The following is a 72,089-nucleotide window of genomic DNA, read 5'->3' on the forward strand; positions in this document are numbered from 1 at the left end:
CCGTGTTTTTTATATTTATCAATGACTAATATTTATCTCATATTTTTTATGCATCACTGACAAATATTTATCCCATGATATTTTTTTCTTCATAATTATCAATGATAAATATGAGTCTCATTTTTTTTTTGTAGTGGCCGGGGTTTGAACCCCTGACCTTGCATATATATTTCATGCATTGTCCTTACCAACTGAGCTATGCTCACGAGGAAAAAAAAATGGAGTAACTCATATTTTTAACATGTATATTAGTCTCATATTTCTATTTATTTATCATGTATTAGCCTCTTGTTTTTTTTCCCTTCAAAAGAGATTATTAAATGGAGTAACTCATAGATTCAATTCAACTTTTTTTCTTAAAAAAAAAAAATTCAATTCAACTTATCCTAACTCATTTTCAAATTGAATTTTGGTTAAGCAGTGGAAGAAATTGAAGTTCAAAATTTATGTTATTTTTTTGTCAAAAAAAACTTATGTTATTTTTTATGTAAAAAAACGTATGTTATATTTCTTAATTAAAATAAAGTTGACGTATCTAAAAAAAATAATTATAAGTCAACATATCATTATTTGTTAATCAAACTGGGGAAATGTAATCAATGTTATGTTTTTAATTTTAACCTATAATTGCTCAGGTCGAATAATTTTTACGGTGTTATGTGAAAATTGTAGATGACACATTATTAACAATTGGTTTATAATAATGTTGATTTTTATTCCAAAAAATTGTAGATGACACATAATTAACAATTGGTTTATAATAATGTTGATTTTTATTCCAAAAAAAAAAGTTGATTTTTATCCCTAAAAAAATGTTAATTTTTATCTTATTTATCAAATTTACACTACTGTGCCTCAGTTGTATCAAATTGTGGATTGTGGATACAAATAAGTCAATCGAATAGCAATAAATTAATGTCTTAAATGATAACATCTTGGCTGTTTAGAGCATGTATTTTTCTTCCTAATCGACTGCAAATTTGATTGCTAACGAAGGTAATTTAAATTTACATGATTTTCCTTCCTGATTTGGCGGCAAACATTAATCAGTATATTATATCGTAAGTTAACAAAAAAAAGTTCAATTCCAATTTTTTTTTTGACCGCGTTCAATTCCAATTTAAGAATGAGTCAAAACAATTCCAGATTTAATGTCATTATAGTTTCTGTAACATCCCAGACTGCCTACAGGATTGCCGACTGACCCCACAAACCAACACGAGTCTTTTCAGCATGCTTTGTCCTCACTCACATGCTTACCGGGAATGTAACACCCATACTAGAAATTACCTAGGATATCTAGTATGCTCGTTAAACTTGGCATTGGATACATTAAAATTACAATAATAAAATTTCTTCCGAACATATCATAAAACTACTTGTTTATACATTTAAAATAATACCACTGACGTGTACAACATACATGCAATGAAAAGTAAACATAATTGTCCAGCTTCTTTCTCTACTTCATCACGAACTGCCCTGCTTGCGATCCACCTGTGTCTCTGAAATAAAATAAAAGGGATTGGGGTGAGACGGGATGTCTCAGTGAGTTCCACCTATCCTAGACTGTAGGCAATCTCAGGGAACCTAGAATCGCCATTTGTCTCTAAACTCAACCATTTTTAGGTTTATGCAATTTATCATGCATAACTGAGCGATCGGGGGATAATTAGGATCGCTGTCTAAAAGACTGATATAATCCTGATACTAATACTCAACTCATAATCATAATTATAATCATAATGTCTGTCATATTATGTTAGAAATGTTAGCGTTGAACAAACAATATTATCTGAGTTGATTTTACGGAATAAACCCAGGTGGAGTAACCCCGGAATTTATTCCACTCTGACCGGTAATAATTTCCAACTGGCGGGAACCCAACTGACGGGGATACCGGACTCCTCTTATTGTCATGGGGTCATCCTTACGGATAGTGCCCGTTCCAACTGGCGGGAACCTTTCGTATCCAACTGGCGGGAATAGCGAAAGCCATGACTTATAAATTATTTAATATTATAAACTGAACTGATTCTCTGATAACTGAGTTAATCCTCAACTCCACTACTGATGGGGAGCTAGAGAGGAATAACTTATCTTAACTGATTTTCTTATAATGATAATTTTCCTGAGTCTAATAATAAAGACGTGGTAATTTCGTCTTTATTCTGAAATTAATTCTGATACTAACCTATTCAGGTTCTAGGCATATCGTTGTCATATGCCATTCCTAAAAGGTTATAAGATTTCCCCATATCCTGATAAATTAAATTCGACTAATTAAGTCGAACTTTCATACTTAGAATTCTTTTCTTTCCAATGATTGGAAATCTACTCATGAATGATTTGTTTCAATGGCTAATTTACTCTAAACATTCTTTCACACAAATAAATATACACTATGGTAGTATATGATTAGAGGATATTCATAATACAATTTCGGCTACTTATTCGATAAAAATGAGAATTTAGAGTCTTAGCCAAACCAAACCATCATATCACTTTAAAAATATAATTTATGTTAGCTAAGAGTCGAAATAAAGTAATAAAATTCAACAACTTTCACTTTCCGAAATGTTAGCCGAAATTGCATATTTATTCATACTCACGTAAAACTTATCATAATAATTTTCCTCTAACTCCTACATTACCATAAGCATATTTATCAACATAAAAACTATTTTAGAGTACACTAGCAAGGGTGTGAACCTTAATCATAATGTCACTAAATTATGTTCTAATGTACCAAATCATGTTCTATTATTCTAAAATCATAATTTTAACTACCCAAAGGGAAGTTTCTAACTAAAAGGAACTCACCTTAAAAACAATTCCAGCAACTTAAAGATAGCTTAACCAACAACATCTCTGCCGTTCTTTAACACTCGTGCTTCTGCCTCAAAGCCTCAATCATCTCTTCATCATCAAAAGCTTGTGAACTTAACCATGTCTTAACCACAAATCCCACATCAGGCCCCAAACTTCAAACTCGTCTCCAGCCTTCAATACTGGACCAAAATTCATGAAACTGGTGCCCAAACGACGGCAATTTCGTTAGCTAACCATAGCAATAAGAACCACCTGATTCGGAATTACAGAGAAAAAGTTCTTACCGTTTTAGTGGAGCTCTGTCCCAAAACCCGTAACCAAATTCCAGCAGGATTTTACCAATTTCAATTGCGTTTTCCAAATTCGTTTCTAATCCAAAACATACAAAATTTATGATCAAACTGAAGGGAATTGAATGAAGAATCTAAAACTTCAACAATCATTCAATTCCAAGCCACATAGCAAAATATATGACTCGACTAATACAAGCACTGCCATACTAATTTTTACCCAATTCTCATAAGGTTCAAGTACATTCATCTTTAACAATAATACACCATTTTGATCACCAACTCATCTTTCTTACATCAACAACAAACCATTAACAATGATCTTCAACAACAATTCTATAATTATCTCATTTCATAAACCAAGCTACTAGCTAAACTCTTTCTTACACCAATTGTTCCTACAATCATCAAACATGCTAAAAATCACAACACCCATAACACATGAACACATATAAAAGCATAAGAGAATGGAGAATTTTCCACAAACTAATTTTCCCCAAAATGAAGAGTTAAGGGGCGGCCAACATGAAGGAATGGAAGGGAAAGTATTTTTGTTACTTACCTTGCTCTTAAAACATTATGGGTACCTCCAACAACATGATTTCTAGCAATTTCCCATGAATTTAGAGACAAAATGGAAGATTGAAAAATTGAAGGAAGGGGGCGGTTTGGTTGCTAGTAGAGGAAGGAATGATCTTTGCTTGTTCAACACTAGTTATGGCACTACTATAAACCCTTGAGCATGGTTTTCTTATGGATTCTTAAGGATTTGAAAATTTTTGGAGAAGATTGAGGAAGAAGAGAGGGAGGCCGATGGCTTTGAGAGAGAAGGGGGAAGAAATTGTGAAATGTGTTGGTGAAAGAAGTGAAAGGAAAAGTGTAGAAAACTTAAGAATTTTCTTCTTTAAAAATATCTTTGGTTTGGGAAATACCCATTTTGCCCTTGCTTAAAAAAATCTCATAGACAATTTGAAAAATAGCTGACACAGATAAATGACAAATGACAGTGTAGTTAAGCGGGATATTACACTCTACCCCCCTTAAGAAAATTTCGTCCTCGAAATTTAGATTTTACTCGCTAATAAGTACAAATAATTCCTCTATACTTTCGATCTTAGACTTCCACATGCGTCTGTTACCAACTGATTCTCTTTATCCGACTAAATTATCGGTTTCCTTTGTTACATAAAGTCTTCCGACTACCTAGCCATAGATACAACTGACTTGAATTAATATGTTAAACCGATTCCTTGACATGTTTTCCAATCTCATATGTCGAAAAGATTCGATAATAACCTTCTTATCTGTGATTTGTGGAATACATTATACACATTCCGAACATAGTGGATTGTAAAGCTAACCGATGCATCTGATATCTTTCGAGTAAATTCCTTGTTCCACATACTCTTTATAAATTGTCTTAGGTTACTCCTACTTGTTTACCTTTACTGAATTCTTGAAAAATCTCATACGTTTACTAAAGTAACACTTCTATCGACTTCGTCAACTTTTATCTTGTCTTGGACGGATATGACCTTTGAGTGATCTTTCATGCTATGTCCGATCCCAATAAAAGTTTATGTCTGAACTATGCCCCAAATAACGAGGTCTTATAATGATAATCATATCATACGCTGTATAAGATCGTCCCTACTCTGAGCAATATCTGACGTCAAGTTTAGTTCATCGAAAGTAAGAATTGTTCCAACTTTCTCCGTTAATCAATACATAAATAGGTAAATGTTACTTCTGATGTCTGTTATGTTTTATATGAATAAACTCAACATTGTGCTACCTCTAACATCTGTTGGAAGTACTAACTGACGAGTACAATCCATAAATCAGATTTAAATACATAGTGTACTAACTGGCGAGTACATTAAATATATAAATCTTATATGAGAATGGTGCACTGACTGGCGAGTACACAATACACGAGGTAGTACAACTGATAGCTTAATACATAACATATATTTGTAGTCATTCAACTTTGCTTCTTCTATACCAGAATTTAAATCAATCACGATACACCTTGATCATATTAGGATGAGTAAAAAGTATCATCATAGATCTTCTCTTGAACTTATATGTTCAAAATATACATTTCATTCTTGAACAATATTGTTATAGCTGTTACTCTAGGGAATGTCTTATCATCTTTTTCTTAATTCCATACTCATAACCTGAACATGCGTAGTCCCATTTGTGTGATATCAATCTTTTCTTTACCTCAAAAATATGGAGTTTAGATTCCTAAACTTCAAGACTAAAATTGCATTCAAGCATTTGCATTCATATTCTGAGTAGTATCTGTTCCCTCAGATACATGTTAATATACCTGATATTCCATGATAGTATTTCAAACCAAAATAAAAATAAAATCTTCAAGATACAACATTTATATCTTTGCCTCATACATGACTCCTTTTAACTAATCTGATACTTCTAAGTCATTCTTCAAAATCACGGCGTCGATTAACCGGGTTACATACTATAGGTGATTCCAATTTCTTATATTTAATAAGGTAGGAACACCTTCATCCTACTCTTACTACTTGAAATTTTCATATCTGTGAATTATGCGGTTTGGAAAATTGTTTAATTCGTCTCTTAAGATTTCCCATGAATATCTCATTCAAAGTCTTAAACTTTTGCACATTATGTTACTTCTTGCTGATTAATATCTCGCTGCGCTACTCTGATTTATTAGTTCACTTCGCTTAGGCGTACTGCTCCAACCATACTGTAAATTTCTCCATCTCATTACTACATGTTATGAACATGGGGCTAACTTTACACTTCTTGCTATTTCGAGCACCGACTTATAATCACTGACGAGTCATTTTCAAATACTGCAAATTTTTCTTTAAACATGCACTACATACTTGTTTTCGCAAAGTGTTCCTTGAATGATTCTCACATTCACATTATTTATGAACTAAAACATACTTGAATATTCGAGGCTTATTTCCATTTAGTTTGTTCTTGTCTGTGTTGACAGATACACTTACGATCTCCTCTGTAATAACTTCGACTCCCAAAATTCGATTTAGTTAACAAAATCATTCTTTTGGTTTTCAAGACATTTGCATCAGAAAAATCATCAGATAAAAACGTTTAATTCCTCAATACTTTACTTCATTCTTAACTCTTTTACACTAGCGACAATTTTTTCCTGTAGCAGAACCTTAAAATAATTTTCAAATTCAAAAATCTTGATTTAATCTTTAACACATCAACGTATTGTATTCATGCATTAATACATTCTTATCCTCGACATTCCGTTGTAAGAGCTTGACATCATTTGTCCATTAGTTCACCGAACTTCCGCAACTTATTATTATTAAATCTTTATTTTCCGTTTCGATCGAAAATTTACATCGTCTCTGACCATTACCGGGATCTCTTTCCACTTACTGTTATAATTGTATTTCTTAGTTCGAAGAACAACTTAATATCATGATAAATGCAAGAGGTCTTATTCAATTTCCTTAGAGTACAATCCTTATTAGTTTAACTTTTCTGCAATTCCTTGCTAAAAAATGCATCTAATTCATGCTCTAATCCGTAAGGATCTTTCCACTACTATTTATTCATCCTTCTTGACTCTTATGCGGTATAGCATCTTCACTTTCTAATTCATAAATCTAGCACTTTAGATTCGGGAGGTTTGACTAATCCGACATAGTTTATCTAACTTACGTCGTCCATTCATTGCTCACATCGGGGGTTTCCTTGTCTGCTCCAAAATAATTTACTTATTCCTTAATTAGTTCACCTAACAGTTCAAGCATCAAAATCCAACTCGTTTCGGCATTCAAGTCTTTCACTTCTTACATACTCTACACCCACCGAGAGTTTATGAATTCCATTGTTCATCAGATAATTTTCTCATATCAAGTTCATCTTCTGATCCCGCAGTTCTAGTTACGCCTTTAGAAATACTCATTTCTTCTATACCTTACTTATGCCTCTTATATTGCGGCTCCTGTCAAAGTTGCAATTATCCCTTAGTCACCCTGAATATCTTACTTCAAAGGTATCCACATAAAAAGTGTCGTTCAACAATACATAGTACTCCGTCTTAATCTTAACATTTCCCTTATGTGCTTGAAGAATCTTCAGCTTCAAAGTTTAGCAACCACCATTAGGCGTCAAATACTTCCTTAGCAAAATTCCCTATAAACCTGACACCATGACTTTCCTTCTTCTTATGCTTCATTCCTCCTAGGTCCTATTCAGCTCTCAGACATTCGTTCTAACTGTCATATACTAGATTGAGTTGATCAGGCTCAGGTAGATATGACATTTAGAATAAACATCCGGAACCCAATGGTCCCACTGCATTTTATTGAATTCTAATGACCCAAGGCACGATCTGAATCGACCTGCTCTGATACCAAATTGTAACACCCATACTAGAAATTACCTAGGATATCTAGTATGCTCGTTAAACTTGGCATTGGATACATTAAAATTACAATAATAAAATTTCTTCCGAACATATCATAAAACTACTTGTTTATACATTTAAAATAATACCACTGACGTGTACAACATACATGCAATGAAAAGTAAACATAATTGTCCAGCTTCTTTCTCTACTTCATCACGAACTGCCCTGCTTGCGATCCACCTGTGTCTCTGAAATAAAATAAAAGGGATTGGGGTGAGACGGGTTGTCTCAGTGAGTTCCACCTATCCTAGACTGTAGGCAATCTCAGGGAACCTAGAATCGCCATTTGTCTCTAAACTCAACCATTTTTAGGTTTATGCAATTTATCATGCATAACTGAGCGATCGGGGGATAATTAGGATCGCTGTCTAAAAGACTGATATAATCCTGATACTAATACTCAACTCATAATCATAATTATAATCATAATGTCTGTCATATTATGTTAGAAATGTTAGCGTTGAACAAACAATATTATCTGAGTTGATTTTACGGAATAAACCCAGGTGGAGTAACCCCGGAATTTATTCCACTCTGACCGGTAATAATTTCCAACTGGCGGGAACCCAACTGACGGGGATACCGGACTCCTCTTATTGTCATGGGGTCATCCTTACGGATAGTGCCCGTTCCAACTGGCGGGAACCTTTCGTATCCAACTGGCGGGAATAGCGAAAGCCATGACTTATAAATTATTTAATATTATAAACTGAACTGATTCTCTGATAACTGAGTTAATCCTCAACTCCACTACTGATGGGGAGCTAGAGAGGAATAACTTATCTTAACTGATTTTCTTATAATGATAATTTTCCTGAGTCTAATAATAAAGACGTGGTAATTTCGTCTTTATTCTGAAATTAATTCTGATACTAACCTATTCAGGTTCTAGGCATATCGTTGTCATATGCCATTCCTAAAAGGTTATAAGATTTCCCCATATCCTGATAAATTAAATTCGACTAATTAAGTCGAACTTTCATACTTAGAATTCTTTTCTTTCCAATGATTGGAAATCTACTCATGAATGATTTGTTTCAATGGCTAATTTACTCTAAACATTCTTTCACACAAATAAATATACACTATGGTAGTATATGATTAGAGGATATTCATAATACAATTTCGGCTACTTATTCGATAAAAATGAGAATTTAGAGTCTTAGCCAAACCAAACCATCATATCACTTTAAAAATATAATTTATGTTAGCTAAGAGTCGAAATAAAGTAATAAAATTCAACAATTTTCACTTTCCGAAATGTTAGCCGAAATTGCATATTTATTCATACTCACGTAAAACTTATCATAATAATTTTCCTCTAACTCCTACATTACCATAAGCATATTTATCAACATAAAAACTATTTTAGAGTACACTAGCAAGGGTGTGAACCTTAATCATAATGTCACTAAATTATGTTCTAATGTACCAAATCATGTTCTATTATTCTAAAATCATAATTTTAACTACCCAAAGGGAAGTTTCTAACTAAAAGGAACTCACCTTAAAAACAATTCCGGCAACTTAAAGATAGCTTAACCAACAACATCTCTGCCGTTCTTTAACACTCGTGCTTCTGCCTCAAAGCCTCAATCATCTCTTCATCATCAAAAGCTTGTGAACTTAACCATGTCTTAACCACAAATCCCACATCAGGCCCCAAACTTCAAACTCGTCTCCAGCCTTCAATACTGGACCAAAATTCATGAAACTGGTGCCCAAACGACGGCAATTTCGTTAGCTAACCATAGCAATAAGAACCACCTGATTCGGAATTACAGAGAAAAAGTTCTTACCGTTTTAGTGGAGCTCTGTCCCAAAACCCGTAACCAAATTCCAGCAGGATTTTACCAATTTCAATTGCGTTTTCCAAATTCGTTTCTAATCCAAAACATACAAAATTTATGATCAAACTGAAGGGAATTGAATGAAGAATCTAAAACTTCAACAATCATTCAATTCCAAGCCACATAGCAAAATATATGACTCGACTAATACAAGCACTGCCATACTAATTTTTACCCAATTCTCATAAGGTTCAAGTACATTCATCTTTAACAATAATACACCATTTTGATCACCAATTCATCTTTCTTACATCAACAACAAACCATTAACAATGATCTTCAACAACAATTCTATAATTATCTCATTTCATAAACCAAGCTACTAGCTAAACTCTTTCTTACACCAATTGTTCCTACAATCATCAAACATGCTAAAAATCACAACACCCATAACACATGAACACATATAAAAGCATAAGAGAATGGAGAATTTTCCACAAACTAATTTTCCCCAAAATGAAGAGTTAAGGGGCGGCCAACATGAAGGAATGGAAGGGAAAGTATTTTTGTTACTTACCTTGCTCTTAAAACATTATGGGTACCTCCAACAACATGATTTCTAGCAATTTCCCATGAATTTAGAGACAAAATGGAAGATTGAAAAATTGAAGGAAGGGGGCGGTTTGATTGCTAGTAGAGGAAGGAATGATCTTTGCTTGTTCAACACTAGTTATGGCACTACTATAAACCCTTGAGCATGGTTTTCTTATGGATTCTTAAGGATTTGAAAATTTTTGGAGAAGATTGAGGAAGAAGAGAGGGAGGCCGATGGCTTTGAGAGAGAAGGGGGAAGAAATTGTGAAATGTGTTGGTGAAAGAAGTGAAAGGAAAAGTGTAGAAAACTTAAGAATTTTCTTCTTTAAAAATATCTTTGGTTTGGGAAATACCCATTTTGCCCTTGCTTAAAAAAATCTCATAGACAATTTGAAAAATAGCTGACACAGATAAATGACAAATGACAGTGTAGTTAAGCGGGATATTACACTCTACCCCCCTTAAGAAAATTTCGTCCTCGAAATTTAGATTTTACTCGCTAATAAGTACAAATAATTCCTCTATACTTTCGATCTTAGACTTCCACATGCGTCTGTTACCAACTGATTCTCTTTATCCGACTAAATTATCGGTTTCCTTTGTTACATAAAGTCTTCCGACTACCTAGCCATAGATACAACTGACTTGAATTAATATGTTAAACCGATTCCTTGACATGTTTTCCAATCTCATATGTCGAAAAGATTCGATAATAACCTTCTTATCTGTGATTTGTGGAATACATTATACACATTCCGAACATAGTGGATTGTAAAGCTAACCGATGCATCTGATATCTTTCGAGTAAATTCCTTGTTCCACATACTCTTTATAAATTGTCTTAGGTTACTCCTACTTGTTTACCTTTACTGAATTCTTGAAAAATCTCATACGTTTACTAAAGTAACACTTCTATCGACTTCGTCAACTTTTATCTTGTCTTGGACGGATATGACCTTTGAGTGATCTTTCATGCTATGTCCGATCCCAATAAAAGTTTATGTCTGAACTATGCCCCAAATAACGAGGTCTTATAATGATAATCATATCATACGCTGTATAAGATCGTCCCTACTCTGAGCAATATCTGACGTCAAGTTTAGTTCATCGAAAGTAAGAATTGTTCCAACTTTCTCCGTTAATCAATACATAAATAGGTAAATGTTACTTCTGATGTCTGTTATGTTTTATATGAATAAACTCAACATTGTGCTACCTCTAACATCTGTTGGAAGTACTAACTGACGAGTACAATCCATAAATCAGATTTAAATACATAGTGTACTAACTGGCGAGTACATTAAATATATAAATCTTATATGAGAATGGTGCACTGACTGGCGAGTACACAATACACGAGGTAGTACAACTGATAGCTTAATACATAACATATATTTGTAGTCATTCAACTTTGCTTCTTCTATACCAGAATTTAAATCAATCACGATACACCTTGATCATATTAGGATGAGTAAAAAGTATCATCATAGATCTTCTCTTGAACTTATATGTTCAAAATATACATTTCATTCTTGAACAATATTGTTATAGCTGTTACTCTAGGGAATGTCTTATCATCTTTTTCTTAATTCCATACTCATAACCTGAACATGCGTAGTCCCATTTGTGTGATATCAATCTTTTCTTTACCTCAAAAATATGGAGTTTAGATTCCTAAACTTCAAGACTAAAATTGCATTCAAGCATTTGCATTCATATTCTGAGTAGTATCTGTTCCCTCAGATACATGTTAATATACCTGATATTCCATGATAGTATTTCAAACCAAAATAAAAATAAAATCTTCAAGATACAACATTTATATCTTTGCCTCATACATGACTCCTTTTAACTAATCTGATACTTCTAAGTCATTCTTCAAAATCACGGCGTCGATTAACCGGGTTACATACTATAGGTGATTCCAATTTCTTATATTTAATAAGGTAGGAACACCTTCATCCTACTCTTACTACTTGAAATTTTCATATCTGTGAATTATGCGGTTTGGAAAATTGTTTAATTCGTCTCTTAAGATTTCCCATGAATATCTCATTCAAAGTCTTAAACTTTTGCACATTATGTTACTTCTTGCTGATTAATATCTCGCTGCGCTACTCTGATTTATTAGTTCACTTCGCTTAGGCGTACTGCTCCAACCATACTGTAAATTTCTCCATCTCATTACTACATGTTATGAACATGGGGCTAACTTTACACTTCTTGCTATTTCGAGCACCGACTTATAATCACTGACGAGTCATTTTCAAATACTGCAAATTTTTCTTTAAACATGCACTACATACTTGTTTTCGCAAAGTGTTCCTTGAATGATTCTCACATTCACATTATTTATGAACTAAAACATACTTGAATATTCGAGGCTTATTTCCATTTAGTTTGTTCTTGTCTGTGTTGACAGATACACTTACGATCTCCTCTGTAATAACTTCGACTCCCAAAATTCGATTTAGTTAACAAAATCATTCTTTTGGTTTTCAAGACATTTGCATCAGAAAAATCATCAGATAAAAACGTTTAATTCCTCAATACTTTACTTCATTCTTAACTCTTTTACACTAGCGACAATTTTTTCCTGTAGCAGAACCTTAAAATAATTTTCAAATTCAAAAATCTTGATTTAATCTTTAACACATCAACGTATTGTATTCATGCATTAATACATTCTTATCCTCGACATTCCGTTGTAAGAGCTTGACATCATTTGTCCATTAGTTCACCGAACTTCCGCAACTTATTATTATTAAATCTTTATTTTCCGTTTCGATCGAAAATTTACATCGTCTCTGACCATTACCGGGATCTCTTTCCACTTACTGTTATAATTGTATTTCTTAGTTCGAAGAACAACTTAATATCATGATAAATGCAAGAGGTCTTATTCAATTTCCTTAGAGTACAATCCTTATTAGTTTAACTTTTCTGCAATTCCTTGCTAAAAAATGCATCTAATTCATGCTCTAATCCGTAAGGATCTTTCCACTACTATTTATTCATCCTTCTTGACTCTTATGCGGTATAGCATCTTCACTTTCTAATTCATAAATCTAGCACTTTAGATTCGGGAGGTTTGACTAATCCGACATAGTTTATCTAACTTACGTCGTCCATTCATTGCTCACATCGGGGGTTTCCTTGTCTGCTCCAAAATAATTTACTTATTCCTTAATTAGTTCACCTAACAGTTCAAGCATCAAAATCCAACTCGTTTCGGCATTCAAGTCTTTCACTTCTTACATACTCTACACCCACCGAGAGTTTATGAATTCCATTGTTCATCAGATAATTTTCTCATATCAAGTTCATCTTCTGATCCCGCAGTTCTAGTTACGCCTTTAGAAATACTCATTTCTTCTATACCTTACTTATGCCTCTTATATTGCGGCTCCTGTCAAAGTTGCAATTATCCCTTAGTCACCCTGAATATCTTACTTCAAAGGTATCCACATAAAAAGTGTCGTTCAACAATACATAGTACTCCGTCTTAATCTTAACATTTCCCTTATGTGCTTGAAGAATCTTCAGCTTCAAAGTTTAGCAACCACCATTAGGCATCAAATACTTCCTTAGCAAAATTCCCTATAAACCTAACACCATGACTTTCCTTCTTCTTATGCTTCATTCCTCCTAGGTCCTATTCAGCTCTCAGACATTCGTTCTAACTGTCATATACTAGATTGAGTTGATCAGGCTCAGGTAGATATGACATTTAGAATAAACATCCGGAACCCAATGGTCCCACTGCATTTTATTGAATTCTAATGACCCAAGGCACGATCTGAATCGACCTGCTCTGATACCAAATTGTAACACCCATACTAGAAATTACCTAGGATATCTAGTATGCTCGTTAAACTTGGCATTGGATACATTAAAATTACAATAATAAAATTTCTTCCGAACATATCATAAAACTACTTGTTTATACATTTAAAATAATACCACTGACGTGTACAACATACATGCAATGAAAAGTAAACATAATTGTCCAGCTTCTTTCTCTACTTCATCACGAACTGCCCTGCTTGCGATCCACCTGTGTCTCTGAAATAAAATAAAAGGGATTGGGGTGAGACGGGTTGTCTCAGTGAGTTCCACCTATCCTAGACTGTAGGCAATCTCAGGGAACCTAGAATCGCCATTTGTCTCTAAACTCAACCATTTTTAGGTTTATGCAATTTATCATGCATAACTGAGCGATCGGGGGATAATTAGGATCGCTGTCTAAAAGACTGATATAATCCTGATACTAATACTCAACTCATAATCATAATTATAATCATAATGTCTGTCATATTATGTTAGAAATGTTAGCGTTGAACAAACAATATTATCTGAGTTGATTTTACGGAATAAACCCAGGTGGAGTAACCCCGGAATTTATTCCACTCTGACCGGTAATAATTTCCAACTGGCGGGAACCCAACTGACGGGGATACCGGACTCCTCTTATTGTCATGGGGTCATCCTTACGGATAGTGCCCGTTCCAACTGGCGGGAACCTTTCGTATCCAACTGGCGGGAATAGCGAAAGCCATGACTTATAAATTATTTAATATTATAAACTGAACTGATTCTCTGATAACTGAGTTAATCCTCAACTCCACTACTGATGGGGAGCTAGAGAGGAATAACTTATCTTAACTGATTTTCTTATAATGATAATTTTCCTGAGTCTAATAATAAAGACGTGGTAATTTCGTCTTTATTCTGAAATTAATTCTGATACTAACCTATTCAGGTTCTAGGCATATCGTTGTCATATGCCATTCCTAAAAGGTTATAAGATTTCCCCATATCCTGATAAATTAAATTCGACTAATTAAGTCGAACTTTCATACTTAGAATTCTTTTCTTTCCAATGATTGGAAATCTACTCATGAATGATTTGTTTCAATGGCTAATTTACTCTAAACATTCTTTCACACAAATAAATATACACTATGGTAGTATATGATTAGAGGATATTCATAATACAATTTCGGCTACTTATTCGATAAAAATGAGAATTTAGAGTCTTAGCCAAACCAAACCATCATATCACTTTAAAAATATAATTTATGTTAGCTAAGAGTCGAAATAAAGTAATAAAATTCAACAATTTTCACTTTCCGAAATGTTAGCCGAAATTGCATATTTATTCATACTCACGTAAAACTTATCATAATAATTTTCCTCTAACTCCTACATTACCATAAGCATATTTATCAACATAAAAACTATTTTAGAGTACACTAGCAAGGGTGTGAACCTTAATCATAATGTCACTAAATTATGTTCTAATGTACCAAATCATGTTCTATTATTCTAAAATCATAATTTTAACTACCCAAAGGGAAGTTTCTAACTAAAAGGAACTCACCTTAAAAACAATTCCAGCAACTTAAAGATAGCTTAACCAACAACATCTCTGCCGTTCTTTAACACTCGTGCTTCTGCCTCAAAGCCTCAATCATCTCTTCATCATCAAAAGCTTGTGAACTTAACCATGTCTTAACCACAAATCCCACATCAGGCCCCAAACTTCAAACTCGTCTCCAGCCTTCAATACTGGACCAAAATTCATGAAACTGGTGCCCAAACGACGGCAATTTCGTTAGCTAACCATAGCAATAAGAACCACCTGATTCGGAATTACAGAGAAAAAGTTCTTACCGTTTTAGTGGAGCTCTGTCCCAAAACCCGTAACCAAATTCCAGCAGGATTTTACCAATTTCAATTGCGTTTTCCAAATTCGTTTCTAATCCAAAACATACAAAATTTATGATCAAACTGAAGGGAATTGAATGAAGAATCTAAAACTTCAACAATCATTCAATTCCAAGCCACATAGCAAAATATATGACTCGACTAATACAAGCACTGCCATACTAATTTTTACCCAATTCTCATAAGGTTCAAGTACATTCATCTTTAACAATAATACACCATTTTGATCACCAACTCATCTTTCTTACATCAACAACAAACCATTAACAATGATCTTCAACAACAATTCTATAATTATCTCATTTCATAAACCAAGCTACTAGCTAAACTCTTTCTTACACCAATTGTTCCTACAATCATCAAACATGCTAAAAATCACAACACCCATAACACATGAACACATATAAAAGCATAAGAGAATGGAGAATTTTCCACAAACTAATTTTCCCCAAAATGAAGAGTTAAGGGGCGGCCAACATGAAGGAATGGAAGGGAAAGTATTTTTGTTACTTACCTTGCTCTTAAAACATTATGGGTACCTCCAACAACATGATTTCTAGCAATTTCCCATGAATTTAGAGACAAAATGGAAGATTGAAAAATTGAAGGAAGGGGGCGGTTTGGTTGCTAGTAGAGGAAGGAATGATCTTTGCTTGTTCAACACTAGTTATGGCACTACTATAAACCCTTGAGCATGGTTTTCTTATGGATTCTTAAGGATTTGAAAATTTTTGGAGAAGATTGAGGAAGAAGAGAGGGAGGCCGATGGCTTTGAGAGAGAAGGGGGAAGAAATTGTGAAATGTGTTGGTGAAAGAAGTGAAAGGAAAAGTGTAGAAAACTTAAGAATTTTCTTCTTTAAAAATATCTTTGGTTTGGGAAATACCCATTTTGCCCTTGCTTAAAAAAATCTCATAGACAATTTGAAAAATAGCTGACACAGATAAATGACAAATGACAGTGTAGTTAAGCGGGATATTACAGGGAAACTTCCCGGTAGGTCACCCATCCTAGTACTACTCCAAGCCAAGCACGCTTAACTGTGGAGTTCCTATGGATTGAGCTCCCGAAAAGAAGATGCATCTTGTTGATATGGGTAGTACCTAACAATTCTTATAAACCTCCCTTCAACCATGTAGTCCCATACCTACACGGCCTCCGGATCCCTCTCATTCCGATGTGTTTCGGTTCCTACTATTGTCGTGGGGGTCCCTTGCGGCTTAAACCGTTCCCCTTAGGTCGGGAACCTTTCGTATCCACCTAGCGGGATATCGAAAGCCACGACGTGGGTGTTACAGTTTCTTTTTATTTTTTTTATTTCTTTTGAATTTGTAAAAAAAAAAAGGCATTTGAATGGGGTCCTTTAAAAAAAATTGAATTCCAATTTAAGCAAAAGTCAAAATAATTCCGTTTTTAATGTCACTATAATTTCATTTAAATTTGTATAAAAAAATCGTTCTTTTTGAAAGAAAGAATAATTAATAAAAAAAAAAACCATTTGAACGGTTTCCTTTTAGAAAAAATTATTGGATTGGATTGGATTGGTTTCCTTGTAAGGTGAAGATGTTTTATCCAACCTCCTGGATATAAAACATAAATTATTTTATATTTAGGTTTCAAAAAATAATTTCTTATATATATATATATATATATATATATATATATATATATATGTATATGTAAAATGTAAAGAAAAAAAATTTCTTTTTCAACTCTTCAACAACATTGAATTTTGGATTGAATAACATCTTGGTATAATTACCGTGATTCTGAACAGTAGGTATACCTAGATTTAACTAAATATATTAGTTTTGAGTGTTAATTTTTTACTGAATTTGTGAATTACCTTTCAATAACTTGATTTTTCCAAGGAAAACCACCACACATGTATTGTTAGAAGATCCAGAAAGTATAAAAATAAGTCAAGTTATCTACAAAATGGCCATAGAGAATACACTTGAATCGATAACTAAATATACCACAAACATTTTCGTGTTGCTATTCCGTGAAATATAGATTTTATAAGTTTATATTGACAAAGATTAATGAAGTAAACAAACACATTATTTTCTAGATCCATAGAAATAATCTTCGTCATAACACCATAAAAAATATATTCATCTTCAACCTCAGCTTTAGGCAGCATTCCGATTATATTTTGAAAATTTATACAAACTTATGTAGTTAAATATTGACCTTAAAAAAATAGGAATAATAAGGCACAATTTCATGATCAACAGGTCTAATCTTAGTCTTATCTGTAAATTTGAGACAAAATATATGTGATGTTGTCATGACTTCTTGTATTTCATTGATACTGACTCGAAAATTATACATGATAAAAACAGCATCTTCTTTCAAAGAAAATTCTAACTTGTTAAAAAGTTCGTGACCAACCAATGCATGTATCTTGTGACCCTGCATGCGAAATAATTTTAAAAAATAGTGATATAACATATTAATCTTTTATAAATTACGAAAGCTTAATAGTATTATAATATAAAATCTAAAAAACTCACATAATTATCCATTAAAATCAAATGGATTGTCGTTGGTTTTTCAGTGTTATTAGAATCCGTAAATGACCACAGTCTAACGATTCTTGAAAAATGCACCATTTACTCTTATTGTCGTTAATTTTAATAATAGAGTTATAGTTTGGAGTCATTTAGAAATTTTAAAAAGAAAGAAATTTGATAAGAATGATTGAGTGGTGGTGAATGGCAAAGCATTATTGAGCATGAAAACTATTTATAGCACGATGGCAAGTGTATATTCGTTGACCATACAAATTAAAAAGTTACTAAAATTAAAATGCACTCAATGATATTTTATTGTTGTCTTTACACAGTTTCAAGACAAAAAAAAATTCTTAGGATCATAGTCAATAGTTTCAAATCAAAGGAAATATCATTATATTTTAATGTGAGTTAATTAGCATAGTCAACCGTTTAATGTTATCAGTAGAACAAAAAACTTCCTTCTGATATGTTTTCTTAAAATAGGACATGTGGCAATTGTATGTATAGAGAATTTTGGAATGCCATCTGGATTATGCATTTTGAACATTTGCATTTGTATGTATAGAGGATTTATTCACCTTAAAATGAATTTCTAGCTATTAGATTTCTTGAAGAAATTTTTTTTTTTTAATGTCGTGCTTTCATGAAGCAGAGAGGACTCACACTATCATTCGTTGGCGTCATCCTCCAAATGATTTTGTATCCCCTAGACCTAAATCATGATAGATGTTATTTGTGGAGGGATTATGAGGACCATTCATATTGAGAATGGATGTGATTGAACTCATCTGTATCAATGTGCATGTGCTCGATGAAGCCTACCAAGTTGCTGATTTTTTTTTTTTGACAAAACCAATTTACTCCCTCCGTTTCAAAATGAGTGTCGCTTTAGCCAAAAAAATTTGTTTCAAAATGAGTGTCGCTTTCAGTTTCCAATGCAATAATAACTTTTTCTTTTCAATTGTACCCTCCAATTAATACTCAACACACTACTTCCAAAGTATTACTTTTAAAACTAACCAATAATTAATAAGGATAATTTGGTAAAATAACCATTCTCTTTCTTTTAATCATTGCATTTCTTAATATGTGTGCAAACACCTAAAACGACACTCATTTTGAAACGGATGGAGTATAATTTATTAGCAACTTGCTGATTTTAGATTTTTTTTATTTTAAAAAATAAAATAAAAATACAAGTACAAGTACTACAATATTTTAACCTAGATGATTATCAAAGCGGGGAGATACGGAAAATACTTGGGTGACATAATGTCACCGTGACATTAAATCTGGGCCACACAAAGGTGTTGTGTTGTGTGACCCAGATGTGTTGTATGTGTTGTGTGACCCAGATGTTGTATAACAATGTGTGTTGTGTGGCCTAGATCTAATGTCACGGTGACATTATGTCACCCAAGTGCTTCCGAGAGATACACACCACAAACAAGGAAGCCCTCAACTACTACGTTTACAATCTTACCCACACAACAACCAAAGCAGCAGCAAAAAGGCAAGGGTAATAAAGTAAAAAACAAACAAAACATTTCTCAGTCTCACAGAATCAATCTTAAATAACAAGACAAGACAAAGACCCCTGAACAGAACAACAATATTCGAATCATCACACTTGCAAACTCTCACACGCTGCCTTCACTTCAACCATGGCAGCCACCACTACTACTCCTTCCAGATCTCCTTTCTATTCGCACCCCACTTTCCCTAAACGCACCACCACACTCACATTCCCTCTCTCTCCCATTCTCAACCAACCAAAAACCACTCACTCTCGTGTCGGAATCTCATGCTCCCTCAAACCCTCCACCGCACCACCTTCCACCACCACCACCGACGACGAGCCATTCATCTCTCGTTTCTCCTCCACCCAACCCCGAAAAGGCTCCGACATTCTCGTTGAAGCCTTAGAACGCGAAGGCGTTACCAACGTCTTCGCTTACCCTGGCGGCGCTTCCATGGAGATCCACCAAGCTCTCACCCGTTCCAAAACCATCCGTAACATTCTCCCCCGTCACGAACAAGGTGGAGTCTTCGCCGCCGAAGGCTACGCTCGCTCATCCGGTCTTCCCGGCGTTTGTATCGCCACTTCTGGTCCCGGTGCCACCAACTTAGTCAGCGGCCTCGCAGACGCTTTGATGGATAGTGTCCCTCTCATCGCTATTACCGGTCAAGTTCCCCGGAGAATGATCGGAACCGATGCTTTTCAAGAAACACCGATAGTTGAAGTAACGAGATCTATCACAAAGCATAACTATCTCATTCTTGATGTTGAAGATATTCCTAGGGTTGTCAAAGAAGCTTTTTTCCTTGCAACTTCGGGCCGCCCCGGCCCGGTTCTCATTGATGTACCCAAAGATGTTCAACAACAACTCGCTGTTCCGAATTGGTCCGAGCCCATTAAGCTAACCGGGTATTTATCCAGGTTACCTAAGATTCCTAGTGAGGCGCAGTTAGAACAGGTTTTGAGGTTGTTGTTTGAATCTAAAAAACCTGTTTTATATGTTGGTGGTGGTTGTTTGAATTCTAGTGAGGAATTGAACCGGTTTGTGGAGTTAACTGGTGTTCCTGTTGCTAGTACTTTGATGGGATTAGGTTGTTACCCTATTGGAGGTGAACATTCTCTTTCAATGTTGGGTATGCATGGAACTGTTTATGCTAATTATGCTGTTGATAATAGTGATCTGTTGCTTGCTTTTGGGGTTAGGTTTGATGATAGAGTTACTGGAAAGTTAGAAGCTTTTGCTAGTAGGGCTAAGATTGTTCATATAGATATTGATTCAGCTGAGATTGGGAAGAATAAGATTCCACATGTGTCGATTTGTGCGGATATGAAGGTGGCGTTGGAAGGTCTTAATAGAGTTTTGGAGAGTAAAGGAATCAAGGGGAAACTTGATTTTGAGGCATGGAGGCAGGAGTTGAATGTGCAGAAGTTGAAATTTCCTCTTGGTTTTAAGACATTTGAGGATGCAATTTCGCCTCAGTATGCTATTCAGGTGCTTGATGAATTGACGAATGGTGATGCTATTGTTAGTACTGGTGTTGGACAGCATCAAATGTGGTCTGCTCAGTTTTACAAGTATAAGAGACCTAGGCAGTGGTTAACTTCTGGTGGACTTGGTGCTATGGGTTTTGGATTACCTGCTGCTATTGGTGCTGCTGTTGCTAACCCTGATGCAATAGTCGTTGATATTGACGGGGATGGTAGTTTTATAATGAACGTTCAAGAGTTGGCGACTATAAGAGTAGAGAATCTTCCGGTTAAGATCCTGTTGTTGAATAATCAACATCTGGGTATGGTTGTTCAATGGGAGGATAGATTCTACAAGGCAAATAGAGCTCATACTTATCTTGGTGACCCTTCTAAGGAGGATGAGATTTTCCCTAACATGCTTGGATTTGCTGATGCTTGCGGAATACCCGCTGCTCGTGTGACCAAGAAGGAAGAGCTTAGAGAAGCCATTCAGAAAATGTTGGACACTCCTGGTCCTTATCTTCTTGATGTTATTGTACCTCATCAAGAGCATGTATTGCCAATGATTCCCAGCAATGGTTCATTCAAGGATGTGATCACTGAGGGTGATGGAAGAAGGAGTTATTGATTGCTCGGGCAAAACGAGATATGATATATTCCTTATGTGTTGTTTTGTACAATATATAAAATTATTGCTATCATAGTTGCATGATTTGACATTTAGTAAGCTAAGCATCCTAGTTTAGTTTTGTGTCCTTGTAGTAATTTTGATGGCATGTGTCTTTGTAGAGTGCCATAGTTGTTGTTGTACCACCGTTTTTATTTGCTGTAGTGAGATTGAGATTGAAGTCATAGATAGTAATAGCACTTCTAGTCTTAGAATTCGAAAAAATCTGATTTCATTTTGAAAATGAGACAAAGATAATCTAGTTTTATTTCCGTTTTAGTATTCAATTAACTTTTAGCTTCAACAAATTTTAGAATCAAGATGCCAGCACAGAATAATGTGGCACCACTCAGTTAACTAAGATTTGTACTTGCTTGACCACTTGGATTTGTATTTTTGTATCTTGCTGATAAATCAGAATGGCTGGTATATGCAAAAGGGACAGCTTTATAGTTATATGAGAATCTAAGAGCTTTGATTTGATTGCTACACATTAAGCATAAAACAAAAGAGCATACCAAAACATAAATTTCATTTGGGTACATTCCAAGTTGCACTATGATGTTTACAGTAAGACATAAAATAAAAAGTCTTGAAAACCATTTAACTGATAAGAAAAAATGGGGTTTGGTTAAAATAGACAAACCAATACCTCAATTAATTAAACATAAAAATACAAACAACCCAGATGATTTTGGCATACATATGCATCCAAACCAGTAACTAATAAGTGGTATTCTATTTATATGTGCTAATTTATTCATTCTACAAAGTAGGACAGGGAAATTCACATCTCCTTTCTGCAGTTCAAACTTCAGCTGTGTCATCCAATTAACATTCATTCAACTACCTGAGATGAAGCAGCTGATGTGTCAAAGGATTCCTTTCTGACTAAAAGGCAAGTGATTCTTGAAGGATTGGAATTAGTGTTACTGGAATGAGTGTTGTTATCAAGACTACAGATCACAAAATCAGGGCGGTGAAGTGCGAGATGTAGCCGATCCTTTCCAACTACATAAGCAGAGGCATCAAGCAGCACATGCCAATTGTTCCTGTGAGCTTCTGAGATCCAATGCATTGTTCCACTAGCATCTGCTGGATAAGAGAATAAGCCTTTTGGACTGATCTTACACCTCCTCCTAAAGTTTTGACTTAACTGAGACCCTTTAATCCTCAAGTCCAACCAAGTCTTTGGTGCAGGGATAACCTTTGACTCCTTAAAACAAGCAAATTCCTTTATAAAATCTTCTTCTTGATCAAGAATGGTCATGTAGTAGTTTCCCTTAATGAAAGGGTAACTTTCTCCTACCAACATCATAGCATCCTTGTAGCCTGGAGTGAAGAGAACAAGGTATTCATCATCTGTCAAACCGTAATGCTTCAAAACCTTATTTTGAGCTTGAATTTCCGGGATCGATATGAAACTTCCAGTAAATGAGGATTTCTTGTTGAGAATATCAAGTAACCTTGATTGCTCCAATTGAATCTTGGCCCTGTCAGATTCAGGTAGACTACTACCAAATGTATATGAAGAAGAATCTCTAGGACTAGGAGTCCCTCTTGGTGACTTTCCCTTTTCATCTAAAGGTTCTTCATTGATGATAAAGGTAGACATGTCTATCCCATTTCCATCTCCTTCAATCAACCTTGAATATTCTGGATACTTTGCTAGCACATACTGTTCAACATATTCCATTTCTTTTGGTGTGATTGGACCTGACCATCTAATATCGAATTCGCGGATAGTTGATATCGCTTCAGCTATGATGTGAGCTGGAATCATTGCATGTCCTTTCTGTTTTGATACAATTCAAACCATTTTTTCAGCTTCAATTCATTGGTACAATAACACAATCTCAACCAACAAACAAATTAAAAGTTGGAATATCATAGTTACCTTTAAGACCATGCTGTTTGATTTGCAACTTTCTGCAATTATTTTATGTGCTGCACCTTTCTTAATGTCCTTGACTTCATTTTCTACAACCTCCGGATATGTTACCTAACATAAGATTAAAGTGTATGTAAACTTCTGAATTATTGAAGCATTAGAGGTTAAAAAAAAAAATCACACATAAGGACAAACTTTAACTGAATATAGCTTTGAATTGTGAACTTTACCTCAGATCCTGCTTCTGAAATTTCATGCTCCTGGCTATTTGTTCCCATACTAATACTTTTCAGTGCCTAATACCTTATAAAATCTTGGGTAGAAGACACAAAGATGACCCACAAAAAAAGGTATAATTTTTTACAAGCCCTGTTGAAATCAGAAGTGGGTTTTGGAAGATTGACACGATCATGTGAGGATCACAAAATTGAACAAAACAAATACACATAAACAAGAAACATAAGGAAGATGTTAAACACAAGACACGTCCTAATCAAAGCTCACTTCAGAAACTATTTAATTGAAGATGTGAATTTTATTGCAAAGTAATCAAGAAACCAAAATAAGACACGGATAAAAACATTAACAATGGTTTTGAATTGGAGTTGATGGTGAAATGGTGGTAATGGTATCTTGCTTTTGCCTTAACCACGGTTTGCACAATATTCTCCAGATATTCGTTTGGAGTTATTATTAATTATTGGTTTTTTCAATTTCAACACTCAAAAACTAAAGCTTAATTATAATTTGAACCTATTATGTTAGGCTTAGATTATTGAGGTGCAGCTATCGATTGGCAACAGCATCACCGTATTTGTTTATTAGCTATGCAACGTCCCTCTGGGAATTATATATTCTTGATGGAAAATGACCATTATAGAATCTTCATGAAATGTCAACATAGTGCTTGGCCTTATTTTGAACACTTTTTCTAAGCATATTTACCAAGCATATTTTGATGAGATTTTTTGAGTTAAATTTAATAACTATGAACTGAATTAGATTTAGAAGAAAAAATTGTAACAGTAACAGTCATCTTATAATTCACGCCATATATTATATGTACATACATTTGATTGAGAAATTTTTATATGGATATTTACACTTTACAGGTATTATATAAGCAAATATATAAAAAAAAAAATACTGCCAATTATAAAAAAATCTGCCGATACAATTTAAAACAATCTTCTAGAGATGATTATGCCATATAGAGATGCCTTCAAAAGAATAGCAGATTAGGACAAGTACAACATGATTACTATAAAGGTTTCAGTATAATTAAATAAACATTAACGTAAGGAAAGGAGCAACCGCGCAAGGGAATGATATATTAATAAGAATTGTTGAGGCGCCCCATTAAAAAATGACTTGCATGATGGAATTGTTTTAATTTTTTTAGAGTTCATTATTTCCTCTTAAGATAATATTAAAGATTTCAGAATATTTGTTTCGCATTATGGAAGAAAAGTGAGTTTTCCAAAACAAAAATAACTCAAACTTTTTGAAAACAAGGACTATTGAGCAAGTGGGAAATCTTAATGCCAAGTCTTCTTCAGGCTTACTCAAACACCAACCAAAATCGTAAAGAAATTTTTAGAATGAACCAATCTTCAAGAACCGTGTCAATGCCCAGAAAAAGTATTAAAGAAAAAGAACAACTAAAGAGAGATAAATGCAGTTTAAGTTCTCAAGCTCGGTATTCTGTATATTACTACGAACACATTGTCCTGTCTGTTCGGCAAAAATGAAACATTCAGCAATTGCACATAAGTTGTGCTGATCAACCTCTTGTGCTATAAAACTACCATCATGGCAGGATTCAAATAACAGTCGGACCTATTGAGGGTCATTTATAGGCAACCTTTACCTCTATAACCTTCTAGTCACACTAGTTGGTCACGGATAGAAACGATGTAACATGAAATATACAATGGATTCCCTATTATCACAATCATTGATGCAGAGCAACAACCCTCGCCCATTGTTGTGGGTGTGGGTCAACGCTGTACAATGACTGCAGTTTTCCCCTTAGGATCAACATGAACGCACAATGTTTCATTGTGTTAGTTCCATCAAGTCTCCAATGTTAAAGATGCTGAAATGCGTATATACATTGAAGCTGATTCCCCGAACATGTTTGCCACCAGAAATTTCACCCACTTGCATAGTCATTTATCGCCACCATTATCCATCCGCTGCAAAGAAAAAAGGAACATGTTCAAATATTTACAGATTAAGGAAACTTTTATGCTCTATTTTTTTTTATAAAAAAAAAAAAAGAGATGAAGAATCCAAAGAAATCATTAATTATTCATTAAACAAACACAAACTAATTACGTAAAAAAATTTAAAAAAAAATAAAAAAAAACTGTGTTAATCGAAGCTTTGAACAAGCCAGACATGCTAACCTAGTAACCCGCTATCAAAATATTATTTGTTTCTTAAAGAAAGTTTTACCAACTCTGTAAGTTGTCTCATGGTTTAGTTAGCCAGAAATCCCTTTCAAAAAATGTTTTATCTGTATACAATTGATACCGCCATTCTAGACATGTTGGCGTGATCAGTCTGAAGTGCTTAGCCCATTTTGCAACCCATGCCAAGCTTGGGCTTGGCCAGGGCACAAAGCACTTCACATTCGAAGCTTTCTGCCTGGCCGCCAGGCACAAAGCAGACTGGTTTTGGCAGACAGTTTTGAAACAAATCAAACACATAATATTTAGAATGTAAAACGCACCATTCTTTTGCTAATATAAGGTTGTATCTTGATTGGCATCTCAGGTTGAGCTTCAACATTTGACAACTCTTGTTTCTCCTTTTCAAATTCTTTTCTGGATTCTCTTCTGCTACCAGATTGCCAGACTCTACCAAAATTAGGAAGCCAGTTGGCATCACATTCTTTCCTCACAATCTCTCCCCTCTTTTCCATCTCCATTTCAATCTTTCTCTTTTCTGCCCAAGAAGCTCCAACGCGTTTAGGATTCAACTTTTTGTTCTTCCCTGACTTGTTTGAATGGGAGACAAGGTCTCCTAAAACAGGCATCGGGTGCATCTGAACTCCCTCAGTTGTTTCAAACCAAGGCGGAGGTGCTCCAGAATGAACGTTTCCACCACCATTTTCAGCAGGCACAAAAGAAATACGGGTGAGCATTTGTATACCTGAAAATGCAGAGTCATTAGTAGACAATGCATCATGCACACTAGTTTACCATCACACTCACAGCCTCCTCAATGTTATCTATCAAAGAGCCAGTCATAATGCCACAGAAAACCTTTTTTTTCTGCATTCAAGTCTTCAAATATTTTGCACATAGGTGCAAATGCAATAGTGCTATGAAAAATTTACATACTCAATTGACACATGCTCCCCAACTTTATAGAATTATAAGAACTTAAGAAAAATATATAGTTATAGATAGATGAACACCTTGCTGACCGCTCTCTCCGCTGACCACTTTACCATTATCAAGAACCTGCTATATTCATAAGAAATGCAATGCCTTTATCAGTGTTTAAATTACACATTAGAAAGCCACAGAGCAAGAGGGGAGCAATAATCAGAATAATGTGAAAATAGAAATTAGAGATTATAAAATATACAAGCATGCATTGCGAGAAGCAGACTATAATCCTTGATCATGAAGACAAGAAAATTTTAGATAACTTAAGGAAAAAACTTTAGATACATTGATCTTACAAACCAATGAAATCACCAACCAACAATTGCTGAAAGTCTGAAACTCAATAGTTAGATTCTCAAGCAGAAGAGTCAAAGCCTAAGACACCCTCCCCTCTTTCCCCCAACACATAAACTTACCGCTTTATTACATGAGTATCCATCGCTTGACCATTGTCCACCATTATAAGGGAGTTTGTGGCTTCTCCATTCAGCTGAGACACAAAGCATAACCACACGGAAGATAAGTCTCAACTTTTTAACAAATCCCACAAGTGAACGATAATTGTAAAGAATAAGAAATGACATTTCCAATAGACAGGGTAAGCATACCTGCAAAATCCTGCAAAGCAAGGGTATTCACACTGGAGCACGCTTCCGAAGGTAAAGAAGATTTACCAATATCTAAAAGGCCAGTATTTCCAACTCCAGAGTGTCCTGAAGAGGATACCTGATACTCATTCGTGTGGCAGTGTAAAGGCAAAACAACATTTGAAGGATACGAGTTCACAGAATTGGAATAAATATTATTTTCAAAACTATCAATATTTTCATTGTTCGATTGATTATGGATATCACTTGAAGGTCCAAAAACTGCTCCAGGACTTTCCTCATTTTGCAATGAAGCTTCTTTTTTAAGGGTCGTGCACCTCTTGTCCCACTGCACTCACAAAGAAATTACAAATGATGAACAAATGCATTCTATAATATATAATGAGTTTTTTAAAAAATAAAATAAAATAAAATCCCCTAAAAAACAGACATAAGATATATGGCACCTTTGCAACGTCATTATCAGAAACTGTAAACACATCCAGCTGATCCACTGTGCCACCATATTTCCAAAAGAAGTGCTTCAACTTATTCACATGTTGTACACTTGCTAGGTGACGAATCGCATTTTCACTGCCTCGAGAACAAGAGAACATTCATTACAAATTAGCTAAAGAAAACCTGGACAATAGTTCATAAATTGAAAACAAAAAATTGATACCAGGCAAAAGAACTGGAGAGCTCATCAATATCTTGGTCACAGAAAACACACCAGAAGCGATTACGGGAATCAAGTTGAGGAGTAAGAGGGGAAGGTGTTTTGAGGAAGAAGCGAACATCGGAGAGTTTGTTTTTGACGCGAGAGAGAAAGGTGGAAAGGGATTGTTTGTGCTTAGGAAAATATTTGTGGCGAAGACCTTGGTTGTGATTTATTTTGCAGACCTTACAGAACTCAAACTCGCTTTTCTTCTTCTCCCTTGTGCTTGCTTTAGGCTTGGAACTCCGGCTCTTGCTCTCAGATCGGTCCCTCATTATCAAAGGATTCTTTTTCGGCTTCCCTACGAACAAAAACAACATAGTGGATTTATTTTATCAATCACTTTTTCATGTAGACAAAAATGCCTTACCACTTATTAGAACAGTAAAGTAACAATGATCATAAAGTCTCAAATTTGAAAAGGATGGAAATAATAAATGAATATTCCCCATATTCCCATTCCACAGAAAGAAAACTTAAACATTTAAACAAACAAATAAGTTTTTGAATAAGGGTCATCTATATACGTGAACAAATGCAGCAATTGGAGAAATCACGCGGTGCATGGTGGATCAAAGGTTGTGTCGCGCAGGAATTGCATTCTCGCGCGCGATACAGAACCGTACCAGGTGAGGGGAAGGAAAATACAGAGTAAAAAGGGGAAGAAAAAAAACCTGGAATTTCTGGGTGCCGATGACCAACTTAGAGCCGCTGCGTTTTGCGATCAGCTTTTGATTTTTACGGCCAGTCGAGTTCAGTTGGTCAGCAATCTACTCGACAGGAAGTTCCTATTAGCAAGTGAATCGGGTTTGGTATTAGAATAATAATAGATAATAGAATACCAACTTTTTTGGCTGAAAATTATTTCCAGAATTGAGAAAATCAATTCTAATGGGTAAAATATTTTTAGCAACAATCGAACATGAATCGTCAAAGTTGAAGAACGGATTTTCAACAAATAATTTTTGGATAATCCACGCAAAAATATCTCCTTACAGAAAAGCAATAAAACAACCTTTCACTTGCTCATAATTTTTTTTTTTCAACAAAAATAACGCTTAATAAAATTTAGTTACATACATACCCTAAAAAAAAAATTAGGAAATACCATTGTTACATAAATTCAAAATTAAGAAGGGCTAAATATGTTTTTGTCCGGTAAATATATCAACTTTTCGTTTTAATTCCTCTAAAAAATTTCTTCAATTTTTGGTCCCTAAAAAATTTCTCATTTTCACTTTTGGTCTCTCCTTCAGAGTAAACTCATATGAATCTCTAAAAAAATTCATAATATTATAAGAATCTCCAAAAAAAAATAGAATTTTTTAACAAAGGATGAATTTAACATGATTTTTTATGTTTAAAAATTCATATTTAATTTGTCTTTTGTTCAAAAAATAATAATTTTTTTTAGGAAATTCTTTTACAATATTTTACATATTTCTGCACAATTTCATTAAAAAAAATACAAAAATTAACTTAAAAATAGAGACCAAGAGGAGTGATTGAAAATTTTATAGGGACTAAAAGTTGAAGGAAAATTTTAGAGGAACTAAAACGAAAAATTGATATATTTATAAGGACCAAAAACATATACAACTCAATTAAAAATAAACTTATAATGTATCAAAGACTATGCTAAGCCTTAAATTTGTTGATCATATCAAATTTGAATCTTGCATAGCCTACCTCTCCCTACCTATTCCAACCTCTAGTTACAAATAAAGAGTGGAATAACTATGTATTAACAAAAAAAAAATCTTATAGAGAATATCAAAGAAAAATTTATATATATATATATATATATATATATATATATATATAATAAAAGTTTAGTTGAATTAGCCTTCAAGACTCGCTAGGGTCGGGACATACCTATAGATTTAAAGAGCACTTACAAAGTATTAACAATGATCCACCAAAGTTTTTTAAAGGACAAATTAAAGAGTAGTGATAAATGTACAACCATTTGTGACAACTTTGATGACAACTTTCATTTTCTCTCTTCTCATTGGTCCAAAACAATAGAGAGATAAAAGGGAAAAGAGAGAATAAGAATATAATGTGAATATGAGAGAGAAAGTTGTCTAAAAATTGTAATAAAGTGGTTGTACAAATATCATTTCTCCAAATTAAACTAACCTTCCCTAAGGTTTTTCCAAATAACACAAACATCCTCTCTAGTTTTAAACTAAACGCTAATCTCCCTCATTTTTTTTTATCAAATTGGCAAACATTTCCCTTCCAACTTAACACCTCTATGTATTTTTTGTCGTCGTGTACAAATTTAAACATCCATGAACTAAATCTCGTTCTAATAATAGTGGTTTCATGAAAAGATCAACAAAAGAGTAACCAAGTTAGGATGGTTTAGTGGTGTTGGCTTGCGACCTTGGATCGTGCTTCTCTCAATGTCTCAAGTTTGTTTCTCTTCAATGCAAACTTGAGTGGGTTAGTTTAATTTCTTAAAGAAAAAGATCATGTTGAAATTCTATAATTAAGATCACTAACATTGTTAAAATATTCAAGTGTAAAATAGAAGAACAACTCTGATGGAAAAAAAAACAAAAAGACTTCATGAATGTTCAAAAAGAAAAAAAAATGGAATCCTCGTTGTAACAAAAAGAGAGGACCAATCAATTTTATTGGAGAGACAGAGTATGTGAAAAAAATAGGAACGCATTGGAGAGAACATGTGTGTCACAACTGTTTGTTATGCGAGAAAAAAAAAACGACGATTAAATTTATTAGAAAGAAATAGAGTTTGTGCAAAAAAAAAGTCATACTTGACAACGCTACAGATCCGATCAATGACTTTGGCGTTGTCAACGCTACAGATCTGGAGACATGGGTATTCCGGTGACTTGAATAAAATCATATTTGTACTCTGCCGTTTTATGCTATTAGCATGGATGCTGTGAGTTTGTTCACATATTCATCCTTTTTGTTTTTAGCGAATTTGAATTTGTATTGTTTGGATGTACTCTATCAATTTGAATAAATGAATATCGTTTATTTTTTTCAACAAAAATGAGAACATATCTAACCAAACTCAACGTGGTACCATTGTATCTATCGTCAAAAAAAAAAAAAAAACATGAAAAAAATAAAATATTTTAATACCCAAAATCTTACATGCATCGCACAAGTTTTAAATTCAAGTTGCAATTTTTGATACCGTAAAAAATGTGAACCAATACAAAAGATACGTCGCAATTGTGGTCACAATCATCGTAGCCAAAACATTTATAACCTTTTTTTTTTCTAATTCATTCAGTGATCTCTCTGAAATCCACTATTCTTGCTGAAATCCAAAGTTTAACAATGGAAAGGGAACAAGTTCTAGATAAGAAACAATATGTTAGTTTGTTTGTTAATTACTACTACTCCATCTGTCTCATAATAATTGTCTCTTTTAACATTTTTTTTCTCAAAATAATTGTCACTTTAGAATACAAATGTAGCAATTATTATTATTTTTTTCCATTATTATACCCTTTTTATTGAATTTCATCTTACTTAACTACTCCACTAATTACAATTGGGGTATTTTAGTAAATGATATTAATTTTACCATTGAAATCAACATAAATAATCATTTACTTAATAATCATGCACAAACTTTAAATGACTATAATTTAGAGATGGGGAGTATTTGAGTTGTCTCAGATTTATTAATATTGTTACCCTCCATATGTCCCTTATTATTAAATCATCTTGTAAAATTTACGAGTATTAAAAAGGACAAAACGTAAGTGCATTTATTTGGGTATTTTTTTGTGGTTCTTCACGTAAAATACTCATAACTACCAATGATTTCTCAAACCTCCAAGTTTCTCAAAGTTTGTTATACAAAATGTGGATCTTATGTGAAGAACCACGTGAAAAGCAAAATGCACCTAGTACTACAAGGAATGCTACCAATGATTTCTCAAACCTCCAAGTTTCTCAAAGTTTGTTATACAAAATGTGGATCTTATGTGAAGAACCACGTGAAAAGCAAAATGCACCTAGTACTACAAGGAATGCTGGCAACACACATTTTAACACACATTTTTCAACACTCTCTTTGATTGGTTAAAATTCACATGTGTTCCGCCAAATCATGTGGGTCCCATATAAATTTGGTGGATTTCATTTGAATTTTAACCAATAAAAAAGATTGTGTGTTGAAAAGTATGTGTTAAAATGCGTGTTGCTAGCTTTTCTCTTTGTACTACTAAAAATTGAGTTTAATGGATATGATCCGACTGTACACCAATCCAACAACAATCAGTTATTTCTCCACATCATACTATTAAAGTGGGTGGTTTGGGGAGAATAGATGGTTGTTTATAGATGACAACGTAACATTATTTTACACTGTCAGTATCCTATTTTCTTAGAAAAATATATGCCATATCAAATTTGTCAAAAGCATATTACACTTTCTCGTAATTGCTCTTGCAATTATTGTCATCACAACATAGAAAAATAATTTACATTTTCCAATAGTAGATTAAATAGACATTTTTTTGTACAAGAATCATTAATCCAAGTAAAACTTTGAAAATGATGCCGTTCCTACGAATATGGAGGCTCGGTGCTGGAATTGAAATGAGGCCCATAATAAAATAAAGATGTATTTTTTTTTAAAAGAACAGTGTCAGTGTTGTTTTGGAAAGGGGAAAACATCAATTGGATGGCCGATGATGATGATGGTATGGTCAGAAATCGAATTGGTTGAGAGATGCAGTCGGAGGAAACGTTTGAGTAGTCGACAATCGCGTTTGAACCATGAAGGAAGAAGAAAAACGAAACACTGATGGTGAGAGGAATGGAACGCTCTTTGGTATGTATCAGAGAAAGAGTATTTTTTTTTTTAGTGGGGGGTACTGGGCTATAATTTTTTTTTTGAGGCCCATACCCAGGGGAGGCTCGGTGCTATAGCGCTGCTTGCACCCCCTAGGGTCCGGCCCTGCTTATATTAAAGGACAGAGAAAAAAAAAATCACAAAAGTGAGTACTGAGGGAGTATTCAACAAGCTTCAATGAAAATTTTAAATATCAAATTGCATGCTTCCTTTTTTTTTTTTTTGGTTTAGATTGCATGCATCCGTCAATTTGGCCAAATAGTTTTAATATTGTCAATTGAACAGAGTAAAACTGTCAAATAAAAGAGACGAGTCCAAGTTAAACCTGTTTGCCTAAAGTATAAAAACCCAAAAGTTTTTCTATAAATAATTTGAAAAACCTATAACCGCCACTATGCAGAATTAATGGCTTCAAGTTGCCTTCGTAGTTCATCAAGGTCATCATTGTCATTGATTGGAGCTTCAGGGGTAGCTAGGAGGTTCTGAAATTCATCTGCAGTAGGAAATTCATGAGTAAGACCTTCCGGAAGTGCATCTATAATAGATTTGGGGACAATCGGTTAGTAGTTTAAATACTAATTGCAAATGAATGAGAGAATTAAAACAAATATAGAACCCTTCAACAATAAAGGTAAATGTCTCTCCACCCAATAGTGTTAAGAAAAACAAAACAGAGTCACGAAAGACACATGAACTGGCAAAATGAATAACTGCTAGTAATGTTTGCTTTTGCAATGAAGGCGCAATACAAAAGGATCATATTTCATGAAAACATTTCCATGAAGGAGCTAGATGAAAGAAAAGTCGCCTGACCAAGCCCGTGTAGCTCAAAAGAAATAAACAACCCAACATCAGAAGTTTTAGAGTCACTTAGCCGGTATCGCTAATAAACATTAATGAACTCCACCATTTCAGTTTACTTGTAGTAAAGGGCAAACCCATTAAGCTTATCAACAGGGAACTTAAGAATATAGTGAAGTAAATACCTGAACTTTTGGTATTGGTACCATCCGGCTCACAATCATCAACGACACTGAAAATTTTAACAAAGTCAACAGTAAATGTGAAGGCTAAAAAAATTGCAAGAAGGCAACAGAGCTACTTGATATTATATGCTCGTCAGGTTAATGATAATATTCATCACATCTATATAGCATATCACACAGCTCTTACGAAAAACAAAACGAAGTATATGAACGGTATAAAAGATCATTAAGCACCTTATATTCCATTCGTTATCATCGTGCAGTGGACCTTCTTCAATTGATGGTCCTTCAGCCTCGAACTTTGCTTTTGCTGCAGCATCCCTTGCTGGCTTTGCAAGAATGTATTCTCCCTACGTAACATTTATATAATCACATAGGATAATACACGACTTTAATCATAAAATAAAATGTGTGCAACATAGACTTGACTAAATTCCTTACCTGTCTTTTTAAGCAAACTGCATTTGAACATTGAGGGTTTGGCTTCATTTGCATAGTTGGGAAAAAATCTTTAAGAGAATTATACCCATACATACAAGAAAACAGAAATGGGATGTCATCATAAGGTTGTTATATTCCTAAGAAACATGGTGGTCTCATCGGGTTTCTCTTTAAAGAATAAATTTCACAATCTTTTAAACAAAAAAGGAAGGAATAATTTGCAATGCTCAACAAAAAGAGATTAAACGGAGTGTTCAAACACTAGTACAATACTTACCAAATAAGGAGAGACTTGACCAAAACCTAACAAGAACTTCAGTGTGTTTTGGATAAGAAGCCCAGCAATAACCCCCTGGAAAGTCAAACAATATTTTCCAAGTTCAAAAAACATAACCATCAAAAAGTGTACTTATATTCTCAATGTTAAAGAGCCATTAAGTAAGTCACTAAAAATAATAAATGTCATGTAATTCGAGTAAAATAAGATTGATAAATAGCTTCCAAACAAAATTAAATTTTAATAGTAAAAGGATAGAGAATTAAAATTTAGGCTAAAGTGCACTTTTCACCCCTTAAGTTTCAAAAAGTTGCGATTTTGGCCCCCTATGAAAAAAAATGACAGAAGTGACTCCCCATGTTTAGGGAAATATGTTCTTTTAACCCCCTAACATAAGGGAAATATGATCTTTTGACCCCTTATATTTTCAAAATGTTGCGATTATGGCCCCTTTTTTGGGACACGTGGCGTTTTCTCAGCAATTTTGGGACGAAGGGGACCAAAATTGTAATTTTTTTTAATAGGGAGCCAAAATCGCAACTTTTTGAAACTTAAGGGGGAAAAGTGCACTTTAGCCTAAAATTTACCATGGTAGTTGGTAAAGATGAGCACAAACCCCTTCACGCTTGAGCGTACGCTCATCAATCCCTGATGCTACAACCTAAGAGGAAAAACATAATTGTATGTTTCATGTACTTGTACATACTACATAACAGTTGCCTATTGTCCGTAAGTTAGATGTAGTATGCATGAACATATCCGGCTAGCTAGTTCGCTATTAAAAAAATACAATACTATAGTCCACATATGATGACATTCTGAAACTTGACAACATATGACTAAGTTAATAAATCCAATCCTTTGAGGCATTCAACTGTCAATTGTGAATAATACCAAATTTCAAATAAAAAGACTTACAAGGGGAGGAGCGCATGCAAAACAGGCCGTTTCTCCAGGAGTAAGTAACTGAATGTGACCAGAAACGGCATCCTCGGAAACACCTGTTTGAATTTTTTCACATGAGTTTCTGTATAAGTATATTTTCATAAAGACATGTATAACTACCATCAAGAACTCGCAATGCATAATGCAAGTAGAATGCACTAACACAACTCTCTTTGTATTTGATAAGTAATTCCCCATGAGATAGTACCAAAACTAAAAAAAATGAAATTAATGAATATGCCAGATAAATGTACTCAGATGCATCCACTTGTCAAGGTCTGGATACTTTCAAAGGAAGAAAACATTTCCCATTTATAACTTCATTTACATAGTGAATTGTCTTAAAAATGTCTATTCTAGTTTAAAGAGTAAATTATATCACATGTTATTTTCACAGTACTCGTCTTCACACGTCAATAAAGATTGTTAAGGGCACAATTTTAAGCATTTTATCTTTTCTAAGATAGAAAAACCCAAGAGTTTTATCACTTTCCAGATAAGAATGCTCACCTGACTCCATCCATGTCTGGCTCAGTTCATTACAGGCCTGCATAGGAATTTGGTTAACACAGCAATCTCTTAGCATAACTAAAAAGAAGATAATTGAAAACTCAAATTACGTTAAATAATAAATACCTGGTTAACAGCCATTCTTGCTTCATAATTATCTACACAGCTTAAGACAAGATCCACACTACCACTACCTTGTTTATCAGGACAAAATGACTTATTTTTCAAAGATGACATAAAGATTTTAAAACCATCCACTGTTGTGATATTCAGTGTAAAGCTCTACATGAAGAGAAAAGGTGAACGAATCAGCACGGAAAAATACTAGATTCGTCCTTGTAACATGGTAGGCATATGGAATGAGTCACAGAGGATGCAAATATTAAAAAGTATTTACCTCAAGCACAACATCAGGATTTATATCTGAAAGTGTTTGTACGGCTGCATCTGTCTTTGTCATACCAGCCTGAAAGCCAAAACAAAATACACTTTACTTTTGGAAGCCTATATATATATTATGTAGTCAGCACATAAGTCTAGATCAAACTTTTAAATTGTAATTTTCTGTGTTAACTATGAAGTACAAAGAAAAAGTTTGTGTGAATAATTACTTATACGACTTCTCCTTCAATTAAAAAAACAGTGTTTGGAAATAATAAAAATGTATACAACAACCACTGTCATTATTTGCCTATTAAGTGAGATTTGTTGCATAGATCAAACAATGCCACAATATCCGATCAAATTTTGAATGTTTGTAAATAATAAATGTATATAACTTTGAATGTTTGTAGATAATAAATGTATATAAAGTTTTGCTTCTGCAAAAATAAATGTATACACCAACAACACCATCATATCCCATTCATATTTTGAAGACAAGAAAATGAAGATTTGAGTACTCACTTGATCAGGACGAAAGAAGAGCCTATTCATGTTTGCAAGTTCCACTTTGTCATAATCATACAACAAAAGTCGACCTATACCACATCTTGTCAGCATCTCAGCAGCTACACTTCCTACACCACCTATTCCCTGTGATTACATAAGAATTACCAAAAGTGAGAACTTATTACCAAAATGTGTAAAAGAAAATAAATAAATAAAAACTAAAGAATTCGCAGATAATTAGTCAGATCTGCCTGTTCTCCTAGTTTTTTAAAAACATAGTCCATTTTCTATGTTTATGACCAAATAGATGAATAAAGAATCTCAGATTTTTCACAAACTAACATGCCAAGGCAAATTATCTTAATATTTCGAGTATTGCGCATCGCTCCTTACTCAAAATATTAAATCTCAGTTGGAGAGAGCATGAAGCAGTTTAAGGACTATAAATCCATGCAGGGCTTGGTAGGATTTCATCTACTTTATCAAATGTTGGAAGTCAATAGTCAAACCTAAATGGTCTAAAGTATAAATAAAACTAGAATCTCCAGAAATCATACTAACAAAAGTTTGACTAAGGACTATAAATCCATGCAGGGCTTGGTAGGATTTCATCTTCTTTATCAAATGTTGGAAGTCAATAGTCAAACCTAAATGGTCTAAAGTATAAATAAAACTAGAATCTCCGGAAATCATACTAACAAAAGTTTGACTAAGGATATTGTATTTAATTATACGGGGCACTCCCAGATATCAAACTTAGATTCAATTCTTAACAATGCCAACAAACTTATATCATAATCGAAAGACGATATTGCAACAATGGTTAACAAAATACAAAGTAACAAACAAATTCATAGGTCCACATATCCAATGGCATATATAACTCTACGTTCATTCGAATAAAAATCACCATAAATAAATGAGAATTAGAACAATGTAGCTCATTGCAAGTTGTCTCTCAGATTAAATTGGAAATTCAATGCACTTCAATTTGTTTTTCATTTCAATGATTAAACATTAACGAAAAGGGTTTTTAGGTATTATGCTTGCATCGCTGATAGTGAGTGAACAGTTTGTTTACATGCAAATCATTATTATATCACAAAATTAATTCTATGGCAAGCAAGTAAAGGTAGAAGAGGAAATTAGTACAGACAACTATGGCTATGGAGAAATCCCTTATGCGTTCGTAATTCTCGACAATTCCCATTCTCTGAAGCGCCATAAGCCGACTGTAGGGATTGCTGTCTACAACCTCAGCACTCATATCCTGCTCAACACAGTAACAACAATTCAATTCAGCAAAAACTTCAAATGCATCAAATAAAAAATGCTCCACCACAAGCACAAAGCAAGTACCTTAACTTTTGTGCGGCGAACAGGTTGAGCCCTTGCAAGATCAGCAATATGCTCAACGCGTGATTGAATCTTCAAATCAAAAGATAGAAATTGAATCAAGTCTCAAGCTAATTCTAAGCAAAAATCATTGTACATTATAGATAAATGTAATTATCATAGAAGATCAATTTAATTTTGAATTTCATTACAATAAAAAATGCATGCAGAATTGGATCATGGATAATTGAATAATTGAGAAGAAGGAAAAAAAAGGTGGAATTACCTTATGGAAGGCATCGCGAAGAGATGGATCTGGAAGGGATTGATTGAGAGATTGAAGATCGGTGATCAAGTCATTGAGCTCGATCTCCATCTCTCAATGTTGAATTTGAGCAAAACCAAATGCTTAATTGAAACTGTAGTTGAATGTTGAAACGTGAGCTGAACCAATTTTTGATTCCTTCTCCGACACGGTAACTATTGTAGCGTATATCTTCTTCCCTCGCGTTAGTAAACGGCAAATTCCGTTGATTTTACTCCTGGACGGGCCGGACCGAACCGGATAAAATGAACCGGGCTTGACTGTTAGTTGGGCCGTTTTAACAAACTCTGTAAGCCCAAATGTGTTGACTCTTTTGCTATTTTATAAGGGAAATGTTATCCCCACCACCTGCTTTGACATTCTCATTTCCTTCTCTAATTAAATTCTTTTCGTTCAATCACCATAATTTTTTATTCGAGTGATCCTTCATGACCACCACTTCTCACCAAAAATTTGAATGGTAAACAAGAGTTGAAGACTATAGAGGAAAGAAGGCGAAGTTTCTTAGATTTTCTTTTAATAAAAATACATAATGTATTAACCAAAAAATTTAAGTATACCACATAATGTATTAACTAAAAAATTTAATTATACTTTGTCGGTGTACAATTATTTTACACGTACATTCAATGATGTGTTGCTATGTCGATTAATAAATACACTTGTGTAAAATAAATGTATACCGACAGAACATACTAATTAAATCATAACTAAAAGTCTATATGCTTTTGTTTTTCACACTTCTGCATAAAAGTTTACACTTACCCTTATAGTGCCTCTACCAGGAACATCATCAAAATCGACCCTTCTATGAAATTTTTCTTGCACCACGTGAGAGCTTTTAGCCAATACGTCACACATTTCAATTAGAATTGTCTATATGAAAAAAATTATAGTGCATACAATGTTAAAGAAAGGAGCATTAAATACAAAACTGCAAGAATGAATTGTTTTTTACCAAAAATGGTAACTTTCAGTTTTGTAATATTAAGTCTCTCGACAGGAATATAAATGTTCAAATGTCCATCACGAGTATGGTTTCTCACAATTTTCGTAGTGAGCTTGTGAGTAGGTATCATAACGATCTCTCCATCAAGTACTCGAACATAGTATGCTGAGAACCATCATATGTTCTGCAAAAATATTAATGTAAATAGAACATACACAAAACTCTTCTAAATTAAAAGAGAATCGATTGTGTTGACTGCAGAAGCTACAAATTTGAGCTTCATGTCAAATCAATTTTAGACTGTAGAATCAATTTACTTTTTTAAAATCAAACATAATTTTTAAGGGAAATTTCAATCACCTCCCTTATGGTTTATCTAAATGACAATGAGACCCCCTCTAGTTTTAACATCAACACAAACCTCCCTTATTTCTTTTTACATGTGTCGCACATACCCCTTATAAGTTAACGTTGTCCATGCTTTGTTAAAAGTAAATTAACACCATGGATGAATAGAGTAGAACCTTAACCAAGATTAACAATCCAAATATTCAATCTAACCCGCCCCCATCCTTTCTCTTTCAATGATCCAACATGCACCATCCATGGAAGCAAAGCCAAAGAGACGTATTAGAATGGGAAAAAAAATTACATTTTAATGAGACCATAAAATAAATCTGAAAATGTTACCCACATCAAATTCAAAATCTTACCCCACATCAATACTAAAAAAATAAAAACACAATTACAGTGAAATAAATCTGAGAATGTATAATCCATTCTCCCAAAGTGAAGTCCTCACATAACACCCACCGTGCAACCAAAATGCACTAGGTTATGATGCATGTTTTCTTCTAATCCACCTCATAAAAAACATAAAAACTACATTAATTCCACACACATATCCATATTCCAAGGATTATATATAAAAATAATCAATCAAAGCATATAAGTTTTATATAAAAAACAACAAGCCTTAAACAAAGTGTATACTAACCTCAGGAATAGGGATGGGAATAGGTCAGGCTGGCCTACAGGGGCCTACGGCCTAGCCTACGACAGGTCAGGCCAGACCAGACTTTTTTCTTAAATAGAGAAGGCCTAGGCTTTTTTTAAAGCCTATTTAGCTTAAAAGATCAGGCCACATGCCTCTCAAAAAGCCTCTTAAGCCTATTAGGCCGGCCTATTTAAGTAATATTATTTATTATTATATTATATTTTTTACTTTGAATTAAAATATAAACATGTAAACTTTTTCAATAATTTAAGCTTTATTAGTATACATTAATTTGTTGCATATATAAATGTATTATTATAAACTAGAATAGAAATATGATACAATATATAGTCGAATTCCCTAAAACCTCGTGTTGATTATCAAAAGAGTCTAATCTAATTGAACTATTAGTTTGCTAGTCCATTTAAACTTAGATCACATTGCTTATTTAAATATGTTCATAAGATATAGGCTTTTAAACAGGCTAGCAGGCCGTATCAGGCTTTCAAAAGGCCAGGCTTAGGCTTTACAAAAATATGGCAGGCCAGGCTTAGGCCTTGCAAAGCCTAGCTCGGCCTAGCCTATTCCCATCCCTACTCAGGAACACCTGAGACCTCAACTCATTCATGTTTCACTACAATTCGATTGTTCAATCAGAATTGTCTAGTCATTTTGATCATAGAGGTTCCATAGATGTTTGCAAATCCCTCCTTAGAAGCGGCTTGAAGCATAGTCGTTCCCATTTCAGTAAACATCTTGATGGAAAAAAATGTATGAAGTTATAAAACAAAAGTGTGTTTAATATTTTAGTTACAGTGAATATAAAGAAGATATATCTCACCGAAGTCCACAAATTTGCTCAAAAAAACCACATGGTATATTAATGTTCGGACCACCTTAGAGATGACATAATGTTGTAGATCAATGTCATATATTTTTTTTGAAAGAAAAAATATATGACATTGATCTACAACATTATGTCATATATTGAAAATATAATAATTATGAATCAAACTGTTGTTATTGGAAATCATTCCATTATTTTTTAGAAAACATTTATGGCTTATTTTTCTTAAACATATGAAGTCATAAACTATCAACGATTGTTCATGTGCCGATAAATAATTTCCAAAAGAAATACAAAAAAAAAAATGATTTCCAAAAGTAACTACATATATTGTCATAGAAGTGTTATGTTTCTTTTCACATTGCAACTCTCGATAACCTTTGAAATTAATTTTTTATAACTTCTTTTATGACTTAACTAAATCATTGAGTAAGATGCACTACATGAAACTACTGTAATAATAAATTGTAAACAAAGGTGAAAGGATACACCCTTTTTAGTGTTTTGTTGTGTGTTTATTTTGAGTCTATCCTTTTAAATTTTTTCTTGACCATTCAATTTCATACTAGTTAAAAACAGTTGCATGAATTGATTATAAATGTTTTTTGCAAAACTCCTTGGTACACATGGGTGTGCAAAATTTCATTTTGGCAGAGCACATATGTGTATTGTAAAAGAAAAAGAGTAGTTTTCACTTTTAATCAATTTGCGATGTACTTTTCTTTTTCTTTGAAATTAACGGGTGGGGCTACAGTCGAGGCTATTGCAATGCATAGTTTTTGCTTTAACTCTAGAAACTACTAATACATGTTTGATACAAGCATACCTCAAGGAAGGTGGGTGTAATTTACCCTAATTTTTAAGATGAAATCACGTTCAATTGGCACAAACGTACGTTTAGGTGCACCCACCATGCAACCAAATAGACATTAGGTTATCATATATGTTTTCTTCTATCCACCTCATAACAAACATAAAAACTACATTAATTCCGCACACACATATCCATATTCCAAGGATTATATATTAAAATAACCAATCAAAGCATATAAGTTTTATCAAAACATATAAGTTTTATATACAGAAACAACAAGCCTTAAACAAAGTGTATACTAACCTCAAGAGCACCTGAGACCTCAACTCCTTCATGTTTCACTAAAATCCGATTGTTCAATCGGAATTGATCATAGAGCCTGCGAAGATGTTTGCAAATGCCTCATTGCAGCGGCTTGAATCATAGTCGTTCCCATTTCAGTAAACATCTTGATGAAAAAAAATATATGAAGTTAGAAAACAAAAGTGTGTTGAATATTTTAATTACAATAAATATGAAGAAGATATACCTCTTTTGCATCTTTGAGTTTAGTTATTTTAATTGATTATAAATATGTTTTGTGAACAACTCCTTGGTACACATGTGTGTGCAAAATTTCATTTTGGCAGAGCACATATGTGTATTGTAGAAGAAGAAGAAGAGTATACTAACCTCAAGAACACCTGAAACCTCAACACATTCACGTTTCACTACAATCTGATCGTTCAAACATAATTGTCTAGTCATTTTGATCATAGAGGTTGCGGAGATGTTTGCAAATGCCTTCTTACAGCGGCTTGAATCATAATCGTTCCCATTTTAGTAAACATCTTGATGAAAAAATATATGAAGTCAGAAAACAAAAGTGTGTTGAATATTTTAGATACAATGAAAGTGAAGAAGATATACCTCACCGAAGTCCACAAATTTGTGCAAAAAAACCATAAAGACATAAGGTATATCAATGTTCGGACCACCTTAGAGATGAAATAATGTTGTAGATCAATGTCATATATTTCAAATATAATAATTATGAATCAAAATATTGTTATTTATTAGACGAGAAACAAAATTATTTCAAAAAAAATAGTTATACATTGTGGTATTTCTTTTGTAAATTAGAACATCTTTTACGTGCAACTACGAATGTCTATCTCCAACCGAAACTGATCAATGTCCAACCCTAAGAGGATGAAAGAAAAAGGATATTCCAAGGAGTATGTACAAAAGTTTTAAGCCAAAATTTATGGTGTTGCTAGAGAAAAACATTTGTAAAACAAAACAATCTATAGTCATCTCAATTTTTCTCTCCCTCAGATTACAGTCAAATTGATTGACTTTTTTTTTCTTCATGAGTATTGACAATATTTATGAGCTCCAACAGAATATCATCATGTTTTATTACCATAGGATAAGATACCACAGTTAGAAAAAAAAATATTGTCATGTTCTCCACATTTTGAATAAGATCCTAAAACACTATTGTTTTACCTACATCCTAAGGAATACATCATAATTTGTTGTTTTGAGATGACAGTCGATCAATATCTGCAACACCATCGAAACACCGCCATTAAAAAAAATATCAATCAATGTTTATGTTGACGATAAAGAAAATGATAAATTGATCAAAACACCATCAATATGAAAATTGTGAACAGAATCCTCCAATATTTGAAGGGCATAATTCTGCATAAAGCATAAAACAGAAACTGCAAGAATGATTTTTTTTTTATTACCGAAAATGCTAACCTTCAGTTTTGTAATATTAAGTTTCTCGACAGGAATATAAAGGTTCAGATGCCCATCATGAGTATGGTTTCTCACAATGTTCGTAGTGAGCTTGTGAGTAGGTATCTTAACGATCTCTCTATCATGGACTCGAACAGAAGATGCTGAGAACCATCATATGCTCTGCAAAGATATTTATGTAAATAGAACATACACAAAACTGTTCTAAATTAAAAGAGAATCGATTGTGTTGACTGCAAAAGATGTTTGCAAATCCCTCCTTAAAAGCGGCTTGAAGCATAGTTGTACCCATTTCAGTAAACATCTTGATGGAAAAAAATGTATGAAGTTATAAAACAAAAGTTTGTTGAATATTTTAGTTACAATGAATATGAAGAAAATATACCTCACTGAAGTCCACAAATTTGCTCAGAAAAACCATAAGGTATATTAATGTTCGGACCACCTTAGAGATGACATAATGTTGTAGATCAATGTCATATATTGAAAATATAATAATTATGAATCAAAATATTGTTATTTACTAGACGAAAAAAAATATTTTATTTAAAAAAATAGTTATAAATTGTGGTATTTCTTTTGTAAATTATAACGTCTTTTACGTGTCACTACGGATATTAATCGCACGAGTTAATTTAAATATATTTATAAAATTGATATTTGTATTTCACATGAACCAACATGAACTCAAAATTTTAACCACATACTTAAAGGATCAATATCCATCATGTAATTTGTAAGCTATACGAATTGGTTAAACCATGTAGTATCTATCTATCTATCTATCTATCTATATATATGTGTGTGTGTGTGTGTGTGTGTGTGTGTGTGTGTGTGTGTGTGTGTAATTTAAGCTTGAGTGATTCCTAGACAAGCATTGGGATGATGTGGCATGTTTAGAAATATATTACATCCTCTTTTGCATCTTTAAGTTCATTAGTTATTGTCCACTATTTCAATCATGATACAACTTTTTTTTACAATAATGGTGATGATACAACTCTTAAAATAAAGTAATGATACAAGGTATAATGATGCGTTCACCAATTGAAATCATTCCGTTATTTTTTAGCAAACTTTTATGACTTATTTTTCTTAAATATAAATGTATTGAATCGAAGTCATAAACTATCAACGATTGTTCATGCGCCGATAAACTAATTTCCAAAAGTAACTACAAATATTCTCATAGAAGTGTTATGTTTCTTTTCACATTGCAACTCTCGATAACCTTTGAAATTAAATTTTTATAACTTCTTTTATGACTTAACTAAATCATTGAGTAAGATGCACTACATGAAACTACTGTAACAATAAATTGTAAATAAAGGTGAAATGATACACCTTTTTTAGTGTTTTGTTGTGTGTTGATTATGTGTCTAACATTTATTTTATTTTTTTTACTGTTCAATTTCACACTAATTAAAAACAGTTGAAAGAATTGATTATAAATATGTTTTGTGAACAACTCCTTGGTACACATGGGTGTGCAAAATTTCATTTTGGCAGAGCACGTATTTATGTTGTAAAAAAAGAAGAGTTGTTTTCACTTTTAATCAATTTGCGATGTCTTTTTGTTTTTCTTTGGAATCAATGGGTGAGGCTATAGTTGAGGTTATTGCTGTGCATAGTTTTCGTTTTAACTCTAGCAACTATTAATACATGTTTGAGACAAGCATACCTCTATGAATGTGAGTGTAATTTACCTTAATTTTTAAGATGAAACCTCGTTCAATTGGCACAAACGTGCGTTTTGGTGCACCTACCGTGCAACCAAATAGGCACTAGATTATCATGTATGTTTTCTTCTAATTCACCTCATAAAAAACATAAAAACTACATTAATTCCACAAACACACCACACATATCCTTATTCCAAAGATTATATATTTTCAATGACCAATCAATACATATAAGTTTTATATACAGAATCAACAAGATTTAAACAAAGTGTATACTAACCTCAAGAACACCTGAGACCTCAACTCATTCTTGTTTCACTACAATCCGATCGTTCAATCGGAATTGTCTAGTCATTTTGATCATATAGGTTGCGTAGATGTTTGCAAATCTCTCCTTAGTAATGGCTTGAAGCATAGTTGTTCCGATTTCAGTAAACATCTTGATGAAAAAAAAATGTATGAAGTTATAAAACAAAAGTGTGTTGAATATTTTAGTTACAATGAATATGAAGAAGATATATCCCACTGAAGTCTACAAATTTGCTCAAAAAAACCATAAAGACATAGGGTATATCAATGTTCGGACTATCTTAGAGATGGCATAATGTTTATTCCAAAGATTATATATTTTCAATGACCAATCAATACATATAAGTTTTATATACAGAATCAACAAGCTTTAAACAAAGTGTATACTAACCTCAAGAACACCTGAGACCTCAATTCATTCGTGTTTCACTACAATCCGATCGTTCAATCGGAATTGTCTAGTCATTTTGATCATAGAGGTTGCGTAGATGTTTGCAAATCTCTCCTTAGTAATGGCTTGAAGCATAGTTGTTCCCATTTCAGTAAACATCTTGAAGAAAAAAAAATGTACGAAGTTAGAAAACAAAAGTGTGTTGAATATTTTAGTTACAATGAATATGAAGAAGATATATCCCACTGAAGTCTACAAATTTGCTCAAAAAAACCATAAAGACACAGGGTATATTAATGTTTGGACTATCTTAGAGATGACATAATGTTGTAGATCAATGTCATATATTTAAAATATAATAATTATGAATCAAAATATTGTCATTTAATAGACGAGAAAAAAAATATTTTATTTAAAAAAATAGTTATAAATTGTGGTATTTCTTTTGTAAATTAGAACATCTTTTACGTTTCAATGTACTTTGGTTACCTTCTCTTTTAATCATATTATGGGCAGCTCTCTGCTACCCTTTTGAAGGAAAAAAATAAAAAAAATAGAATGTCTTTTACGTGCAACTACGAATATTAATCACACGAGATAATTTAAATCTATTTATATAATTGATATTTGTATTTCACATGTACCAGCATGGACTCAAAATTTTAACCATGTACTTAAAGGATCAATATCCATTATGTAATTTGTAAGCTACACGAATTGGTTAAACCATGTGGTATCTATCTATATATCTATCTATTTATCTATATATCTTTTTAGTTTAAGCTTGAGTGATTCTTAGACAAACATTGTGATAAGAGAAATGATATTCTAACAACCATTTTGTGACAACCTATGTGACAACTTTATCTCTCATACTCACATTATCTTTTTACTTTCTCTCTCTATTGCTTTGGTTTCCGTGTCACTATCTACTTTTCCTTTGAAAATTGGTGGTTGTCACAAAAGTTGTTGATTTTTGGTTGTTAGAATATCATTGCTCTTGTGATAATGTGTCGTGTTTAGAAATACACTACATCCTCTTTTGCATCTTTAAGTTCATTAGTTATTGTCTACTATTTCAATCATAATACAATTTTTTTTTTTACAATAATGGTGATGATACAACTCTTAAAAGAAAGTAATGATACACGGTATAATGATACGTTCACTAATGAAAATTCCGTTATTTTTTAGCAAACCTTTATGGCTTATTTTTCTCAAATATACAAATGTATTGAATTGAAGTCATAAACTATCAACGATTGTTCATGTGCCGATAGACTGATTTCCAAAAGTAACTACATATATTCTCATAGAAGCGCTATGTTTCTTTCACGTTGCAACTCTCGATAGCCTTTGAAATCAAATTCTTATAACTTCTTTTATGACATAACTAAATCATTGAGTAAGATGCACTACATGAAACTACTATAATAATAAATTGTAAATAAAGGTGAAAGGATACACCCTTTTTAGTGTAGACTATGTTTTCTATTGGGGAACCTAAAAGCGCAACAATATGACAACCCTTCACCATGATCATTCTTTTCCACGCGGAACGGTTAGTACTCCATTTCTTTCGTTTTATTTTGATCCCATTTTTGTTATCTTGGTATTTATTTATGTTTGCTATCTTGCATTTTTTCTTATCAGTCTCTGAATTTTTTAGAGAATTGTTAACATATTTTTCGATGGACATTTCTGGTTCCCTTCACCGTAAGTGTGTTTTACAGGAATTAATTTTTCATATTTAGCCATCTATAATCAATATCTTTTTCTATCTAAAACATCTATATAGAGGACAGGGACCTTTAATCTGGATTTTTATCATTCCAATTCTATTCTTAGCAAGTGATCGTTATTACACTTGGTCTTGAAGGAGGCAAAGAAAATATAAAGAAATAGGAAACGAGTAGGGTATCAATGCCATGTTTTTCAACTGCCAGTTTTGCGATAGGGAAATGGGGACATTTTGGTGGCAGTGAAGAAATCACAAAGCAGTCGGTGCGTTGGGGATAAGTTTTTAACTAGGAGATGGCGGTGATCATGCTATGTTGATGGCGCGGTACGGCAGATGCGGTTACTAAGAAAACTTTCATGTTCTTTCTTCTCTTCAGAAAAGGCAGATACTGCTCTTCCCTCAATAAGATGTAAGTCTTTTTGTTCAGGTTACATTTTTTTTATCTATTCTTATTTGGCTATTATGTCCATGGTAGCAGACACACCATTCTTGATGAGGTCAAGATATTGGAATCACATGGAGCAGTAAATATTTTATAGGGTCATCCTTCATATCAATTGTAGTCATGTCGAGGAAGTTTGTGAAGTAGTAGAAGACATAAATATTAAATCAGTGATTTTCTACCATGAGCGAAGAAAAGCATAGTGCATCAAGGTTTTACCATTATAATGCACAAAATCTATTTCTCTACATAACTGATTTCTCTTAATCAAGAAGAAAGTGCTCAAAAGCATTTTCTATTTCCTACTACGATCTAAAATAATCTTCAACACCGTTGACATTTTTTTATGTGCACTGATGTAGGAACTTGAGAACAAGCATAGAATAGAGAAAAGGAAACACAAGGATTAGGAGAAAGTTTTTTTTTAAGGGGATTAATAGAAAGTTGAAGAGGTAAGTATACATGTTTTGAAATAAACTTTGGTGACGTATATATGTAACAAACTTCATTTAAGGGTTCTGAAACAAAAAGCGCTAAAGAGATTAATTGTGCATTTGGAATCACAATGAAATGTTTTAGATAAAGGTATGAAAGTATAATATCCTTATGTCTTATTTATATATCTATTTTATTGTGAGCGTGTTTGATAGGTTAAGTGAAAGACATGTCAATATTTTATGTCTAATTATTGTGAGCGTCTTGGATTGTATGAAGTGTGTTAAGTGAGAGATATGTCAATTATTTTATGTTTAAAAAGTTTGTATTAATAAATTAATATCTATTTATATCATTTCATTCATGGAACAACTACTACTCTAAAGTAAAATTTTCTTTTACAACCTATCACTTTTGTATAGAAATGTGCGTTTGCGCAGTAGAAAAAGCGGACAGACGGGCACGGGAGTGTGTATATATATATATATATATATATATATATATATATATATATATATATATATGGGTTTTGCTAGAAGACACCTTTTATGAAGGTGTCTTTTAGCAAGTTATTCTATGAGCATTTGTTAAAAGACACCAACTAATTTTTATGAAGGTGTCTTTTAGCAAAGTTATAACTAAAAAGTGGAAATCACGCCTTGAGGTGTGGGTTGCTAAAAGACACTTTCATGGGTGGCTTCTAGCAAAACCATATATATATATAGTAAGATTAAGAAAATGAAATTAATCGTAAACCAATAACGGGAATTTATTTAAATTTCGCTCACACTTCTTTACATCTTAAGCAGTTTCAAGGTTATTTTTCTCATTCTCACATTTCTATTTTGGAGTGCTATGTCTCTTCTATTCAATCTGTTAAAAAAAAAAAAAAGGTTTCTTCTATCCAAACTCCTCCCATTCTCACCTATTAAATGCCTTATTAATCTTCATTTCCAATTAGTATTATCATTCTTTTTTATAACTTTAATTACATGAAGAGACTGAGGGATAACGAGAAAGGTGAAAAATATGATCGAAATTATACATTTGTAGTATTTTCTTTGGGAAAATTTTAGTTGAATTTATATATTCCATTTTGCTTTGATTAATATATTCTATTTTGCCTTTTTTTTTTAAAAAAAAATCATCAATTGAATTTATACAATAAAAGTTAAATTTTATTGTGAATAAAGATTAAGATAATTTATTAAGATAAATGATTCAACAAATAAAATTAAACCATCAACTACAATACAAATTAAATTAATACTTAGTGCAATTTTATTTAAATGATGTGGTTAAAGGCGAAATAGGGATCGTACATATTATTATAGACCCGGCAAAGAAATGTTGAAATAAGACATCAACTAATAAGAGCATCCACGGGTAGGGTCTTTACCATTTAAGACCTGGTACCTAATATGTATCTCTATTTGGGAAAAAAAAAATTGGAGGTCTCTTAAGACCCAGGGTTTCGCTTAAGACCCCCAATTTTAAGTTGACTCCACACCACTTTTCAATAAAATAATCATTATTTCAGTTGCTTTTGTTGCTTTTCATTAATAAATAGTTATTGGTGGGACCCATTTAGATCATTTGATAGAGGATCTCAATTGGAGTGGTTGAGTACCTATTAGGTACTATTATTAAAAAATAATAAAAAAATAATGCGTCCATGTGGGACCCGTTTAAAACCTCAAATGCGAAGGTCTCCATTGTGGATGCTCTAAGAAAATATTATAAGCTAATATTATAAAATAAAGAGAAAATAAGAAAAATCTTGGGGTAATATAAACTAAACAAAGGAAAATTGATGAATAAAATAAATTTTTTTTATTGCACTTTTGTTTTATCGAATGTCCCTGAAGGAACTTTTATTGTACTTTTGTTGATTTTTTTTTTTGTGGTGGCCGGATTTGAACCCCGAACCTTGCATATATTATGCATTGTCCATACCAATTGAGTTAAACTCACGAGAATACTTTTGTTGATTTCTATACACATGTGAATGGAATAGAAGAATAAAATAAGAAAAATATATTGCATTTTTGTTGATCTCTATATACATGTGAATGAATGACATGTTATCAGTGTAATTTTTTTTTTTAAATACCTCTTTCACTTTACGATGAAAAAAAGTTAAAACTATTTTAATATTTATGTTTTTAAAAAGAATAATAACTCAATAGAACTATCAAAATTGTCGTTTCCAATAAACTTATAAAAAAAAAAAATTAATCGTTGCACGGAATATATTATACTATATACCTAGTTTGATCTGATCCAATCCATATTATCCCACACATAAAAAATACTTTTCTGTAGTATGGTGCGTTTATAATTATAAATGTTTAGTATGTACTAGTTCACACTAAGGCCATAGGCAGAAACCAACAGCAGAATGAAAGAGTAGGTGGTGGACACACCAAAGAGCAAAGTGTTGAATGGGAGCCATTAGCCATATCCCATCTCATGCAATCTAACCAAATCTCACAAGAACAAGTATCGACCATTTTATTTGGTTGGTATGATACATTATCTTTTTTCCCATCTTAGTTTCCTCTTAGAAGAAAACAGATATGTACTCGACAAATTTCAGCCTTATCCCCATGTATTTCAGTCCACATCAGTGATGGTTGATTTGCTCTATTATATAAATATAAGGTTGAAAAGCTGAATCTCAATTGGTAGAGGAGAACACGACTTAGGAGCCCACAACACAAATCAATATGTATGTACCACGAATACGGTCCACTAGGCAATTTTCACGGCAAAGAAAATAATTGGTCCTTCACACGCTACCCAACTCCTCTCCCTCCATTTTCGTTGTTGTCAATTTTAGTGTTAAAAAGTTCAACTCTACTTATAATATCTAAGAAGTTTATGTAATTTTGGTTTGTTTGTAAGTGTCGTTATTATATTCAATCTTTTTCATTATACTCAATCTGCCCAACCACATAAATCAGTGGCTGCATCACTTGCTGAAATAATTAACCATTTATCTCTGCTTCTTGCGGACATATGTTATGTATTAATTAGGCAATTGAATAATATTTTTCTCATGCGTATTTTTGGTTACATTTAAATCATGATGTAGTTCAAAATACAATAATTGGATTATAATTATTCAAAATATAATATTATTTGGATTGTAAAAGAGCTAGTATTATTCTAGAGCTTATCTATTCGATGTCACATACCGTTTACATTCACTCGCTGAGCCCAATAATATTGAACCTGAGAGAGTGTATTGGGAAAAATTAAAGTTCTACGTAACCTGAGTTTGGAATAGCGGTGGACAGCCAAATTAAAGTTGGAGTGTCCAGCTTCGTAAACGTCACGGTAAAGTGACACTGAGACGCGAGAATTGTGATAAAAACGCCAAACCAAACATTGCTATAGAATAGAGATGACTTTGTTATTTGAGAGGCTAACCATCCTTTGGCTGTTTGGATTGTATGAAAAGCGCGTCATAATGTTACTCCCTCCGGTCACTATTATAAGCAAAATTTCACTTTTTAGATACATTGAATAATTAATGTATCTAGTCTATAATAAAGGCTAGATACATTAATTATTCAATGTATCTAAAAAGTGGAATTTTGCTTATAATAGTGACCGGAGGGAGTATTTTTTTTTCTCAAATCAAGGTTTGGAATATCAATTAATTGACCACATGACTTGAGTCTCTACTAATTAATGCACGAAAAAATCGGCTATCTAATTCTATTTTTTCGTGTAAAATAGAAATATCAATACCGAGGGTATACTGAGTAACCATCTTTGGTCGAGGCTTTAGAGCCATTGATATTGAATATGATTTGAAAGTGGCTATGGGATTGGTGTTAAATAAGTATAGCGTTGAACATCATTGTTTCTTGTTAGTTAGTAATGAGATAAGCATTATTTATTGTCTCATATTTTTTGTGAAGTCGATCGAAGAGATATTTTTCTATAGTCACAAGATCAAATAAATAGTGTTGGAGCATATACACATAACAATCTTATCCTTAAAATATTCAATCATTTTTTTTATCAATTTTTTTATTATGAATGTGTGCCCAAACATTATCTATTTGGTCTTGTGACCATATTATAATTCCTCGTCAATCGAATAGTTGATACTTTAGCCAAATATGATTTACATATGGATAATTCCAGTTAAATTTCTGATTTTATTTTATTTTATTTTTTGTCTCCCTCCCTCTGTTGTTTGTTGATACGAACATTGTCGTGATTTCTAGAGGCTTTTAGTTTTTTTTCTTTCTTCTTTGTGTTAGGTGATGGTCTTGGTCATCCTTTTCCATACATATTAAAACTTCGTAAAGTATTGTACCAAAAAAAAAAAAAAAAACTTCGTAAAGTAAAATTTCTAGTAGATTTTTTCATATACGTCGCTTATAATTTTATGATGATCGACGCTATTTTTTTTGTCCTACTATTTTAAGGGTCTCTTTCTCTAAAGATAATCTTATTCTATGCATTATCAGACATTAAATGTGAGTATATTTTCAACTAAAATTCAACTTTAGTTTGTTATGTTGCAGGAGATTCGAACATCTTCTGCTAGCTTAAACCCCGTTGGTACTGTGGACACTGATTTATTTTGGCCATATCAGAAATTGTACTATTGGAAATATACATATGGCCACATTGGATGATTGAGATGCTCAATAATCAGATAAATGGTCGGATTTTTTAATTTGGAGCTACGGATGGTTAGTAATAAAATGTGAAGTGATATTCACGCAAACATAGCTCTTACAGATGCTTACACAATTTCAACTATCACCCATCCTTGTTTTATCGAAAATGTTATCGTACCATAAAATAATTATATCTTGTAAATTTATAGAAAAAAGGAAGACAGAAGTTTGTAAAAACAATTGAATTTGGAGGAAAGACGTCTCATTTTAATTTTATATATATTGTGAAGTAAAAAGGAAAAGATAAACGTAATTACTATTTTTAAAAGCAATATTATCTATATACAGGAATTACTCAATTGCTTGGTTCGTATAAGTGTATAACTTAATAAAAATAGGGAACTTGTTCTTTATTTGATTGAGGAATTATGATTAATTTGTCAAAAGATAATTTATAATTAACTGGTATAACCCTGGATGTATTGTAAACAATTTTCAGGAAGGTATCTAGTCATATTTCACTGTCTTTTCTATGATATTATATTTCACTATATTGATACAATAGAAACAGAGACTCTAAGAATCATATAATTGGCAAAATTACTTTTGTCGTCCCTTAACTTAATTTTAAGTAACGATTTCATCATTTATATTTTTTTCACGTTATTTTCGCCCTTTTGATCAATTTGTATATAAATTTTTTAAGATTCATATATATGATTTTATTTTGATATGAGCTCTTAATGTTTAAATCTCTGATCTTTAAGCCATTTTTCATATAAATTTTAGATTTTATACTTGAAAATTCATGATCAAAAAGACAAAAGTGGACTGAAAAGCGATAAATGACGAAATCGTAATTTAAAATTAAATTAAGGGACGAAAAATCACCTGCATGATCCTCTGGTTCTATTTATAAGAGAAACTTAGGTCAACAAAAGTTGATGTATCTAGTTAAAAACTTAGTCCAAATACATTAACTTTTGTTGACTTAACTTTCTCTTATAAATAGGACCGGAGTGAGTACATTTTTGTGATATTTGTTTGTAGAGCCACTTTATAGTTATTGAACCCAATGATAATTGAGGCTTGTTTTAGATGATAATGCTAATTGAGTTTTATTCACATTTACTATATAAAAAAAGTTTTGTAAATATCCAATCAAAATTAGTGATGGTGGGTTTGATGCTAGGGTTGAAGTCGGAGAAGGATGTTGTTGACGCAAAAATATTCATTCTATATGAAGAGCGTTTATTAATGGAATCACAATTTAGTTTGATAATCAATTAGTTAAGTTTGTGGGTAATGGGAAGAATTCTTATTTTTGGGACGACCCTTGGATTGTTGGAGTGTCTCTTTGTGTTCAATTTAATTGGTTGGCGAGGTTAACACTTGATCCGCGTGCGTCACTTGTCGAGATGTATAAGAGGGGGTGGGGAGTTGATGAGGGGGGGTGGAGGTAGAGGAGGCCTATATTTGCTTGGAAAGAGGAGTTGGTATATGAATGTTGTTCATTTTTGGATAATTTTTTTTCAGCCTAATGTGAATAACACTTATGCTTGGAGATCGTGATCATAGTGAGAGATACACAATGTAGGAGTCGTATGATTTGCTAACTCAGAGGATGGAGGCTGATTTTAAGCATTAAGACACAAATGTCATAATTTGGAATAAGTATTATGAATAATATTAGTGTATGTTTATTTAGTCATTGTTCCATTAATCATTGTCTCCTAGCTATTGACATATATTACAGACCCATTGTATATTCCTATAAACATGACTCTCATTGTAATTGAAGAGCATAATACATTATTCTCTGCTCTCTTTTTCATTTGTGCATCTCTATTCATGTTTTGAGGAGTTTCATAACACAATCAAAAATAATTTGATGATTAAAGTTTCTTACGGTGTGACCAATATAGTCAATATCTATAGGTCTTTATTCGTCACCTTTGTAGACTCAACCAGAAATGAGCAATCAAGTTTCTTCACAATTCGAATAACTTGTTTAGCGTGCAAACCAAGGTGATTGTAAACTACTCCTACAAAGTTTATGGCCGTGCCATAACCACACTAATTTAGCTAGCCGGAGATCGATCATATCGAAGAGCATAAATGTTACTTTTGAAATATGGTACCAAACACCTTTGCGGAATGCCTCAATATGAGAAACATTTAGCACAGACACACCCAATTTCTTACCATTTGGGTATGGAGAAAATTAGGTGACCATTCTTTTGTATCATCTCATACCCTTTTATAGAGGATAGATCCATGCCAAAGGGTGTAGTATAGTACTAGTACTGATGGAATCTAAAATTAAAGTGACCCATGCGTGTGAATAGTTTCCTTGCCTTGTTTATTTTACGGTAATGAACAACAACAAAAAAAGTTGATCGGCTCAAGGTGGAAATACTTAGAAAGAGGGCATCCTCTCAAATCATTTTGGCTCAAGGTGGAAAATATAAATATATGCGATAATATGACGAATTATCATTGGACGACGATGTAAAATTATTTTAAACTGTGTGCATCTCCATTAAACTTTGGAAAAGAAGAAAAAAAAACTAACCGTCCATACATAAGAACAAGCATAAAAAAACGTGGGGGGAAATTGTATTAACTCCCAAAATGATTTGAGAGGATGGATAGGTTTAATAGACCATTCTAAGTTGCTTTTGCTTCTTTTGAAGCTCACACATCAAAGCATGCATGTGGAAGCAATTAGTGGTGCAATTATGCCTCCAAGTATTTTATATCACTTACACACATTTTGATAGCATCATTAGGAAGGTGGCAAAGTTCCCTTCACAATTCACTCTTTCTCTCCTTGTCTTAAGCGTGCTGGAAGCAAACAACTATGTGGGGTTCGTTAATCAGTCTATTTTTAGCACAAGCCCAACTTGTCATCTCTTGCATTTGCATTATTGCCTTTGCCCTAGCCCTTAGCCATACGCATTTTAGATCTATAACGGAGGGGATTGGGAAAAATCATATCAGTGTATATATGGTATCTGAAAAGGGTTCATTTCACATTTAATTAACAAGAAAATAAATATGGAAAATGCCAACAAGTGCCCTTAGGGCATTGTTTGAGCATCCAAAACTAGTGACTTTTGCATTGAAAATTGTATAATTATGATTTCTACACGTGTTTGACTTGTATTTTCAAGACAATTTTTTTTTGTGGTTTCCTTAAGCAATTAATATTAAGAGTATCTACCATGGAAGTATTATCAAGTAATAAAATAATGTTTTGGTGTGCGTGTGCCACATTAAAATTTTGAGTTTTATAGATTTAGTCAAAGCTGCTTATTTAAGAAACTTCATTTCAATAAGATTATACTCCCTCCATCTCACAATAATTGTCTCTTTACCATTTTTTTCTTTTTCTCAAAATAATTGTCACTTTAGAATATCAATGCAACATTTATTATTATTTTTCCATTATTATACCTTTATTTATTGAATCTCATCAAACTTAACTACTCAACTAACTACAATTAATAAGGGTGTTTTAGTAAATGATACTAATTTTACCATCAAAATCAACACAACTAATCATTTTCTTAATAACCGTGCATAAACCTTAAACAACTACTCCCTCCGTTTCAAAATGAGTGTCGCTTTAGCCAAAAAAATTTGTTTCAAAATGAGTGTCGCTTTCAGTTTCCAATGCAATAATAACTTTTTCTTTTCAATTGTACCCTCCAATTAATACTCTGCACACAACTTCCAAAGTATTACTTTTAAAACTAACCAATAGTTAATAAGGATAATTTGGTAAAATAACCATTCTCTTTCTCTTAATCATTGCATTTCTTAATATGTGTGTAAACACCTAAAACGACACTCATTTTGAAACGGAGGGAGTATTATTTAGAGACGGAGGGAGTAATATTAGTTTTATTCAGGAAGGATGGGAGTCCTGTTGGTTGGCGTCTCATTCAGGAAATCCGTAGACTGCTGGCTTTGGAGTGGGAAATTAAGGTGTGTCATTCTTATCGCGAGGCAAATGCTTGTGCGGATGCACTTGCAAATATGGGGTGTGATCATGGCCCAGGTTTGCGGGTGTATGAGGTGTGCATTGCTAGACTTAATTTGATTATGTTAGCTGATGTTATGGGGATAGCGACCCCTAGAACTGTTGTTACTATTTAGTTTTTTCCTCCTTTGGGCTTAGGCCCCTTTGTTTCCAAAAAAAAAATAAATTAATTTAGGTTAATTTTTATTTATCTTTTCTCTTTTAACAATTTCCTCATGTATTTCTCTCTTCTCACAATTAAATAGTATTTTATAAGTCTTTTCTCACAGTCCGGTGATATGAAGAAATTTTTTTATAATCAAAATATAGGATTTGGATCCTCTCATTTCCCTCATTCTCTCATTTGCTAATTTCTTCACCAAGTTTTATCTCTCTAATTTTAGAGAGAAGATAAGAGAAATATGAGGTAGAGTACATTACTTTGAAAGCAATTTATAAGTATCACGTAGAAGCACATATTTGCTCATATTGGTTGACACAACATGCTTATTATAAAGCATTCACTTTTTTAATGAAATAATGTATTGATTATTTATTTGTATGCATATAGAATCCCATAACGTCTTCATGTTGTATGCTGCTGTTTAACGTTTGTTCACATAAGACGACTCAAAAAGTAAAAATGGAAGGAATGAATACTTAACAACACGCAAGACGGCAATGATAGCGTTAGAGGGTTCATGTTATATATACATCAAAGAAATTTTTTGTAGAGACATCCACTGGTTAAGAAAGTCAAAAGAGAAAATTTTAGGCTAAAAAAGAATCATTTTTAACTTTTAATGCGTCGAATACACAACTTTCATCGTAAAATATTATCATATTTGTCTCCTTAAGCAGTGTCCCAGGACACTGGTTAGCATTTCCTTTTTTTTTATTAACCCTGGTAAGATAAATAAAATTTGACCTAAATTTGTTCTATTCGGAAGTTGAATTTGGGTATCATTAACAATATTTTCTCCTTGTCCATGTGAGCTTAGCTCACTTGGTAAAAAGTAATGTATATTATATGCAGGGGTCGGAGTTCGAATCCCGAACACCCCACTTATTCACCTTTAGGCTATGTTTGGATTGATGGTATATGATGGAATGGGATGGGATGGAATGAGATAAATTAAAATTCCATTGTTTGGATAGTCATTAAAAGGGTTGGATGGAATGGAACTCAATGGTATGTATTCCATCACTTACTCTCATTTTACTTACCCTCCAATTTAATTTGGGCGGAATGAGATGGAATCCTCAATTGATTTATTCTTCAAATTACAAAATTACAAATATATCCCCATCTTCTCTGCATTAGTTATGTTTGTTTCTTCAAATCTTCACGTTCAGTTCTGTTTTTCTACTATATATATACTGTCTTGGTTCATTTATATAATTCATCATCATAAGAAGACAAACAGTTTCGATAATTGTTTGTTACTAACTTGGGTTATTCTTGTTTTTTAAAAAAAAAAAGCTTGCTGCACATTTTAATAGTTATTATTAATAACTAATAATCATTGATAATCAGTTTTTTCTACTTCATTGTACATTATGTTTACGAGAAGTGAAAATGCATATTCCCTTTGTTCAGTGGCGGAGCTAGAAAATATTTTAGGGGTGGGCCAAATTATTTTTTATCCATTCAAGTGACCAATTATTTCATGTGCAAATTTACCGCGTAAAGGAGTTTTATTTTTGGATCAACCAAAACCTAAAATCGACATAAAATTGTATAAAATCTCGCAAAATAGACTTATAATTGAATTATTTAAATTTTTTGGGTGAGTCACTACACCACTTTACGGGAATTTGGATCAACCGAAACCTAAAACCGACACAAAATTGTATAAAATCTCGCAAAGTAGACCTATAATTGTTGATTTTTTAATTTTTGGGGGTGGGCCGTGGCCCACCTCAGCCCATGAAGGGCTCCGCCACTGCCTTTGTTACTGCTATGTGTTCCGGAGCTGTTGCCTATTATCAAAGATTGCCTTGTTTCATTTGCGTACCTATGGAAACAAGATTAATCCATCCTCCCCAATGAAATCGTAATTGGTTGCTTAGAAAAACGTAACACTTCAGCTATTTTTTTCTCTGGTATTTTTAAAGAAGGGTAAAATTGGAATAAATAATTATAACTCATTCCATTCCGTCAACGATCCAAACAATGGGACAGTAAATTTATTCTTATTCATCATAAAATATCCAAACAATGGAATGTACTATTTATTCCATTCCATTCCGTTCCGTTATATTCAGTGGCGGAGCCAGCCAAAAATTTTTGGGGTGGCCGCAGCCCGCCATCAGAGCCAGCCAATCTCTACCCTCTCTCTTCAGCCTATATCCGCCGCGTGCCGCCGTCATCCAACCATAACCTTTTTTTATCGCCGCCGACCCTTCTCAGTGAATCTCAGACCCATTTCATCATTCCATATCGGAACCCATCTCCCATCCACACCCCTTTGCCGTTGCCGTTGTCCGCCGCAACCGCCGTCCTACAACCACCACCATCCTTCAGCACCGCCGTTGGATTTTTCTGTAAATTTATTCAGAGAAGAAAGCATGAAAGAATAAAATTGGATTTTCAGATTTTGATTTCTCTGTTGGTTTTGGTTGCTATTGTATTGAATATTTGTAGAAAGGAATATTTGGCGTACACAAACAGGAAGGCAGCGCGCGGCGGTCTGAAGGTGGAAGTGGTGAGATGGGTTACTGGTTTTGTGATGGATCTTTGATATTGTAAGTGAGGAGATGTCGGCCATGGCATGATAATAATATTAAGATTACCTTAGGGGTATTATAGTCTTTTCACGAAATAAATGGGTAGGCCATGGCCTACCCCAGTCCTCGTGTAGCTCCGCCTCTGGTTATATTGCGTTCCGTTCCATTCTGTTATGTTCCATCAATCCAAACAGAGCTTTAAGGTGAAATTCTCTAGTCGCTAGGCTATTTGAAAAAGAAAAAAAAAACAATATTTTCTCCTTTAGTATGAATCATTAATTACGTGGGTTCAACCCTTTGATTAGGAAAAAAAGTTATTAACATTCTATTTTCTAATGAGTTTAATTATATGTGGGTTACACTATGTAATATTAAAACCAAATTAATTCTTACTGTTATCAGCTGGGTTATACCTACACGACTTAACACCCATTCTTTATTTGATGAACTTTATATGGATTCTTGTACGTTTAAAAATAAATCCCATGTAAATAATGAGACCATGTAATTTTTTTGTCAAATAGTCTAGTGACTAGAAAATCATTTTTTAAGATGAATAAGTGAGTTGTTTAGAGTTTGAACTTCAACCTCTACATATATTATACAATGTCACTATCAACCAAGTTAAGTTCCCGAGAGTGATACCACATAAATTTTATTTAATAGAAGAACGTATATTGACCCCATCAAAAAATGAATATTGGAAAAAAAGTGATATGAGTCGCATAACAAGTGTTGCTAACATTTTCCTTAAAAAAAAAAAAAAAGTGTTGCTAACATTTTTTCATTTCTCTCCCCGATAACAGACATATCGACTTTCTTTGGTAGAAGTTTTGTGAGAAAATACATTCCATGACTCCATAATATAGATCTGCTCATTTTCTTTCTTCTTGTTAACATCTTCTTGTGATTTTATTTTTAATTTATTGTCCTAATATTTTTTATTTTTCGTCCCACTCGCACTGTCGCACACCACGATGAGTTAGCAATTTTACAAGGGAAAAAAAACAATAATCGACGCACACAACACGTTTTTGTCCGGAAAATGATTACATGGCGGCGGGGAAATTGGCAAGCATCCATTGAATGTGACCCCGAAATTACGAACTTATAAATTTAGGGTGGCATTTAACATGGGACACTTCAAAATCTTCCCACCATGGGAAAGTCACCTTTTAAACCATTGATATATTTATATAATATTGAGTGGTTAAGATGAAGGAAGGGATACCTGTTAAGCACTTTTTTTTTTCTTTTTCAATTTTCTGCAATAACAATTAAAGCTTTGAAAACCAATTACTAAAAATTAATAAAAAGGTAAAAACAATTAATAAAAGGTAAAAAACAATTAATACCGTGGTACAAGCACTGTTATAATCTTTTTTTCTTTTTTCTGTTGTGAATCCAAGGTTCAGACTTGCTTTGAATATTAATTAAAAAATTAAATAAAAGTTAAAACAAGGGTTGTTGGCATGTTCATTTACAAAAAAAAAAAAAATCAATTTTAAAAAACACACCCAGAGATCATTTGTGAACACATCTATTTGAATCCCAGATTTCTAACTTTGAAAAATTCAATTGGATTTGATCAAAACAGAAAAATCAATTGGATTGCAGCAAAATTGTAGTTTCAGGCTTAACATTGGTTCACTCTGTTTTCATTTTCAATGATGGACTTAAACATGCAGTTCAAGGTATGAAACTCACAATTAATTTCAAATTTAACAATCAGAGATTAATCTTGAAATTTCTAAGATTTAATGGTGTAGCTGGACATCGTGAGATTTGAAATCGTTGAATGGCATCTGGAGTGGGTGGATCTAGCGAAGACAAATTTGTTGTCCTAGTCGTGACTCGTGAACGTTCAGGAACGGCAGTGCGGCACCGAAGTTGTGTTGCAAAGCATCTAGCTAGGAGGAGGTTCAGTGAGGAGATGAATGATCTAAAGAGAGAAGAAGGAAAGGGTATTAATCAACATAAATATATTAATACTATTAAATATGGCTTTCTTTTTCCTTTTGAAAAAACAAACACAAATAATGAAACCGGATTCACTTACAGGTGGCAGTAAAAAGTGACTTTCCCATGGTGGGAAGATTTTCAAGTGTCCCATGTTAAATGCCACCTAAATTTAGTGTTTCATGGAAGAAAAAAAAAGTGAAGGTTAATTTTTTTTTTTGAAGGGTAAAGTGAAGGTTCATTTGTTATGGATGATTTGTTTGTGGATATTTGTAAACGACGTAATCAAGACAGTCTCAAAGATCCTCTTGTGGTGAAGTTTTTTTCTTTTCTTGAAGTAATGTGGTGAAGTTTTTGGTCCATAGTTAAATTAAAACGATAATAATTAATGGTTTCTACGGTTTTTTTTTTTTTGGTACAAGGTTTCTACGGTTTTTATCAATGGAGTATTCAACCTTTTCCCTACTTAGTTTAACTATTCTTGATAGTTGATTTTTGTTATTGTTATTGTTGCTCGTGGTAGTAGCGCCATTATGTTTTGGTGTTTTTATCTTTTCACTTTTGTATCCTATAAATTTTAACACTACTTGTAATTTAATTGATCAAACGTTTAATATATTTATATTTTGGTTCCTTCAAAAAAAAAATTGGTGTAAGGTTTTGAATTTAATTTCCATCAAAGAAAAAGAATAATAAAAAAAATATTATATAATTTTTTCATTAGATTCTTTGCATGTGAAAGATGTTTTTTATACATTTATAAATCTTACTTTGATTGTTAAAATCATCGAAATTGTTAGGCATGACGCCTTTGCCTTTTGTGAGTTCATCCATCTAAAAAAAATTATATGATTTTTTCACCCTATAATTTTATGATGAGATTTATTAATTCAACAATTTATAATTGCAAGGATATTCGATTGTAGGAATGTGAGTTCTAACAAGCGACTTCACCTATATATATATATATATATATATATATATATATATATATATATATATATATATATATATATATCCATTAGAGTAGTGACTTGGTAATTATACGTCAATCTTTTACGCAGCCTTCCAGCTTCGTTTTGATTGACCAAGAAAACTACATGGCACCTTAATTATTTTTCATTATTACGTGTTCCAAGTGCTAGAATTTTCACTTAGCAACACAAAGTCAAACGTGGACCTTACTTAATGATTATACTAAACAACGAATGACGATTTCCTTTTACTAAGAAAAACTCGCAAACACCAAGCATCAAGTTTAGGGTGTTTCTTGTCCAAAAAAAAAAAAAGAGTTTAGGGTATTATAAATTAAGTTTAAGGTGTATTTGTTTCAAGTTTACCAAATTTATTTATAGAAATAAAATTCCTGAAATATAATAAATATGTGAATTTTATTCCAATGTATTTAGAAAAAAAATGTTTGGTTAAAATCATAATATTCCAAGGAATCTTAAAAATAGGGATTATAATAGGTAATTACATATGAATTTATTTCCATCTTCATGAGAACTTTATTCCCACATTTTTTTTTTGTGGCGTCCGAGGTTCGAACATGGACCTTGCATATATTATGCATTGTTCTTACCAACTGAGTTAAGCTCACGGGGCCTATTCTCATCCTTTTCCTTGGGAACATTTTATTCTCAGAAATAAAATGTAGTAAACTTGTAACAAACATAGGCATGCATATTTCTATCATTATATTCCTGTGAATCTATGAATATAACTTGAAACAAACTCTCCCTATGGTATTATATATCTTGGATCATCATGCTTCGAATATATCCAATAAACTTAATTTAATGGTCTAAAATATAAACAAACATTAAATACTTCTACCATATTTAATGTTATTATTTTTAATTAAATTATCATTCATTTAATTTAATTTAAATTTTTAATGGTGATGTAACAAGTTTTCATGATGAGCAATTTAAAAAATGCAATTGCTTTTTTCATAATTTAGAGATAATGTGAGCTAATTTTTCTTATATAAGATAAGATGGGATGGAGTGATTATTTTTCATAAAGAAATATACGTGCGATCACTCTCTGCTAATTAAACCATGCAACAATCACGCTGTAATGCAAATTTTTCTTTGGTTAGGTGGCATTGGCTTATTGATCTAACCTTTCTTCCTTGGTTCACGAATGGTATTTTATGTGCTAAAATTTTCATATATTAATTCATTTATCAATATATAATCAAAGCTTAGATCAAGGGAAGTACTTGTCTTGTTTTCTACCAAACCGTAGGTCGATTATTTTCATGTTTTTCTGGTGGGACTGTGTAGGAGAGTAAAAGGATTTGCGTTTCACCAACTTCACACCTTCAAAGCTTATCCAAATCTACATTAATTCTATAGGGTTTATCCAGATCACAGATAGAAGGGGAATCATTGGCCCAAAAAAAAATATTAATCATTAATTTACTTTACTTCAATTCTTTTCTTCCCCATGTCCCCACTCATGTACATAGAAAAAATATCTATACATCTAACTTATTTTCCAAAACTCTTTCCTGCCTGATCCCAACTTGTGCTTTTATTCCATCATCAACTTGCGTTATGCGTAGAGATGTGAAAGTTCATATATATAATTAATCAAATACTATAAAACATCATGATTTGGGTTATTTAGAAGGAAAAAAACAACATGATTTTTAACCAGAAGAACGCTGACTTGCATCATTTAGTAGACAATGTCAAATTTATGTCTTTCTCTTGGCTAAAGGCAATTGTGCCCACTTTCGCCTTCAGTTATAATGACTGGTGGCGGCACCTGTTACTTTGCATGGGTGTTTTTGTGTAGCCTTATTTTTGTCATTCTTCTGTAACATTATTATTTGGTAACAGACACTTGTAATTGTTTTTGGTGGGTGGTTTTATTTGACACACCTTGTGCGTTTTGAGCCACCTTCAGTTATCTAATATATTCCATTTTGGCTTGTTAAAAAAAAAAATACTATAAAAGAGATTATAATTGGCTTGGGACAGTAGTTGTTCATGTCATATATCCTATCTTCATGCCATGGTTCACCTACCATGTTAAATCCATTAATATTGTTTACTTAAACGTGAAAGTTCGATATACCAATTATCATGTGTATTTGCTTTGATTAATTTGGCCAACTAGTCCACCATTTTATTTGGTTTGTTGAGTAAACTTGTACAATCCATTTGATGGTCGCGGCAAGATAGATATACTATTAATTAAGTTTTTTGATCTTATGGTAACAAAATAATTAAGATAACTCAATATTGTTTTGTCTATCAAGTTAAAATTTTATAGTAGGGGTGAAAATAAGTCAGGTCGCTAATCAAGGGCATGGTCTAGCCTACTCAAAGTTTGATCCGGCCTAGTTGGTTTAGTAAATAGAATATGCTCAAACTTTTTTAAAAGTTCATTAACTTAAATAAATCAGGCTAAAGCGTATAGAAAAGTCTAATAGACCTATCAGATCGGCCCATATATGTGTAATTACATATATTGCATTACATTAATAAAAAAAATTCTTTAAAAAAAATAATAAATTTTCAGTTCCTTGGTATTTCCATTACCACAATTTATTTAATTTATTGTATATTTTTTAACCCTTTTGGATTTTCAATGAGGTATAAAACTCTTGGTTTTACCTTTTTAATCGCTTGTTATTTTCATTCTTATCTCGTTTCAAATTACAAAATGAGGAACCTATTAGCAACAAAAAATAAAATAAGGCAATGGGTGAAATATATGCATTATATGTTTTTTTTTTAGAGAATTATATTTTTTTTTAGGAACTTTAAAATTGTTGCCAATACAAATTAAACATTTTGAATGAAATAAGGATTATAATTACATGATAGTAAAATATTAGGATATGAATTTATACTCAAAAATAATATTAGAATGTGAAAAAACTTTATTTTAAAATAAAGAAATAAAATAGGTGTCTCGTAATTGTACCTCAGTTGATAGTATTGTGTTCAGATTCGGAGCCTTAGGTGTATAAATTTTGTATTTTCACGCTCAAACGAACTTCTTCTAAATCACTATTATAAACAGAAATAATTTTTTTTATGTTTATTAAATAAATGATGTATTTGGTTATAATAGATCAAATAAATCAATTTAAAAAATTGATTTTTGGTTACAATATCAAAGGAAGTATGAATTTAACGACTAAAAAAAATCGTAAAAAGTTAAAGAAAAAATCAACCTAAAACGTATTGGTTCTCTAAAATAACGAAACGTATTAGTGAGCAGACCCCATTCCATCGCACTATGTGGAACGTTCCCACATCTCCACTCCGATGTTTGACCCAGTTTGAATTTAGGTCGATGGGAAGTTCAGAACTTGAAACCTTTGCTGAGCCATCATTACCCTGAGTTGCTTAAATAATTTATTTTAATAAGTTTTAGGGGAGCTGGATATTTTGGCCTTGCCGAGAATCAAAACAAGCAAAGGTTCAAAAAATTTAGGGTTAATTATGTTACAAAACAAGCAAAGGTCCCTATAAATAGGCGTGTTTCCAACATTAGTCCCTACTTAAATTTTATTAAATTTTTGGTCCCCATTGTTTTTTGCCGTTTGCACAATTGGTCCTCACCGTGAAATCTGGCTGATTCAGCTAACGGTACAGGACATGTGGCTTCAATTATAATACACGTGAGACAATTGTTTTTTATTCAATAAATAATAAAATGGTTAATAATATTTTTTTTAATTAAAAGAACCCTTAAAAATTCCAATATAAAAATTGATACCATAACATTCACTTTCGATACCAAGTTTTGACAAGATAAATTGATACCGTAACATTACTGTTCTCACCAATATTACAAGATTTTCATTACATAACATTACTTCTTACTAATAAACCACTGATACATCATTTTATACATCAGAAATGCCTAAAATTCTAGAACCTTATCTTCATTACAAACACCTAAAATCCTAGAACATTAACTTCAAAACAAGGAGAAGATTGATAACCAATGACACAATTAGCAGTGTCAAGGTAACTTTTCCATTCAGCCTTTCTTGGTTAAACCTCTTGTAAAAGCTTTACATTCTTCCTCCTAGCTTCCTCAGCAATTCCTAAAGTAATGTCACTTACATCTTTACCTCCAGCATCATCAACATCCTCAATCTCATCAGTGTCATCAATCTCTTCTGCTTCATCAGCCCAGATAAACATGTTGCAAGTATCCTTCATCTTCATACAATTACCAGATGTCAGAATTAAACACAAAAACATATGAAAAGAAGAGATAACTGGTAAATGAGAAGAAAAATGAAAACATTTTCATAAGTACCGTCTCTAGAACTGTCTTCCTATATGTTTCCCTCTTGTAGCTGTCATCAAAATGGTTCGAATATAACAGCCACATTTGTCCCCTCGGTCGAGTTGAAGAAGATGTAACACTGTTTGAGTATGAACGATTGTTTCGGCGATTTATGCTTCCTTGTCGTTCCATGGTTCTCCAATTTCGACCTCAGGTCTGAAGTGTTTGAAAAAAAATCAGTTTGGGAATTTAGGGATTTTTATTTCGGCAGAGAGGAAGAAGAAGATGGTACCGGGTTTTTTATGGGTCTGACCGGGTCATAATCATACTCGGGTCGGGTCGAGGCCCAATACAATGGCCCAGTATTACAATAATTGTACTTCAAACAAAAAAATCCGATGTGGCAGCCACGTCTACTGTACCGTTAGCCGAATCATCCAGATTTCACGGTGAGGACCAATTGTGCAAACGGCAAAAAACAATGGGGACCAAAAATTTAATAAAATTTAAGTAGGGACTAATGTTGAAAACACGCCTATTTATAGGGACCTAAAACATAATTAACCCAAAAATTTATAACGTTAATACTCCGTCACATATTACCTGATACAATTGACTCTGTCATATATGTTATTGTATAAATTTGATCTTAAATATCTTGAATAATTTATTTAAAAAATTATGAAAATTTAATATTTTGAAAGTATTTATCGAAACAAATTCAATAACATTTTATATGAATAATGCGTATTTTTAAACTAGGTCATTTAAAATGGGACGAAGTGAATAGTGTTTTTGTTAGAACACAGGTGTGGAAATTGAATGTTAAGCCCTGTATTAAATAAAATTAGGGTTATGTGAATGAAAATAATGAAAGTGTCGTATTTGATAGATCACATATATCAATAGTATTCGTATACGAAGAAGGATACTTCAAAGGTTGTGTCAATTGATACTTACTTTAATGAACGAAGCAAACACTCGCAAAAATGTATATAATACGTGCAACGCCGCCCTAAGTCGTGCTTGACCTTGAGGCTTGAGTTGAGTTAAATGATTTTTTTTTGTCAGATAGCCTAGTGGCTAGAATTCACCTTATAAGATGAATAAGTGGGATGTCCGGAGTTCGAACCCCGACCACTGCATATAATAATGCATTGTCCTACCAACTGAGTTATGCTCACGGGACGAGTTAAATGATTTTTTATTACTCTATAATGTTAATTTAATTAAGTTTTTAATATTATATCAAAGTGCTTTATTAAAGAACATGTTTTTGTGTCTATCCGATTCAACTAATTATCCATATCCTTACGGTCTTATCCGCGTGCTCCAGCATGCTCCTCAAATTTGTTGAACCGTTTTGTTACTTGATCTGATTCGCATTATCCCTGCCCTTAAGCATCTCACTGATCAGTTGCAAATTTTTTCTATAAAGAGAGAGTTCACATAATTCATGTCGACTGTCCATATATATATAATAATGTATGTCCATGTGGACCGAACTATGTTAGTAATGTTTATTAAGAAAACTAATTATTTTTCGTTAAAAAGAAACTACTTATTATTGATTTTGGGAATATGAAATGACGTTGCGAAATAGTAGAATAAAATATTATTATATGATTTAAAAAAAAATGAAAAAACCGACGGTTGTAAAACGTGGGTCCATTATCATAAGGTTTTGCCGGTCTTGAAATACAAATATAAAGAAGCAACAACGCTTCTCACCTCACTTTTCGCCTCCGTTTCATCTTTTGACAGTTTCATTCATTTTTCACATATATACATACTACTCTCCTCTCTCACCATATTACTCATATTATTTGTATTTGCAGAGCATCTCTATCTATCTATCTATCTATCCCATAACAAGAACATATTAAAGATACAAAGAATCTCTCTCTCTCTCTCTCTCTCTCTCTCTCTCTCAAATGCGAATAACATCATCATCATCATCATGAGAAGACCAATGAAACACCCACACAAGAATCACAATCAAGACTTCTTTGAAGATTTTCCCGATGATATCGTCGTCTTCATCCTCACCAAGCTCAGCTCCACTGCCTCTTCTCCTTCCCATTTCTTTAACACCCTCTTAACGTAAGTTCTTTCTTCTTCCTCACCCTAACATAACAAATTACCCATTTCATTTTATTAAATTATTATTATTATTATTCCCTCAACCATATTCATTCATTTATTATTTTATTAAACACAGATGCAAGAGACTGAACCGTTTAGGTTTTCATCCCATGGTTTTATCGAAAGCTGGGCCTAAAGTACTCGCCGTTAAGCCCAAAAACTGGTCTGAGAACTCTCACCATTTTCTTAAACGCTGTGTTAACGTCGGTAACGTCGATGCTTGTTATACTCTTGGAATGGTGAGTCTCTCTTTTTATTTTACTTTCTTAAATGAAAATAAAATAAATTAAAATCTTTATTTATTTATTTGTTTGTTTGTTATTTTTTCATGGAATAGATCCGATTTTACTGTCTACGAAATCGAAGAAGTGGAGTATCTTTAATAGCCAAGGCGGCGATGAAGTTACACGCGCCGGCGCTATACTCACTCGCGGTGATCCAGTTCAACGGAAGTGGTGGCACTAAACAAGACAAAGATCTACGCGCTGGAGTAGCACTTTCTGCACGCGCGTCACTTCTTGGCCATATCGACGCACTTCGTGAGTTAGGCCATTGTCTTCAAGACGGTTACGGCGTCAAACAGAATGTCACGGAGGGACGACGGTTGTTGGTGCAAGCTAACGTGAGGGAGCTTTTACTAGTCTATCGCTATCTTGAGTTAGCGTCACCTTCACGCGCTGGTTCCTGTGAAGGGATATTGGGTCGCCTGAGGAACATGGCGGTGCCGTTGGTGAATGAGAATAGTTACAACGTGAAAGTGCCGGAGGTGCATCCGGTGAACTGGTTTTTGAGAGAGTGGTTTGAATCAGGTTTAGGTATTCTGGAAGATGGTTTGAGGCTTTGTGCGCATATTGGATGTGGACGGGCGGAGACACGGCCGCATGAGTTCCGGCGGTGTTCAGTTTGCGGGAAGGTTAACTATTGTTCTCGGGCATGTCAGGCACTGGATTGGAAATTGCGGCATAAGATGGAGTGTTCGCCGATGGAATGGTGGTTGGATGAGAATGGTGTTGGTGGTGATGGTTTCGTAGGTGGCGGCGGTGATGTGAATGATGCGGTGGTTCATAATGCAGCTGATTAATTAAGGTCAAAAAATTAAAAAAGTTAGTTAAAAAAATGGAAATTAGTGGTATGATTTGTGTATGTGTACAGCTGGTACAAATTTTTTTGTCTTGTTTTCCAGTCTGAAAAATTACTTGAAAGTTTGTTATTACTTGTTAAATGCAAGTAAAGATCAGGAAATGTTATTTGTTGGTTAGCTAAGGCCTTCATGCATCGCAAACTAATTGCTGTTTTAATCTATAAAATAGTAGAAGTACGGTCATATTTTTTCATATAAAATTGATATTATATATTTTATTTCTATATTATTCATGTTTTACTTTTTGTCAAACAAAATGGTATATACTGGTTCATAATAGTCACTGGTTAATTGTAAAATCATAACGCAATTTTATTTCTTTCGTAAAATTAATATATTTAAGATGAAACTTATTTTCCTATGAAAAAAATGCAACTTTTTTTTAATCAAATTAAAACCTGAGTAATTTTTCATCTTTAATGAAAGGGAAAATCAAAACTAGCAGTGAGTCTTGCGGTAATGGGTTTGCCGTTTATAAAATCTTGGAATAACGTTTAACATGAAGTTTCCCTATACCGGTAACAATTCATTGGTTTTTTATTTGACAATTTAGTTTACTATTTTTTGTGAGTGAAGGATACCAGTATCTCTTTTTTTTTTTTTTTTTTTTTTATGAGAAGTCACTCCTATTTTTTGGCGTGTACATCAATCAACTGAGATTATTTCTGTAAATATAGTTTTGGGTTTTTTGTAATTAATACATACGAGGTCATTATTATAACCTTTGCTAACAATTGGAAGTTGTACAACTGGTTTTGAAATGTTAAATGGGCCTATTAGACAG

The 72,089-nt window shown here is 33.0% G+C and overlaps 4 protein-coding genes, 1 long non-coding RNA gene and 1 pseudogene across 18 annotated transcripts; 2 read left to right on the top strand and 4 right to left on the bottom strand.

Annotated features, from left to right (window-relative positions):
* Positions 1-1,305: 1,305 nt before the first annotated feature.
* LOC146941903 (uncharacterized) lies at positions 1,306-16,666 on the bottom strand. 10 transcript variants are annotated; one of them, XR_015032513.1, is made up of 10 exons: positions 16,207-16,666; positions 15,639-15,723; positions 15,346-15,533; positions 13,946-14,027; positions 9,378-9,462; positions 9,085-9,292; positions 3,685-7,766; positions 3,117-3,201; positions 2,824-3,011; positions 1,306-1,505 (listed from the first exon to the last, which is right to left on the bottom strand). It is a non-coding gene; the product is annotated as an uncharacterized LOC146941903 (long non-coding RNA). The 10 variants fall into 10 exon arrangements; XR_015032510.1 differs by having other exon boundaries at positions 7,685-7,766; positions 9,085-9,272; positions 9,946-14,027; XR_015032505.1 differs by having other exon boundaries at positions 9,085-9,272; positions 9,946-14,027.
* A 3,146-nt stretch (positions 16,667-19,812) lies between these two features.
* Positions 19,813-22,112, top strand: LOC146941904 (acetolactate synthase 2, chloroplastic-like). The gene has a single exon (XM_085755762.1). It carries the CDS (start codon positions 19,877-19,879, stop codon positions 21,827-21,829), a length of 1,953 nt encoding a protein of 650 aa, XP_085611888.1. The 5' UTR covers positions 19,813-19,876; the 3' UTR covers positions 21,830-22,112.
* A 271-nt stretch (positions 22,113-22,383) lies between these two features.
* Positions 22,384-24,490, bottom strand: LOC146941905 (uncharacterized). The gene is made up of 3 exons (XM_085755767.1): positions 23,990-24,490; positions 23,766-23,870; positions 22,384-23,663 (listed from the first exon to the last, which is right to left on the bottom strand). The coding sequence occupies exons 1-3, from the start codon at positions 24,035-24,037 to the stop codon at positions 22,707-22,709; spliced, it is 1,110 nt and encodes a 369-aa protein (XP_085611893.1). The 5' UTR covers positions 24,038-24,490; the 3' UTR covers positions 22,384-22,706.
* A 950-nt stretch (positions 24,491-25,440) lies between these two features.
* LOC146941906 (coiled coil protein) lies at positions 25,441-29,443 on the bottom strand. Of its 4 annotated transcripts, none has more exons than XM_085755764.1 (8): positions 29,140-29,443; positions 28,430-28,766; positions 28,215-28,341; positions 27,769-28,096; positions 27,577-27,650; positions 27,187-27,232; positions 26,497-26,918; positions 25,441-25,957 (listed from the first exon to the last, which is right to left on the bottom strand). In XM_085755764.1, the coding sequence occupies exons 2-8, from the start codon at positions 28,738-28,740 to the stop codon at positions 25,931-25,933; spliced, it is 1,335 nt and encodes a 444-aa protein (XP_085611890.1). In that variant the 5' UTR covers positions 28,741-28,766; positions 29,140-29,443; the 3' UTR covers positions 25,441-25,930. The 4 variants fall into 4 exon arrangements, with proteins under 4 accessions (XP_085611890.1, XP_085611889.1, XP_085611892.1 ...); XM_085755763.1 differs by having other exon boundaries at positions 27,187-27,235; XM_085755766.1 differs by having other exon boundaries at positions 25,872-26,918.
* Positions 29,444-33,566: 4,123 nt separating this feature from the next.
* LOC146941907 (ubiquitin-like modifier-activating enzyme 5) lies at positions 33,567-39,234 on the bottom strand (annotated as a pseudogene). Its single transcript, XR_015032514.1, has 14 exons — positions 38,989-39,234; positions 38,727-38,795; positions 38,524-38,637; positions 37,383-37,511; positions 36,874-36,942; positions 36,603-36,758; positions 36,477-36,513; positions 35,940-36,022; positions 35,609-35,682; positions 35,022-35,096; positions 34,745-34,831; positions 34,538-34,653; positions 34,304-34,350; positions 33,567-33,852 (listed from the first exon to the last, which is right to left on the bottom strand). The product of XR_015032514.1 is annotated as a ubiquitin-like modifier-activating enzyme 5 (transcript).
* A 30,519-nt stretch (positions 39,235-69,753) lies between these two features.
* LOC146941908 (HCP-like superfamily protein with MYND-type zinc finger) lies at positions 69,754-71,427 on the top strand. Its single transcript, XM_085755770.1, has 3 exons — positions 69,754-70,122; positions 70,241-70,403; positions 70,502-71,427. The coding sequence occupies exons 1-3, from the start codon at positions 69,980-69,982 to the stop codon at positions 71,243-71,245; spliced, it is 1,050 nt and encodes a 349-aa protein (XP_085611896.1). The 5' UTR covers positions 69,754-69,979; the 3' UTR covers positions 71,246-71,427.
* Positions 71,428-72,089: the final 662 nt, after the last annotated feature.

The sequence above is a fragment of the Medicago sativa genome, chromosome 3 (genome assembly GCF_051527215.1).
Source record: "Medicago sativa cultivar Bolivia chromosome 3, Bolivia_mono, whole genome shotgun sequence".
In the NCBI taxonomy this organism is placed as follows: Eukaryota; Viridiplantae; Streptophyta; class Magnoliopsida; order Fabales; family Fabaceae; genus Medicago; species Medicago sativa.

Excerpts from the sequence above, each read along its gene's own strand:
- LOC146941904 (XM_085755762.1), top strand. The coding sequence starts at position 19,877 with ATGGCAGCCACCACTACTACTCCTTCCAGATCTCCTTTCTATTCGCAC.
- LOC146941905 (XM_085755767.1), bottom strand. The coding sequence starts at position 24,037 with ATGGGAACAAATAGCCAGGAGCATGAAATTTCAGAAGCAGGATCTGAG. Across the intron at positions 23,871-23,989 it reads TTTCAGAAGCAGGATCTGAG|GTAACATATCCGGAGGTTGT; the intron begins GTAAAGTTCACA and ends ATCTTATGTTAG. Across the intron at positions 23,664-23,765 it reads CAAACAGCATGGTCTTAAAG|AAAGGACATGCAATGATTCC; the intron begins GTAACTATGATA and ends GTATCAAAACAG.
- LOC146941906 (XM_085755763.1), bottom strand. The coding sequence starts at position 28,740 with ATGAGGGACCGATCTGAGAGCAAGAGCCGGAGTTCCAAGCCTAAAGCA. Across the intron at positions 28,342-28,429 it reads CTCTCCAGTTCTTTTGCCTG|TGAAAATGCGATTCGTCACC; the intron begins GTATCAATTTTT and ends TTCTCGAGGCAG. Across the intron at positions 26,919-27,186 it reads CGGAGAGAGCGGTCAGCAAG|GTATACAAATGCTCACCCGT; the intron begins GTGTTCATCTAT and ends CTGCATTTTCAG.
- LOC146941908 (XM_085755770.1), top strand. The coding sequence starts at position 69,980 with ATGAGAAGACCAATGAAACACCCACACAAGAATCACAATCAAGACTTC. Across the intron at positions 70,123-70,240 it reads TTCTTTAACACCCTCTTAAC|ATGCAAGAGACTGAACCGTT; the intron begins GTAAGTTCTTTC and ends TATTAAACACAG. Across the intron at positions 70,404-70,501 it reads CTTGTTATACTCTTGGAATG|ATCCGATTTTACTGTCTACG; the intron begins GTGAGTCTCTCT and ends TTCATGGAATAG.